This window comes from Molossus molossus, unplaced genomic scaffold, assembly GCF_014108415.1.
Source record: "Molossus molossus isolate mMolMol1 unplaced genomic scaffold, mMolMol1.p scaffold_m16_p_3, whole genome shotgun sequence".
Taxonomy (NCBI): Eukaryota; Metazoa; Chordata; class Mammalia; order Chiroptera; family Molossidae; genus Molossus; species Molossus molossus.
The window spans coordinates 74,996,381-75,068,469 of record NW_023425366.1 but is presented as its reverse complement, the minus strand read 5'-3'; positions in this window follow the sequence as shown (position 1 = coordinate 75,068,469).

Sequence of the window (72,089 nt, the reverse complement as noted above, 5' to 3'; positions counted from 1 at the left end):
TAAAATATAAGCTCAAAGAAAAATGGAACCATTTAGATATAAATCATGTATTTGTTGAGTAAATTGTTGAATAGCAAGAGATGATACTATTTTAATCAATATTCTAGACATTTTTAATATTTCTTATGTTATCAGATTACTTTGCCTGTTAATTTGGCTTGTCCATTTGACATATTATGGCTTGTAAGCTGGATTCGATTTTCCCAGCTATGCACCAGGATCAGATGACATTGCCTAATTCAAATCTTCTTAATTAGTCTAGACTAAATAGAAGTTTACACAATTATCTATTCAGCTTAATCATTTGGCTATTGAAAAAATTTGCTAACTTTGATTAATAAAGTAAAAATGTACTTCCTAAATACTGGTTTACTTAAGGCTAAATAATATAGTGTCTTTTAAAATATCTTGTTCACTAAATATTAAAATAAATTTATAATTGTCTTAGTCAAGGTTAATAATGAAGTGTAATGTTTCATAAATGAAGTGTAATTGGCAACATTTTTTTATTTTGTTAATTCTTTTCATAGAAATTACGGCTATAAAAATGTGACAATTTGGACTTGCAGTGTTCAAGATTTTCTTTTAATATCTGTGACAAGCACTAGTCTGACCTTTATGACAACCTACAAACCTTTTAGTATGAATCATATCACTCTATAAGGCTCGTTTACTCACCCTTCTTTATCTGATACTTTAATTTTGTTCTATTTTAACTACAATAAACATTAAATTTCATACCATATTATTTTACTAATCCTATAGAATTTTAATTTTTTATAAATTCACATAAGAAAAATGTTAAAATGTTTCAGATTCAAAGCAAAATATCACAAAATATAGTGATTACTGCTTAAAGAGAAGGAAAATGGCTGACATGACAGTTCGATCTAGTATTTTTCTCCCATTAGGCTGGTAGTAACACTAAATAACTGCTAATAAAGTGTCATTGCTTAGAATACAATTAATAACAAATATTCCTGTTCTCTGTATTAGTAAAACATATTAACTGGCATAGCTTTGGGAGATGAAAAACAAACAACTCTTATAAACAAACAATTTTAATTAGCTGTATTGAATAAGGTCAATCAAAGCTTTCTATCACATCTAATCCAATTCTACCTGGGTGTAAGAGATCTAAGCATAATTGATGAAAACATGTGGTAAACTGTAAGACATAATTTCTTTAAAATATGCTGATTTTTTTTTTAATTCAAGTATGCTTTATGTATATTACTAAATATCTGAGAAAAAAGTAAATGCTTTGGTCTAGTCCTCTGAGGAATAGACATTGAGATGAGAATAAATGTTCAACTAATTTATTAGGAAAAATGCTTATGAAGGAAACTGGAAGAAGCCAGTGGAGGCTGGGACTGTCAGGTGCAAATAAGACCTGGGGTGAACGGACCCCAGTCTCTCTGGACCGTGGGGCGACGCTCCAACCACTGAACCAAACCAGCCAGGGTGTTGTGAATGCTTTTAACTCAGAGTCATAAATTGTTTAAATTTTCCTACATGATATTATCATCCTCTATGGCATTAAGAACATTGATGATGCAGATATTTCAAAATAGGAGTTCATTCTGTGCTTGCTGGGATTACAGTTATCTATCAAAGCAAAAGACGTCTGCTCTTTGGTCTGTCCATGTTTTTCTAGCTACAGATTTGGAAAGGATTCAACCAATCTCACTGATTTCACTTCAACTTAATATATTCAGGAATCTTCATGCACAATTATTTCACCCTTCTCCCAGGGAGTCCACAAATCTCAGTTGGCCAACTCTGACATAAATTCTACCTTGTTCTGATTCTCAGCGTAGGACTTTGCTCTAACAGAAGAAAGAATACTTGACCAGCTTTCTTCTTCAGGTCTCCAGCAGAGTCTGAGCTCTCACTTGCCTGTTGAACCCACCAGATGATTAACTCTGCAAAGGTATCTCAGGACTTGGAAGTGACAATGAACCAGATGAATTTAATTTATAATTTTCTTAAAATTCCTTCTTTGTATAGTTATATACTTATATTTTATATATTATATATTCTTTAGTTTACTTTTATTATGTCTTCTTTTTGTTGGTTTTGATTTTGTATTCCCTTCTCAAGCATTTATTCTTTATGTAATTAAGAATATTATTACAGCCTAAAAGGTGTGGCTCATTGGATTGAGCATCATCCCATGGACTGAGAGGTTCCAGTTCGATTCCCAGTGAGAGCATATCCTGGGTTTCAGGCTCCATCTCTAGTAGGGGGTGTGCAGGAGGCAGCTGATTAATGTTTCTCTCATCAATGTTTCCATCTCTCTCTCTCTCCAAAAAATAAAAATAAATAAATTAATAAAAACATATTAAAAGAGAGTAGTATTACATGATTGTGAATTATACTAGGTAATACTCAAATCCATCCTCCTATATGTTCTATGAACACTAAAGATTCCCTTGATATTTATCATCATCAGTGAGCTGCTTTGTATTCTGATTGTAATGACCAGTCATTTCCCTCAGATACAAAGAGAGCAAGCAGAACCCTGAACTAAACTCACCCAAATTTCACATCTCCATTGTAGTCTCTGCTCTTGCCAACTTGGACTTAAAAGTCCTTTGGAATAAACCTATTTCAATAATACTTCACATTTTTATACTTCTTTACCACTTACAAATCACAGTAATAAAACACAAACTCCTTTCCATCTTTTCTCTCATTCTTTTCCCAATCAAAGAACTTCAAATCACTCAACCAGGCTTGTCTAGCACACAATTGATATCCAGTTTAGAAAAGCACTTTTACCTTTCAAATAGGGGAAGTACTTTCAGCCTTTTGGCAAGGTAACAATTGAGTCTATTACTGAAAGTATACCTGCTATATGATTCATTTTTTTGCAAAAAAATGTCTTAGTTTCAACTCACTGCTATTTTCCTTTCAGTACACATTTCTATGCATTTGCTTCTCTCCTTTCAAATTGTGCTATTGTTGCTCATATTTACAAAAGTCAGAGTTACTTGACAGTTTTATTTATTTGTTCTGTTTTAATTTTTAATTCCTAATGTTGATTTCCAGAGCATTTTTCTTTTGATTGTTTTCTTCATTTATCAAGAAGATGTTTTCAATCATTTTGCAGAGAGATTTTCATGTTTTTTCTATTATCACTCTAAAATTAAAGCTGTAAAAACCTTGTATTAAAAAATAATTTTTTCTTTATTAATTTTTAGAGAGAGAGGAAGGGCGAGGGAGAGAGAGAAAGAAACATCGAGAGAGAACATCATTTGCCTGCCTCCTGCATGACCCCCACTGAGGATTGGGCCCACAACTTGGGAATGTGCCCTGACTTGGAATCAAACCAGTGATCTCTTGGTGCATGGGTCAATGTTCAACCATTGAGCTACACTGGCCAGGCAAAAAAAACTTGTATTTTAAAACTATTAAGTCTAGATTTCTGTGAAGAAAATCACCTCTACTTTTCTTTTTACCATGGGTTTATTTAGCTCCTCATTTCTGTCTGTTTCATTATATTACAATTCAAGTGAAAGTATGAGTACCTACTGTCTATCTATCACAAAGTAAGATCTTAGAAAACAAAACCAACTATGTATACATCATAAAACAACAACTTGAAATACAAATTTAAATAGATTACAATTTATGCTCCTAAAATAATTCCAGCTATATAGAGAGGAGATATATAAACATTATAAAACTAGGTTATGTTCTTTAACTGGTACATTTACCAAAATAAGAGAGATGACCAAGGAAGATATAATAAATCTGCCTTGAGTAGAAGGGGGAACCATCATCAGAAGGAGTTACTAAAGAATAAATAGCATAGACTCTGATATACATATAGGCTAAAAAATGGAAGTGTTTTCAAATATGTAGCGTAAAGGCCTAATGACCCTTAAAGCCAAAAAGAAAGAGGGGAAAAAATAATAAGCACAGAACAGAGTGCCCATTCCTGAGGTACTTGCTTTTTTGAGTCTCTAAATAAAGAAACACTGGGTTGTTAAAAAAAAAAAAAGAAAGAAAGAAAAACACAATAAATGCTTTCCTTTGAAGAGGTTAAGTGACAAAATATTTACATCTTCCACTGATGTTACCATTTTTCAAAATGTTTTGTAAACATTTATGCAAAATTTTTCAGAACCAATTTATAAACATAATGAGGGAACTGTTCTCAGTACTGGATCAGCTTGTATTATCTTTACCTCAAAAGGTCCCATAGGTCGAAGTATTTACTCACTCAACACTGTTCCAAATAAACGATGGCTATTTCAGGCATTCACATCTAAAAGCTAAAAAGGTTTTACCTTTTAAAACAAGCCACAGTATTTGAAAAGTTCTGAAAATATCTCTGAAGTGGAGTTTCAAAAATGAGTAGTACAAGATTATCAAGATTGGAATTAGGTCAAATTGACACACATTTGGAAAGATTTTCTGTTTCCTAAAATTATACACTACTCAAAACCTAGCATCTCACTTCATTATTTTAGAGCTCTTTTTCCAGAGTCTGAGTAAATAAGTAGAAACAGAGTTTGAGTACATAAGTACCAAAATATGTGGAATTGTCTCCAAAGATCTAAGATACTTATATTCCAGTAAATTGGAGAATCATTAGTAGATGCTTTAAGTCCATTTAAAATTTTTTCTCTTATTTGAATTGTAATCATTTGTATATCCTTTATCCTATCCTAGAAGTCTGTTTTTATTTTTTGAGTAATAACTTCAAGTGACTTGAATTATATGAACACACTATAATCGAGGTCTTTACATCTCTTTAACATTAATTGCATGAGGTCTTGACACTGATGAACCGTCCTCCTGTTGGCAGCTTACTACCTGAAGTCCTTTGAGATAACAGCCATAGTCTATATTGCAGTCAGATGACATGTTTTATCAATGATCCAGATTACTTACGACTACACAAATTCAAATTTCTTTGGTAACCCCAAGGAAATTCATGCATTTCCTGAATAGAAAGTATCATCTCTGTGTGTGTTATTGCTTTATTAGTTAGCAGTGACATTGCTGTTGTGTCGGTAATTTGGATATTTTGGCTCTATATCTACTATAACTTTCCTCTGGATATTTGGTGATATACGGGTATAAGAAAGGGGGAAGAAGCCACCTTAATATCTCAAGTAGCTACCTGTTGCCCACACTCATATCTGCCTTTGGAAAGAAGAGGCCTAATTTTCCCTCATCTGGTTCCTGCTTGACTATCACTTCCTGCATCTGAGGCATATATGAAAACCTAAAAGAAGCTCTTTATATCATTTTTAATAATTGTATCTGCCTGGCCGGTTTGGCTCAGCGGTTAGAGCATCAGCCTGTGGTCCCGAGAGACCCGGGTTCGGTTCCCGCTAAGGGCATGTACCTCGGTTGCAGTTTGTCCCCGGCCCTGGTCGGTTGTGCGGGTGGCAGCCACTTGATGTGTCCCTTTCACATTGATGTTTCTCTCTCTCTCTCTCTCTCTTCCTCTCTCTCCCTCCCACGCTACCTGAACAAAAAAATGTCCTCGGGTGAGGATAAAAAAATAAATAAATAAAAAATAATTGTATCTGTACCATATGGGAGAAGAAAAGCGGAAAGAAAGACACGCAGACCCATTTACACAGACTCACACAGACTCACACAGACTCACACTGACACAGCCGGCAGGCTTTCTCTTCCCCAGTTAGGTACTTTGTGCTTTGGTGTACTGGGAGGGTTCCAGACCTTTCTGGCCAAATCACCAAGGGTCCCCTTGTGTTCTATATATTACATTGATTCTCACCAAGACCACCCCATCCGGCCCCGAATTACTTCTCTTCATTACTCTAAAGGAGAGTCTAAATTCTTTCCTATTGGGATTATATCATCAAGTCCTCTTCAATTAATTTGATGTCCAACAGCATCCGTGCTCACCACTCCTTTCCCTTTTCTAACCACGCCCTCCCCAGGCTGGCTGGGCAGTGTGGGAATTCGTCAGGGCAGGGCTGTAGTCCTTCTCCAAGTTATTTGGGCAGCTGTCTCTTTTTAAAATACCCATATGCACTGTACACTTTGAGCAACAACAACAATGAATTAACATAACTTGAGACACAGTTTCTTGATGGCTTTATTTTTATTTATTTATTTTTGTTCAGATAGAGTGGGAGGGAGAGAGAGTAAGAAAAAAAGAAAAACATCGACGTGAAGGGACACAAAGAGTGGCTGCCACCCACACGACCAACCAGGGCTAGGGACAATCTGCAACCGAGGTACGCGCCCATAGCGGAAACTGAACCCAGGTCTCTCTGGACCACAGGCCGACACTCTAACCGCTGAGCCAAACTGGCCGGGCGGCTTTATTTATTTATTTTTTTTAATTCCACACATCTTGTAGAAGGAACTGACCAGATTTCCAAAAGAATCTTCTGTTTTGTTTTGATTTTTGTTTGTTTTAGCGGTAACTTCAGTAACTATGCTTGAAATAAATATGCTGCCTGATATTCCAGTTCAGTGTTTTGTCTGATCTATATTTAATGTCTGCTAGCTCTGAGAGCTGCTTTTTTTAGTGCCTTACACTCTTTTCTTTCAGGCCTCGTTATCAACTGGATTTTGACTTCCCATTCAGAACCTTTCTTTACTTCTACCACAGTAGGGCTTTTGTTAGTTTTTATGCCATATCTGAAGTTATTAATAGACACTATGATTAAGCAGCTTCAACCGCATGATCAGTTGGTTTACAGTTCTCATACTCTCTTTTTGGGTTGGTCAGCTCTCTGTGTTTTAGGAAGGTTGATGTAAAATAGGGTAATCTTACCTTTTGTGACAACATGGAGGGAGCTGGAGAGCATTACGCTAAGTAAAATAAGTGAGTTAGAAAAAAGACAAGTACCTTATGATATCACTCATATGTGGAATCTAATGAACAAAATGAACTGGCAAGTAAAATAGAAACAGACTCATAGAGAGCAGGCTGACAACTGAGTAGGGTGTTTGAGGGGCTGGGTGTGGAAGGTGAAGAGACTGAGCAGAAGAGGAAAAAAACTCATGGACATGGACAACAGTGAGGTGATTGCTGGAGCGGGAGTGGCATGGGGAGGTGGAGGAGGATATAGGGGGTATAAGTGTTGATAGAAGGAGACTTGACTTGGTGTGGTGAACACACAATATAGTGTACAGATGATGGGTTGTGGAATTGTGCACCTGAAATCTGTATAATTTTGTTGACCAATGTCACACCAATAAATTCAATAAAAAGAAAAAATAAAAGAGTAGTCATTATAAATATAATTATTGTTTCTTTTGTCTAATTCAATCTAGTTTGTGTACAAAATTCTTTTCATGGTGTGAGAGTATTTTTATACTTTCTGTAATCATTTTTGAATGCCTTCAAATCCCTATTGTCAGATTCTTTAAAGCTTGCCTTATTTAACATGCTTTTTGAGCTAGAAAAGTACCCAATGCTTTTAACTTTTTTAAAAAATATATTAAGTTTTATGGATGTAATCACTTTTATCCTCTTAATAACTATTTGTAAAAATATAATTTAGAGTACTATATGTATCTTTCTCTCTCGCTTTTTCTCATGGAAAGAAAAAGTACTGAATAGTATAAATATTTGACGTGGTTTACTAAGTATTAATTGTCATCAATACTTTTCTTACTAATCTCTTTAAACACAGCCATTACTATATTATATGATATGCTTTATTTATTTATTTAAATTTTTTATTAATTTATTTTTTTTACATATGTTTCTCCTTTATTTCCCATTGACACCCTCCTCCCCATGCCCCCCACCCGATACCAGGCTTTGTCCTCTATGTTCATTGGTTATACGTACATGCATATAAGTTCTGTGGTTTATCTCTTCCCTCCCCCCAGCACCACCTCTTCTGAGGGTTGTCAGTCAGTACCCTACTTTCATATCCCTAAATCTACTCTGTTCCTCAGACTGTTATGTTCCTTATATTTCACAAATAAGTGAGATCATGTGATATTTGTCTTTTTCTGCTTGGCTTGTTTTGCTTAGGATAATACTTTCCAGGTCCCTCCATGTCATCTCAAAGGATAAGAGATCTGTCTTTCTTACAGCTGCATAGTACTCCATTGTGTATATGCACCACAACTTTTTAACCATTCGTCTACTGATGGACACTTGGGCTGTTTCCAGATCTTAGCTATTGTAAATAGTGCTGCTATGAACATGGGGTATGTATATTTGTTCTGATTGGGGTTTCGGGCTTCTTAGGGTATACTCCTAGAAGTGGGATCACTGGATTAAATGGCAATTTAATTTTCAATTTTTGAGGTAACACCATAGTGTTTTTCATTGAGGCTGCACTAGTCTGCATTCCCACCAGCAGAGTACTAGAGTGCCCTTTTCTCACACCCTTGCCAACCCTTGTTGTTTGATGATTTGTTGATGGCAGCCATTCTGGCAGATGTGAGGTGATACCTCATTGTTGCTTTAATTTGCACCTCTCTGATGATTAGTGATGTTGAGCATTTCTTCATATGTTTCTAGGCCATTTGTATGTCCTGTTTGGAGAGGTGTCTCTTTTATCTCCTCTGCCCATTTTTAATTGGGTTCTTTGTCTTTCTTTCGTTGAGTTGTGTGAGTACTATATATATTTTGGAAATTTACCCCTTATCTGATGTATTATTGGCAATGATGTTCTCCCATACAGTGGGTTGCCTTTCCATTGTGATAATTGTATCTTTTGCTGTGCAGAAGCTTTTGAGTTTGATGTAGTCCCATGTGTTCACTTTTTCCTTTGTTTCTGTTGCCTTAGGTGATGCATCAGTGAAAATTCTGTTGCGTATGATGTCCAAAATTTTGTTGCCTACATTTTCTTCTAGAATATTTATGGATTTATGAGTCATATTTAAGTCTTTTATCCATTTTGAGTTTATTCTTGTGTATGGTGTAAGATGATGGTCTAGTTTCATTTTTTTGCATGTAGCTGTCCAATTTTCCCAACACCATTTATTAAAGAGGCAGTCATTACTCCATTGTATGCTCTTGCCACCTTTGTCAAATATTACTTGAGCATAATGTCTTGGTTCCATTCCTGAGTTCTCTGTTCTGTTCCACTGGTCTATATGCTTATTCTTGTGCCAGTACCAGGCTGTTTTGATTACAGTAGTTTGTAGTATAACCTGATATCCAGTATTGTGATCCCACCTACTTTGTCCTTCTTTTTCAAGATTGCTGTGACTATTCAGGGTCTTTTTTGGTTCCATATAAACTTTTGAAGTATTTGTTCTAGTTCTGTGAAATATGTCGCTGGTATTTTGATGAGGATTGCATTGTATATATTATTGCTTTGGGTAATATGGACATTTTAATGATTTTAATTATTCAAATTCATGAACAAGGTATGTGCTTCCACTTTTTTATATCTTCCTCTATATCTTTTTTCAATGTCATGTAGTTTTCCAGAAATAATCCCTTTACTTCTTTGGTTAAGTTTATTCCTAGGTATCTTAGTTTTTTTTTGCTGTGATGATAAATGGATTTTTTTTTTTTGAATTTATTTATTTATTTATTTTTTTGTTACAGATATTTTACCTTTATACCCCATTGGCACCCCCCACCCCACCCCCCCTCCACCCTGTCCCCGGCTTAGTTATCCATGTCCATTGGTCATGCATACATGCATATAAGTTCTGTGGTTTATCTCTTCCCACCCCCCACCCCCCATCCCCTCTTCTGAGGGATGTCAGTCTGTGCCCTACTTCCATGTGTCTGGGTCTACTGTATTCCTCAGACTGTTATGTTCATTATATTCCGTATATAAGTGAGATCATGTGGTATTTGTCTTTTTCTGCTTGGCTTCTTTCACTTAGGATAATACTTTCCAGGTCCCTCCATGTCGTCTCAAAGGATAAGAGATCTTTCTTTCTTACTGCTGCATAGTATTCCATTTTGTATATGTACCACAGCTTTTTGATCCATTCGTCTACTGGTGGACACTTGGGCTGTTTCCAGATCTTAGCTATTGTAAATAGTGCTGCTATGAACATGGGGGTACATATATTCTTCTTGATTGGTGTTTCAGGCTTCTTAGGGTATATTCCCAGCAGTGGGATCACTGGGTCAAATGGAAGTTCAATTTTTAATTTTTTGAGGTAGCACCATATTGTTTTCCATAGCGGCTGCACCAGTCTGCATTCCCACCAGCAGTGTATTAGAGTCCCCTTTTCTCCACACCCTCGCCAACACTTGTTGTTTGATGATTTGTTGATGGCGGCCATTCTGATAGGTGTGAGGTGATACCTCATTGTTGTTTTAATTTGCATCTCTCTGATGATTAGTGATGTTGAGCATTTCTTCATATGTCTCTTGGCCATTTGTACATCCTGTTTGGAGAGGTGTCTATTCAGCTCCTCTGCCCATTTTTTAATTGGGTTCTTTGTCTTCCTTTTGTGGAGTTGTATGAGCACTCTGTATATATTGGAAATTAACCCCTTATCTGATACATCATTGGCAATGATGTTCTCCCATACAGTGGGTTGCCTTTCCAGATAAATGGATTTTTTTTTAGTTTCTCTTTCTGTGAGTTCATCATTGGTGTATAAGAGTACCATCGATTACTTGACATTAATTTTGCATCCTACTACTTTGCCAAATACATTTAGTAAGTCTAGTAGATTTTTAATGGAGTCTTTAAGTTTTTCTATGTATAATATGTCATCTACAAATAATGACAGTTTCACTTCCTCCTTTCCAATTTGAATCCTCTTTATTTTTATTTCATGTCTGATTGCTGTGGCTAAGACTTCCAGTATAATGTTAAATAAGAGTGGTGATAGTGGGCCTCTCTGTCTTGTTCTTGTTGTTAAGGGAAATGCTTTTAGTTTTTGTCCATTGAGTATGATGTTGGCTGTAGGTCTTTCATATATGGCCTTTATTATGTCAAGATATAATCCCTCTATCTCACATTGTGGAGCATTTTTTTCAGAAATGGTTGCTGGATTTTGTCTAATGCTTTTTCAGCATCTATTGATATGATCATGCTGTTTTTATTCTTCATTTTGTTTATATGGTATATCACATTTATTGATTTGTGAATATCGTACCAGCCTTGCATCCCTGGGATGAATCCCCCATGGTAACAGTGAATAATTTTTTTGATTTATTGCTGGATCCGATTTGCTAGTATTTTTTTCAGGTTATCGGCATCTATATTAATCAGGGGTACTGGCCAGTAGTTGTCTTTATTTGTAGTGTTTTTTTATGGTTTTGAAATTAGAGTTTTCCTGGCCTCATGAAACAAGTTTGGAAGTCGTCCTTCTTTTTGAATTTTTTGAAATAGTTGAGGAGAATGGGTGTTAGCTCTTCTTCGAATGTTCGGTAAAACTCCTCCATTAAGCCATCTGGGCCTGGGTTTTTGTTTGCTGGGAGAGTCTTGATTACCTCTTTAATTTCCTTCGTTGTTATTGGTCTGTTGCAGTTGTCTATCTTCTTCCGGTCCAGTTTTGGGGGACTATGTGTTTCTAGAAATTTGTCCATTTCGATTAGATTGTCAAATTTGTTGCCATATAATTGTTCATAGTAGTTGTTAACAATCTTATGTATTTCTGTGGTGTCAGTTTTTACTTCTCCTCTTTCATTTCTGATTTTGTGTATTTAGGTTCTCTCTTTTTGTTTCTTGGTGAGTCTAGCTAAGGGTCCATCAATCATGTTTATCTTTTCAAAGAACCAGCTCTTTGTTTCATTGATCCTTTGAATTGTGTTTTTGGTCTCCATGTCATTTATTTCTGCTCTGATCTTTACTGTTTCCTCACTTCTACTTTCTCTGGGGATTTCTTTTTGTTTGCTTTCTAGTTCTTTGAGTTGTAAGGTTCAATAGTCTATTAGAGAATTTTTCTTGTTTCTTGAGGTAGACCTGTAGTGCTACAAACTTCCCTGTCAGAAGTGCTTTCGCTGCATCCCATAGATTTTGTGTTGTTGTGTGTTCATTTTCATTGGTTTCCAAGAAGTTCATAATTTGTTCCTTGATCTCCATGTTGACCCATTCATTGTTCAATAACCTGCTATTTAGCCTCCATGTGTTCAAATGTCTTTGCTGGTTCTTGTTACAATTGATTTCTAGTTTCATGCCATCGTGATCTGAAAAGATGCTTGATATGATTTCAATCTTCTTGAAATTGTAGAGACTTAATTTGTGTTTTAACATGTGGTCTATCTTTGCAAATATCCCATGTGCACTTGAGAATAATGTGAATTCTGCAGTTTTGGGGTGTAATTCTCTGTAGATATCTATTAAATCCATTTGGTCTAGTGCTTCATTTAGAGTCTGTGCTTTCTTGTTAATTTTTTGTCTAGAGGATCTATCCAGTGATGTCAGTGAGGTATTGAAGCTCCCTGCTATGATTGTATTGCTATTGATTTTTCCTTTGAAGTCCTCCAGAAGATTTTTAATATACTCTGGTGTACCTATATTGAGTGCATATATGATTACCAAGGTTATATCTTCCTGTTGGATAGATCCTTTCAATGTTATGTAGTGGCCTTCTTTGTCTCTTGTTATGGCCCTCATTTTGAAATCGATTTTATCAGATATGAGTATTGCTACCCCAGCTTTTTTTTTTCTTTTCTTTTGCTTGGAAGATTGTTTTCTAATCCCTTCACTTTCAACCTATGTGAGTCTTTTGTTGTGAGATGGATCTCTTGTAAACTACATATGTATGAATCCTGCTTTCTTATCTAATCAGCTACTCCGTGTCTTTTTATCAGAACATTCAATCCATTTACATTTAAGGTGATAACTGATATGTACTTATTTATTGACATTTTTGTTTAGTGTGGTTATATTTTTCTTTTCTTTTCTTTTTTTCTTTTAATCTTCTACTATTTACAGCAGTCCTTTTAACCTTTTTGCAGAGCTGCTTTGGTCCTAATGTATTCTCTTAGCATTTTTTTTTTTTTTTTAATCTGGGAAGCTCTTTATTTGACCTTCTACTTTGAATGAAAGCCTTGCTGGATAGAGTAGTCTTGGATTCAGATCCTTGTTTTATATGACCTGGATTGCCTCACACCATTCCCTTCTGGCCTATAATGTTTCTATTGAGAAGTCAGCTGAGGGCCTTATGGGGTTTCATTTGTAGAAAACCCGTTGCTTATCTCTTGCTGCCTTTAGGATTCTCTCTTTGTCTTTAATTTTTGGCATTTTAATTACTATGTGTCTTGGTGTGGACCTGTTTGGGTTCTTCTTACTTGGGGCTCTCTGTGCTTCTTGAACTTGAATGCCTTCTTCCTTCACCAAATTAGGGAAGTTTTCTGTTTCTATTTCTTCAAATATATTCTCTAACCCTTGCTCATTTTCTTCTTCTTCAGGGACACCTACGATGCAAATATTATTACGTTTCCAGTTCTCCCACAGTTCTCTTAAGCTGTCTTCCTTTATTTTAATAGTTTTTTTTTTCCTTTTTGTTTTCTGATTGATTTTTTTTTACCCTATCTTCTAATTCACTGATCTGGTCCCCAGCCTCCTCTACTCTGCTATTTAGACCTTCCAATGTGTTCTTTATTTCTGATATGTCATTCTTCATTTCTTCTTGGTGGTTTTTAATTTCCAACTGGTTGGTTTTCAACATTTCTATGTCTTTACTTATGGTGCTTATGTCCTTACACATGCTGTTGAGCTTCCTCAAGATCATGGCTCTGAATTCTAGTTCTGTTAACTTGATTAACTGAATCTTATTTATCTCATCTTCAGTAGAGGTCTCTTGTTCTTTCACTTGGCTTTTGTTTCTGTGTTTCACCATTTAGGCTATCTCAGTGGGGTTTGGAGTCTGCCAAATTTTCCCTGTGGGTTTGGTGTTCTGCTGTTTGTGGCTCCCTCTACTGGGTTTGGATGAGCAAGGGAGGACTCATGTTAAACACTCCTTTCAAGTCTTACTTTCCTGGGTAGAGTTGCAAGGCCAGGAATGGTACAGTTATCCTCTAGCTTTTTGCTTGGAGGCTATCAGTAGAGGTTACTTGAAGAGCCTTGGGTTCTCAATTGACTGAAATACTCCCTCAGGCGTTCAGTGTAAGGGGATTTCCAGAAGGTGAGTCAAATGCTGGTTGTTAATGGGCAGCAAGTTGCAATTCAATGGCCACGGGTGGGGTTGACTCTTCGAGGGAGGGGCCGCCGCCTCTCCCCAGAGCCCTGGAAAGGAGTAAGATGACCACAGTCCTGCGTGGCCACAACTCAGCAAAAGCTCTGAGTGCCCTCCAAATCCTGAGTGTCCCCACACAGTTCCAGCCCATTTTGCCATCCCTCTGCTGGAGCTCAAGGTGAGTGGCTGTGGCTATTTGAGCACTCTGTCCTGGCTCTGCATTGGTCTAGGGCGCTGCTGGCAGCTAAGACCACTGCTGTTCATGGGCTCCCAACTCCCCTCTTCTGCCTCTGTAATCCTACCAGGATCGTTAGGTGTCCTTGGTTATATGGTCCTTGAAAGCTGTTTTTCTGTTGCTTTATTCCGATGATTTGTCTTTATTTTCATTGTAATTCCAGTTTGGTCCTGGGAGATGGTCTGTGTAGCTTCCATTCACTCTGCTGCCATTTTGGAATCCTCTTATATGACATGTTTTAAAAAACCCTTTAAACTTGGCCATTACTATATTACATATTTTTAATCTAACAAATGGGAAAACACTATACATTTTTAATGCAAATATAGAGTATATTAATTTATGATATGATAGTAGAATATTTTTCAGCATATTTTTTCTTAAGATCAATAGCACCATGGCTTTTATTTAATACCAGAAAATTATACATACAACAAGAAAGAGTTTATAAATTTTAAGGAAATAAATGATCTTTCTTGTATTCAAAAATCATTTTAAAAGGAAGTAAAAATCAAACATGAAGATAGTAATTAGGGATAAATTAGATATAGCTACATTATTATGTAAAATTCAAAGTGAAAATATAGCATGATTTTGAGAATAATGTTACAGAATACTTTTTCCCTGCATTATGCCAATTAAATACATTTGACAATCACTAAATACATATTAAAAAATTATTTTGTTTATTTTTAAGGAGTGAGATAAAATTCCTAAAGGAGGCTTTAACTTTATTTTCAAAGTTATACTTAAAGGGTGCTCAGTTATTACTTGTGCAGTTTTAAAATAATTATATACCTTTTAAAATACTGAAATAAATACAATAATCAATTTCTAGTATTTAGAATATTTTTATTTCATTCTTAAAATGTTTTGAATTGTTTAAAATATCAAAAATATAGCAAAGTAGCATAAATATGCTATATAAAATTTACTATTCTTTTCTTAATGCCTATACTCAGTTGAAGTCCTTAATAAAAATAAAGTTGAAGCTTATATTCATTTTAAAATAAAATTTGAAGATGCTATTGAAATGAACATTATATGCCAATATGTAGATATATAAAGTATAAATTTGAAAATATAAACAATATAAAATGACATGTGTTAAGTTCTACAGTGAGTAATACAAGTATGTACAATGCTGAATAATATAAATATGTACTGCATAGATTAGGCTCCACATTGAATAAAATAAATATGAGTAAGTGAACAATCAATAGGAAAGTAAGAGATAGCTTAAATAAAGTAAGCCTAATTATTAAGGTACCTTTTTAGAAACACATGATTTTAAAAGAAACACAAAGAATCAGACTGAAAGGTGAAGTAGTGCAAATGATGTTAAATCTTAGTTTATTCTTATGCAAGGTATAAGAATGTGTGTGTGTGTGTGTGTGTGTGTGCGCGTGCGCATGTGTGCATGTATAACTCTGAAGTTTAACCCTACTCTTACAAACCATCAATTTTTTTTTATTTTATTTTGCAGCAAAATAGTACTTAATTTTTATTAAGATAACTGAAATTGTGAATAGCTATTGTTGAATTTATCTTTGTAGACAATCCTGCCTTTATATTCACTGGTATGATGGAGTTCCAGTTCCAACATGTATTTGCATTTGGAAACTGCTGAATTGCTCTCACCATATTATATTTAAGTCTATAAATATATTTCCACCTTTTGTAGTATCAGATGATAGTGATGTCAGGGGAAAATCAGTGAAATTATCAACTTCTTTTATAGGTGGATAACCATGAGTGGCTTTCAGCAGATGGTAATTTCAACTTCATACTTTTAACATGCCTATGTCAAAAGTCTTTAAAACCAGATCTTACAATGAATCATAAAAAACCAAATAGTCTCGAGAGAAAAGTGCTAGTGTATTATATATTTTCAATTCACCAGCGAAACGAGACCAGGAAATTTGATTTACTCTCAAATTTCTTAGGAAATTGAAAAAAGTGAGTAGAGAGTGTAGCATCTGGATTCTTTCATAATTTTAAAAAATTATGACACGATGACAAACCTAACTCAGGACAAGTAAAATATAATTATGAAAACAGAATAAAAATGTATACAAATAAAGCTTTTCTAAAAATGTTAAATAGATACTCCAGATCTTTACAATTTTTTAAGATGAGGCTAGTAGCAGAGTCTTTTAAAGCAATAATTTGGTTTCATTTTAGATAAATCTTTCTAAAATTAGATCTAAATGACATCTTCTATTTTGCCAATAACATGCTTGTTGGCTAACGAAAAAGCTAATGATTTAGCTTTGAAAATATCCACCTTGTCAAAATTAACAATAATTTGTTTTCAGTCAGAAGGAATGTTAAATTCACCTTAGAATATCTATAAGGAAAATAAATATACACCAAATCATTAAGAAAACATTTATTTATTTATTTATTTTTTATCCTCACCCAAGGACATTTTTTTCCATTTTTTGTTCAGATAGAGTGGGAGGGAGAGAGAGAGAGAGAAACATCGATGTGAAAGGGACACATCGAGTGGTTGCCACCTACATGACCAACCAGGGCTGAGGACAAACTGCAACCGAGGTACATGCCCTCAGTGGGAACCGAACCCAGGTCTCTCTGGACCGCAGGCCGACGCTCTAACTGCTGAGCCAAACTGGCCAGGACAAGACAACATTTAAAGGGCCTATAAATGTTGAAGATACAAACATTAACAAAAAATATGTAAATTGTATAAATTGATTTACCTTAATTTCCCCCCTAAACATGATTTTGGCTTCTGCATTTAAACATCTCCCCTTTTCTGGAGCTTCAAGCAGAATTTCAGTTGCACTGTTGTATACTACTGTAGAAGTGTCTCGCTTTAGGGAGTTCATGAGACTGGGTGGCATTTGCAATGCCTTCGGTTAGTTTGGAATACATTTTTCTGTCTGGTTTTAGTTTTAAAAAAATTAGAATAAATTGCATAATTATGTTTTATCAAGACAAGTACTACCATTTACTTTTATAATAGAATAATATGCATAACATGAGCAGAGTGTTTCAACATATGTTTTAGTATATTCAAATATAATAGCCGAGCCTTGCTATTTTGCACATGGGAAAACAGGAACAGATTTCAGTGATTTGCCTAAGGTTATACAATAAATTGACTATAGTATACAAGTCAAAGATTCCCTCTGGAAGTTTAAAATGATATACATTTGTAATGAAAGCAAAGGCTATAGGAACAAGTGAGTAAATATTTAACAATTAAAATTGTGAGTTGGTAAGTCCTCATCAGATGGAAAGAGAAACTCGAAGCTTGCTTCAAATGTATTTCATATCGAGTGTGAATCACATACCAGTAATAGAAACATTCAGAAAAGAACTGAAAAATGAGCATAGAGTTTTGGAAATCAGACTGTGGATAGCGTGAACGTTCCTGTCAAAAAGGAGATAGGAAGAAAATACTCCTGAGGATTAAAACGAATGGAAAAGTGTTTCAGAAAATATAGATAACATTTTCTAAAAATATTTTTCAAAATTTGATTTATGCTAATTTTATAATTGTGTTTGAAAATATTAGCTCAGAAATAAAATTCTGCATCTAACTTGCTGGTTACCACTAAATCAGAAAACTTCACACACTACTCAATAATATATAATATAGTTTATTCTATAATACAGTTTATTTTAAAGTAAAATATTTGTATAAAATAATACGGAGCTTTTACATTAGTAATTACCAGAAAGTAAATAAAAATTAAAAGTAAAGTGATTCATAATATAGGACAAACTTTTTTTGTCCAAAGAAAACCAAAAGTTTATTTGTGGATATTTAATATTTATGTGTGTGGTTGTTATGCAGTTGAAAACACAGTCACTTTGCCTAATGAGTCTCCATAAGAATGAGAAAAATATATCCTGTTATACCAGTTCTTTACAAGCCCATAAAAATCTTGATATAGTTTCATAACAAGTACTCATTAGTAAGTACTTTTCTATGAAATGTCCATACTTCATTTTCAAGTATGAAACACTAAAATGAACTTTTATTCCACAGTAGGAACATGAATATATGGTACACTCAAAGTACATGCTAATAATGAGCTTGATTATTTTCTGAGACATTTTGTACCTTCTTAAATTATACATTATCAGAAAATTTCTAGTGTTATCATGTTGCAAGATTGTTTCCTGAGAATAACACATATATGTGAATCACACATCTGAAAATATTGTTTCCAAGATTAGCTTTTCTGGACTAAATTTTTTACTGTGAAATGCAGCCCCCTTTTGCTCTTTTTGTGGCATAATTCTAATTGCTAGAACCAAACGGTAATCTGATAAACCTCGTAGAGGTTAAGTCTTTTTAAAGTTGTATTCATACTGAAAAATAACATGCAAAACTACAATAAATGAGCAAATAAACAAATTGCACTAATGATGTAACTAACTTCTCAGGAAAACTTATTTTTAAAAGTGTTATTTTGTTTTTCTGTTTTTGTTTATTTAACTCTAAAGATACCTATTAGTAAATGCTTTAGTATATATGGATTTAGTGACATTTCAAGAGACTTGTTTCAAATAAAAATAAAAAATAGTGAATTAATACAGAATTTTCCTTGAGAATGTCTAAAATCTCCCACAGGACTTTTTAAATGCTTTGACCCATTTATTGTACTTTATGCAGAAAATTTCCTATTGTCATTAAATTTGTGCTCTCTGTACAGTTTCATACTGAAAAAAAAAAAGGGTATGTCTATAGTAATTTGCATAAAGTTTTATGGTTGAGGGATATATGACTATATCCCTGACAATAAAGATATATGACTATAGAGACTCTTGGAGTGCTAAACCCTAAATCATAAGGATATTTTGTCCCTTAGTATTGAACTATTCTATTCATCTTGTTTAAGGACTTCCTTGATCCTTCAAAATAAATGCAGGCCACCTGTTATTATTTCATCTGCTGTCTGTGATTTTCCTTCATAGAACTTGCATATACTTATTATATATTGAATATCTCCTTACCATACCACTCAACTAGTTTCTTTAACATTCGACACCTGATGACTATTACAATTCTTAATAAATATTGAATTCTGAATAAAAAAAATTGATAACTGAGTCTTAATTCTCCCTGACATTTATAGAATTATATACTGTTGTTGTTTAATGGAACACCTATATGATGGGTGATTCTGGTTTAATATATCTCTAACAAGTATGTGGTCCAACTAGTCTCTGCTTGACTATCTCCTGCGACTGCACATGTATTAAACTTGGCTGCACCCCAGTCCATTATTACACAGATTTCATACTGCAGTCCTTCCTATTTCAAGCTTAATCTGTCTCCATTTAATGTCCACATATTTACCTCAACCTTATAGTTTTATCTCTAAAAGAAAATGCATGCTGTTTTCCACATGAAAACTTTCAAATATTTGAAGACTTCTATCATATTTCTTCTGAGTGTTATTATATCTAGGAATAACATTCATACTTTCTTCAACAATTTCTTTTCAGAATTGGGTCCATTATCTCCCATATTCAAGTCACTTTTATCGAATGAGCTCTACTTTAACTGAATTCCTATTAATAAACGGTGGCCTCTTAAGATGGTGATCACGTGTTGACTAAATAGTACAGAACAGTGGGAAAATAGGCATAGTAGACTCTTGTGAGGCATCACTCATACACACCTTCAGGCTACTTGATGAAGTACAGCTCTGGTGGAAAAATCCCTGTTACCCTTTCAGTATCCTACACTAAGTTCATGTCACAGGGTTTCTGTGTGCTGCTTTCTCAGAGGCTCAAGGCCAGCCATTTGCACACAAAGTGCAACCCAGCAGTTCAGAGAAGTTAAGCACTGGGGAATGGGAGTTGATGGATCAATGCTCCATCCTTCCCTTTCTCTTTGATGGAAAAATTAGGAGGGTCCTCTATTTGTTCATTATTGTAACAAACTCATTATCACAATTTGATTTGTGGGTTTCTTATTCTCAAATTCCCCATTTTCTTACTCCTGGTATCTTGGATGTACTGACAAATTAACAATGACATCCAAGTCCTTGTCTCATAGTCTGCTTTCAAAGGAATCCATACTAAGAGCTATGCAATTTTAAATTACTATATTTGTGTAATACAACTTGATACATTCTGATATTTTTTTTTGTAAAAGCAAATAAATATTGAAATACCATTAATTTACTATATCTTTAACTATTTAAGTTTATTTTATATTTGCTCCATCAGTTACCATATTGCTAAAGTTTTTCATTCTTTTTCCGGCCAAGACTAGATCTCTACATTTATGTTTTTCAAAATGTCATTGTTGATTCAAGCACATCCCCATAAAATACATGCATTAAGCATTCTTCTGTTAACAAACATATGATATATATTACTGTCTTTATGTATATCTCAGATGATCTAAGCACTGCTATTATGGTTTTTATCAAGTGATTATAGAAGACATTAAGTAAGAAATAACCAAGGACAGAATTTTTTTTTCCCTTAAGTATAGTGGTTTTAAGTTTAATTCACTTACTGTGCTTCTAAAGTCTTTCTGTAATAACTTTAAAAAATCTATATCAACTATTTCCATTTTTTCAAAAACCAAATTAAAATATTAATATTAATTATTACCTGGTCTTTTATTTAAAATAAACATCATTATTAAAAATTTGATATTTTGATATAGAAATTTGGTATACTGAAATTTATTTAAATTAAATTTCACTATAAATTACCTACATTTTCCTTTCATAATCATATGGTATATATCATCTCCACTTTAGAGAAGAGATAAAAGAGTCTCAGATGATCTAAACACAATAAAGCATGCAGCTCAGCCAGTGTGGCTCAGTGGTTGAGCATCTATTTGTGTTGCAGCAATCTTGTTTATGTTTGGAAAATTGTCCCTGAGCAGAGAATTGGGCAATTATGGGGTTCGCTTCATGAGTTTCCCTTTTCTCAGTGATTATAGTCTTGCAAAGCTTGATGTCCAAATCCAGAAATAAATTACCTAATCTATATTGTACACTTTCATTATTTATTTTAGGAGGACCTGCTAAATTATATTTAATCATAGCTGGAATTCAAAACAAAACATTAATTTTGAAAAATAGGACTTTTTAAAATTAAAAAATGTGTATCTTTATGCATCTCTTATGAATTACATTCTTTTTTTCTTTTTTTTTTTATCCTCACCCGAGGACATTTTTCCATTTCTTATTCAGGTAGAGTGGGAGGGAGAGAGAGGAACAGAGGAACAGAGAGAGAGGGAGAGAAACATCGATGTGAAAAGAACACATCGAGTGGCTGCCACCCGCACAACCGACCAGGGCCGGGGACAAACTGCAACCAAGGCACGCGCCCTTAGCGGGAACTGAACCCGGGTCTCTCAGGACCGCAGGTCGACACTCTAACCGCTGAGCCAAACAGGCCAGGGCTGAATTACATTCTTTAGCTTGAAAAATATAAAAGTAGCATTCATTAAGAAGTAGAAAGTAAATCCCTGGCTGGTGTGCCTCAATGGTTGGAACGTTAGCCCTTGGAACTAAGTGTTGCAGATTCGATTCCTGGTCAAAGGCATGTGCCTGGGTTACAGGTTTGCTCCTCCAACCTTAGTTGGGCTGAGTTTAGGAGGCAATCAACGGTGTATCTCTCTCACATCAGTGTTTCTCTCTCTTTCTCTCTCCCTTTCCCTCCCCCTCCGTCTCTTTTTTCCACTCTCTCAAAAAATGAAAGAAATAAAGGTCTTCAGGTGAAGGATTAAAACAACAACAAAAAAATAGTGAAATAAACAGAAACGTATTAGTAGCACATTTTGATATATTTTTATTATAATATATGCATTTATAGAATATTAATAAAATATAGTACATTAAAATAATATAATACATTACTTAAATAATATATTTAATTGATAGTGAATTTTTAAATAGCAAACACTCCTTGTTTTAGAATACACGCATAACATTTTAGAAAACTGACAATATGTTCATCTTAAATCTCAATTATTTTTCCAAGGGAGAACATAGGAATTATATATAAATTTCTGATCACACTGCTTTCAACTAGAAATTTATAAGAAACTCTTACATCAAAAGTCTCTACCACATGGAAAGTGATAGTAGTATTTAATGAAATATTGAATCAATAATCAAATATTGAATCAAATATTGAATCACATTCAGTTATAAATGGAATGTAAATTTAAGAATTATAATCTATATTATACAATTAATGTATTTAGTTGGAGAAATATACACAATCTAATAATTGTCAATTTCTACAATACTGCTTTCAATAATATACCATTCTTTGGGTTCTACTTTATATAGAGAGATATACTATTTCACCTGGAAAAATTTAAACATTTTTATTTCCACTTATTCCATGTAATTAGCTTTATCATTTATGGCTCTGTGTTTTTTCCTATGGTTTTTCCTCTGTGTTTCTTATATTTTATTATAATGTTATGTGATTATTTTGTATTTTTCCATCCATTTTTGAAATCCTGATTTTTATGTATTTATTTATTTATATATTTTATTTAATGTATCGAGATTACATTAGTTAATTAAATATGTTTCAAGTGTACAATTCTAGAATACATCATCTGTATATTGTATTGTGTGTTCACCACCCATAGATTGGTCTCTTTCTATCACAATTTATCTCCCACCTTGACCCTCTCTTACCTGCCCCCATAACCATAGATGTCTGTGTCAGTAAGGATTTTTTGGTTTTGTTTTGGCTTAATCCCTTTACATTTCACCTAGCCCCCCACCCTCCTCTCCTCTGACAGATGCTAGTCTATGTATCTATGAGTCTGTTTCTATTTTGTATGTTTGTTTATTTTGTTCATTATATTCCACATGTAAGTGAAATCATATGGTATTTGTCTTTCTCTGAATGGCTTATTTCACTTATCATAATACCCTCTAGGTCCATCCATGCTGTTGCAAAAAGTAAGATTTTCTTTATTTTTATTTTTGTGGCTGAGTAGTGTACCATTGTGTAAATGTACCACAACATTTTAAAAAAATTATTTTTATTAATTTGTTTTTGTTACAGATGTTTCTCCTTTTTCCCCCATTGACACCCTCCTCCCCATCCCCCCCGCCCCATCCCAGGCTTTGTTGTCTAGGTCCATTAGTTATGCATACATGCATATAAATTCTGTGATTTATCTCTTCCCCCCAAACCCCCCTTCCTGAGGTTTGTCAGTCTATACCCTACCTCTGTGTCTCTGGGTCAATTTTGTTCATCAGTTTGTTTAGTTCATTATATTCCACAAATAAGTGAGATCATGTGATATTTCTCTTTCTCTGCTTGGCTTGTTTCGCTTAGGATAATACTCTCCAGGTCCCTCTATGTCATCTCAAATGATAAGAGATCTTTCTTTCTTACAGCTGCATAGTATTCCATTGTGTACATGTACCACAGCATTTTTATCCACTCATCTACTTATGGACACTTGGGTTGTTTCCAGATATTAGCTATTGTAAATAGTGATGCTATGGACATAGGGGTACAAAACCTAAGGCAAGAGAAATAAAGGAAAAAATGAACACATGGGACTACATCAAACTAAAAAGCTTCTGCACAGCAAAAGAAACAATCATCAAAATGAAAAGGGAACTCACTATATGGGAGACCACACCTGCCAATGATGCATCAGATAAGGGTTAATTTCCAAAATATAGAGAGTACTCATACAACCCAACAAAAGGAAGACAAAGAACACAATTAAAAAATGGGCAGAGGACCTAAAGAGACACATCTTCAAACAGGACATACAAATGGCCAAGTAACATATGGGAAAATGCTCAACTTCACTAATCATCAGAGAGATGCAAATTAAAACAACTATGAGGTGTCACTTCACACCTGTCAGAATGGCCACCATCAACAAATCATCAAACAACAAGTGTTGGCAAGGGTGTGGAGAAAAGGTGTCTCTAGTACACTGCTGGTGGGAATGCAGACTGATGTAGCCAGTATGTAAAACACTATGATGTTACCTCAAAAAATTAAAAATTGAACTGCCCTTTGACCCAGTGATCCCACTTCTGAGAATATGTCCTAAGAAGTCTGAAACACCAATCAGAAAGAATATATGTACCACAAATTTTTGTTCCACTCATCTAGTGAGGGACACATAAAATACTTAAGAGACAAAATAAGGAAGATGCAAATAAGTGGAAGCATATATTGTGTTCATGGATAGGAAAAATTAACATCATTAAAATGTCTATACTTCCCAAAGCAATCTATAAATTCAATGCAATTTATAGTAAAATACCAATGTCATATTTCATGGAACTAGAACAAATATTTCCAAAATTTATATGAAACAAATAAGACCCCAAATAGTCTCAGCACTCATAAGAATAAAAAGAAAAATTAGAGTCATCATGCTACCTGATATCAAAACAGCATGGTACTGGCATGAAAACAGACATGTAGATTAATGGAACAGTATAGAGAGCCCAGAAATAAATCCATGCCTTTATAGTCAATTAATATTTGACCAAAAAAAGCAAGAACATGGAGTAAAGACAATTTATTCAATAAATGGTGTTGAAAAAATGGGACAAATACATTAAAAAAAAAAAAAGGACACCAATTTTTTTTTTTAATTTTAAATTGAGCTCTGGAAGCTCACATTTTCTCTCCATATATTTTCTTACTATCTCTTTCCTGAGCTCTTACATCTCCAATTATGTCTCTGATCTCTGATTTTACTTTGCAGAAATAATTACTTGAATAATTTTCTTTTTAAATCAGTTGAATTGATAACACAATTTTCATCTGTACTATTGTAACAGTTTTTTGGTGAGTATTTTTACTTGCCATATTATTTTTCTGTGCCTTTTTAATGTATTTTTCTTTAAATAAAAACTTCTATTTATATAAAAAAATTTAATATTTATGAAAGTAAGATAATATAGTATTTAAAATGTTATAATGATTTTCCCACACACAAAGAAGTTGTCACATGAGCACACAGCAAGATGGTAACAGTCCAAGAGATGAGAACTTAGAGTCAACCCTATTTTGCCAGCATACAGTGATACCTCGGTTCTCGAACATAATTCGTTCCAGGAGGACGGTGGAGAACCAAATTGTTCGAGAACCGAAGCAATGAAACCCAATAGGAAATAATGGAAACTGGATTAATTCGTTCCAAGCCCCAGAAAATGCCTATTTACTGGCCTAATTTGTATATAATATGTAGAAAAACATAAGTCTCAACAAGAAATAAAAGTGTACAGTATGTCTAAGGGTTAAATTCAGTGTAAAGCGTGACTCTCTCCACAAAGCGTGACTCTCTCTCTGCACTCACACTGATGACGCAAGCAAGGCGCGCTGGGCCGAATGAACGCCATTCAGCTCAACTCGGCTCATCTCGGAAGTTCGAGTTCCAAATATTTGTTCGGATTCCGAGACAAGTTTCTCGAATCTCCTGGTCGAATACCGATTTGGTCGAAATACGAGGCGTTCGAGAACCGAGGTATCACTGTATTTATTTTATACTTTCTTGACTTCAGAACAGTGAAAACAAATTTCTGTTGTTGAAGCCACCCAGCCTGTGGTATATTATTATGCATCCTAGGCAGACTGAGTCATCATGTCATAATATACTGTTAAACATAATTAGTTTCATTTTATAATGTATGATATTTTAAGTAATTATTTCCCTTGTATTAAATTTATAGATTATATTTCAATATTTGAAAATTTCCTACAATAATACCCCATATATCATTTTATTTTACCTCATCTTAAGATAGATTTCTAGAGAAGAAAATATTTGATCAAAGCATACAAACATTTTAGGAAATTTGATACATATTGCCTTGGACGAAGATTCCAAATAATATTTTCAAATATAACTTCATATTTTACCAGTCAATACACTGAGAAAACCACAATCTAAACGTTGAATGCAGTGTCCTTGGAAGGAAGCATTGGCTGCTGTTATTTTCATTTTACAAAACAGTGTTTCCAAAGCAGTTTTAACTGTTTCCCAGTGGTCCCGACGTGTATGCAACCACACTTTTTTGTTTATTCTATTTTGTTTTACATTAAACACTGGTTGAGAATTTATTCACCATTTATTTTGGCTCTTAGCAATTCATAAATCATCATTTCTTCATCGACTATCTTCATTGTAAAAAATATTAAACAAAAACCAAGAAAATAGTCAAGGACATAATGTCCATGGCTTTATCAAATTCTAAGTTAAACAGTTGTCTGTGCCTCAGATTTTCCCTCACTTTTTCCAGGTATCCTGTGGACACAATAAAATTGTTTAGTTGGTATGGCTCAGTGGTTGAGCATCTACCCATGAACCAAGTGGTCACCGGTTTGAATTCTGATCCGGGCACATGCCCAAGTTGTGGGCCAAATCCCCAGGGGGGCATGCAGGAGTTGGCCAATTGATGTTCTCTCTCATGGATGTTTCTATTTCTCTCCCTCTACCTTCTTCTCTCTCTAAAAATCAATACAGAAAAATAAAATAAAATTTAGTTGAGTATATCTGAAAGAACTAATTTTTTGTCAGATTATTTGCCTCTCTTAGAACCAAACTATATTCAATCATTTCTAGAACATCACTAGAGTGAAAATTTATCAAATTATTTCAACTTTCAAGATATTCACCATATAATATTCAATTTTTCATTATATTTCTCTCTCAACCAAGACTTGTTTTTATTTTTATTTTTTGAGATGCATGAAATACAAAATTTGGTTAGTCATTTCCAGAGGGATATTTATTACTCTAGTTACTTTTGTAAAAAAAAAAAATCTATGATTATGCTTAGCTACATATCCACAATTATAAACTTTATATTTAAAGTAAATCTAAATATGCCGTACGTATTTTAGATTGGTAATGTTTACTACTCATTTTCTAGATCTAAATGGTACTTTCAAAAGCTATGCAAGTCAGTAAAATTAGCGTAATTAACTTTCTCCACAGCAAGTAGTCCATTTTGTATAATGAGGATGTCATACTAATATAGGTATTCCTGCTTACATGGAGGAAATACATTTTAAAATAATATATATCACACAGAAAAATATTTTCTTATATTAGATTCCCTAACAAACAAATCAAGATTCAAGAAATCTTATATTGTGAGTAAAATTGAGTTCCAGAAAAAGCACTATTTTTTTCTATGGCTACACTACGCCTAATGTCTTATTATTGGTTCTTATTAGGAGTGGAGAGTATTGTTATAGACATCTGTGTTTAAGAAGCAGAGCAGCATGCAATACTATGTCCTAGTTAAAGAGTAACAATATTTCCACTGTTACAATTTCTTGCTAAAATGAGATAGTAAGCATTGATATTTTTATCTGGGTAATCTTTAATGTTTATAAACCACAACATTATTATGAATTACATTTTTCTGCAGGTGTTCACTTTACACTACAAAAAAATGGTTTCAAGGAGATTTTTAACACAGAACTTATTTACCTTTAATTTTATATTTTGTGTAAAGCAAGTGTCAGGTACTTTCAAAAGTTGTGTGTGCTTTCATTTACATTTAGAGTGTTGGGGCTTGAACCCCTGGAATCTAGGAAGGTTGGTGCTACGGGCCCAGAACAGTTTTCCAGCACTATGCATTGAAGGATAAACATGTGGGGACTCTGTGTATTCATTACCCCAGCTCAGGGCTCTAGCCTGACTTTCCAGCTGGAGCCACACTAGCAACAATTTGCATGTGTCCCCTTCATGGGCTTGCAGCCAGGTCACTGCTACCTGCTTCTGGCTCTGCTACTGACACAGTTCCTACACTCTACATCATGTGTGAACACGAACTAACAGTACTTTGCTTCAGTTCTGTGTGCAGGGTGTTGTTCTGATGAAGGACTTTCCAGTTGTCTCTGAATTCCTAATAACTGCAGGATCTGCTCAGACCCTAAGCATGTATAAACAAGAAAGTGGAAGGATATGAAATTTTTGAGACAAACTTTAGCCACTGGAAATAAAAGTTTATAGGTAAATTATTCTCCCTCTTGTCAGCTCCTCTATGATTTTTATACCCTTCATAAGAGTTTCATAAACTCTCCAGTAAAGTCTCCATTGAGACCTTCACAGCCAGCCAGCCATGGTGCTCTGGCCAGGTTGGTTATGTACTTCTTACTAGTTGCTCTCCCCACTTCTCTCCTCTCTGCTTCCTTGGAAAAGTGCTCCCTAAAAATCTGTTATGATGAAACATGTCCCCAGGATCTGCTTTCTAAGAAACTCAAGCTACAATTGGGAGAGAGGAGGCAGAATGAAATTGAATGCAGGCACTATTTCTGATCTATAATATTAAAAGATACGTTGTAGGCCCTTGAAGATTTTCTTTACAAAAATATAGAGTATTAGTAAGCATTAGGCAGGTAAAAAAGCTCTGCTAATTTAAGAATGTCTTTCTTATTGGTCGATATTGGGGGAGGGATGATAAGTAATAAGTACACTTTACAACCAAAGGCTGTCAAATGTACCTTTCCCTATAAATGTTACTTAGGTATTTAAAAATTACATGATAGCCCAGCTGATGTGGCTCAGTGGATTGAGCATCATCCCATGGACTGAGAGGTCCAGGTTTGATTCATGGTCAGAACACATGCCCAGGTTGCAGGCTTGATCCCCAGTAGGGGGCATACAGGTGGCAGCTGTTTGATGTACCTCTCACATCCATGTTTCTATCTCTCTCTCTCCTCTCCTCTCCCTCTAGAAAATAATAAAAACATATTTTAAAATTACATGATAATAGGTTTCTACTTTTTTCCAGTCATTGATCTCTAAATATAAATTCATTTATTCATTCAAAAAATATTTAACTAGTACCTGTTGTGGGCTTACTATATACTATGTCTTCTAGGCACCAACAAACAAGAGAGCTAAATCTTTGTTTTCATGTAGCAAACATCCTCACAAGAGGAGAAAGTGTGGAACATTGTAGATGGTGATAAATGACACAAGGAAAAGCGAAGCAGGATAAGGGTGTTGAGAAGAAAGGAGAAAAGGCAGGCACGACCTTTGTGATTAGGCAGCATTTGAGCAAAGAGACCTCAGGACGCCTCTGAGGAAAACTCTGTTAGCAGCCTAATAGATCTGCCATCGGTGGAGATAATGATGCAGGTAAATGAAGAAGTTACATAATTATAATTTTAAGAGTTAGAGGAAATGAGGTAGAAAGGAATTATGACTTTGTTTTTCTGACTACAATAAAACGAACACTATTATTTGTAGCTTTATTATTAATTTTGATTTCCTTGAATAAAAACATAAAATAAAAATTTATTGAATACTTATATAACATGCCAGCCTCTCTTCTAAGCAATGGACATGCATTTGGTCTTTTAACCTGAAATGGAATCATGGGTCCAGTAGGTAGGTGCTCTTATTATTACCACTATGCAGATGAGAAAACTGAAGTCTGGAAACCTTAAGTAACTACCCAAAAGCCGTAGAGATAAGTGTTACCAAAAGGAACCAGAATTCTGAGCCTAGGCCGAGTATAGAGTCAAAGCCTAACCACCATGTTACGCTATACAAAGTTTTTCTTTTAGAAAACCTCTGGTTGACCTCCAATTTCAAAAGTAAAGAAAAAAAAGCAGTGACAGAGACATAATGGTCTTAATTTTATCTTGAGAATTAGTCAAAGCCTAGGGGAAAGTAAGAGAAGATAATTTCATAAGAGTCAATAAAATAACATTGACTGATTACCTGAATAAAAACTGGTTAGTTTTCAAATTGTTGTTTTGGGTCTTCAAATGCTGGCTCCTAGAGTCCTTTTGTATTTCTGTTTTTTCTCTAGCAATCAATCAACCTAAGGTGAGCCATATCTGAAAATATTTTTAAAGGGTTATTATTTAAAGCAAAATACATTAAACAAACACCATAAAAAGTTTGATCTACATATATTTTCTTGAATTATAGAATATCAATTTTGAATAATAAAGTTTTAAAACCAAATTGCTGTAAATAAAAATAAGTTTAGAAGATAGTTTTTACAACTTAATTTTTAAAAAACTGTTTATATTTTAAAACTTGTCACCGGAATAAATATCTTGAGTAAATTGTGAAAACTTTGAGGAATATTAGGTATAGCCCGTTTCTTATATTTACATGAAGCTTTGTGTAATGAGCACATTTTTAAATTTTCTGGAAAACATTACTGAATTGAACACTTGGAAAAGAGTTCTTATTTTTGCCAATTATAAACTAAATGAGGTAGATATACCTTGATTAACCTCTGTAGCAGTTTCTTTAAGTTAACAAGTCAACTCTTTTTCTCATCAATGGCATGTTAATTCAAATGAAATTTGAATGGAATGTATTACTGAAAATATATTGTGCGTTTGAGAGAGAAGAAAAAATCTTTCTCTGATATTCTCTAAATAATATTTCCTGTAGCCAAAGGCAGAAATTTGTTTTAATTTCCTCTCTTCCTCACTCATTTTTACAGACAATCAGGCTGTGGAGACTTTCCTGTGACAAGCCTTTAAATGAAATTGCAAAAATTTATTTTTCATTAGTTTAGAAATGGCTATCTTTTGTTATTTCCATAGGGTGTACAGAAAGGGCCAAAAAGTAACCAGCAGTATTTTAATGTTTCTGCTTTTCCTAAGGACTTAAGTATATTACTTCTCAGAATGTATAAAGAAGTCTATTTATTTGTTCTGAAAGTGAAGACTTTATCTAAATTAAAAGTCATAATTAAAGTCAGCTTATAAATTATTGCAACTGAAATGTAAAAGAATCTATATATCTACCTTTTTATCTATCAAGTAAATGGATATCTCCATTATTCAAGGAGCAGATTTTTAGCAACCAAGATATTTAAAAATATAGTTTTTGTGTTTAGGCATAATACTAGACATTGTATTTTAAAACAACACACCAGAAATGCACACAAACTCTCTCACAGAAGCAAATTCCATTCAAGTTTCGACAGAGAACCAGTGTAAAGTGGGACTGCCTTTTACAGACATCTGTCATTTTTCATTTATAGATAAATGATCCCAAATAACTAACATAAAATAGAAGGAATTAAAAATTTCTTATTATAATCCTCAACTCTAGCCAATGTTAGGATTTTAAATTTTGCTTACAGTACCACATTTTTAAGAAATGTTTATAAAAAAACTGAGTAATATACAAATACCTTTTGTCTTTAATATCAATATTTTTTCCAAATGGTGCCAAGATAACTAAAATACCTCTATGTATTGGAGGCTATATTCTAAATATAGACTATCTATATATACTTATAGCATGTTTGTGAACTCATTCAATGTATATGGAATTTGACAATGTGAGATGGCTTTCCAATGCCCTGTGAGCTGCATGAATAACAACCCTACTTAGTGTAATTATTATTATTTTTTTTTACCAATTCTTCCTTGGACATGGTGTAAGTTTATTCATTTTTTAAACTGTCCCCTTAGATATTAGGATATCTTAAATGGTTGACTAGAATTCTCTATCTCAATACAAACTGTTAATATACATAAAACCAGCTACTTATGATATTTAAATTTAAAAAAAAAATTATCCTAAGACTGCTGTGGTTTTACAATAAATAAAATAGTAAAAATATAACAAAAGAAAAAATAATATAATAAAAATCCAGTCCTTTGTGATGAAGTGACAAAGAAGTTTTCAGTAAGTTTCCTGTGCATTCTCTTTTCCTAGAATTGTGTGTTATTTACAATTCATAAAAATTATTTAAGACAGAATAAGAATGCCTGTGATGTGATCTCCATATCTCTCTGGGTTAGTTGTAGGCGTACTGTACATTTTATTTACTAGGGTTGTATAGCAAGAGGGTACTTAGAAATCTCATCTCTCCTTGAAGCTGAAGGGGTAGTGTATGTGCATAAAACAATATTTACTATGGCACTAGGAAGTATAAATATTACTGCTAGGATGGCTGATTAGGTTGGCTCACTGCACTTTCTCTGTCTCTTTTTATTTGTGTTTGTTGTTATTTTTCGCTTGCTTTATTTTGGCTTTTGATTCCATCAACTGCAGAGACTTTCCATGACTGCTATGCACTCAAGGTTACTTTAGTATATTAAAGAGTTAATGGGATTGCAGCCATGTTTAAATCTCTTCCAGAAAATAACTTCAGCTTTGGAGAAATTAAACCCCACTTTGGAGACATTAGAACCCAAGATGTAGGGTAAAGTTTTGAACGCTTAAAAAGTAATGAGCAATTGGATATGACTTTGATAAAAATTAACAGGGAAGATTTCCCAAATCCAAGTTCCCCTCACACTGTCCTATTACCCCAGTTTGAAATGACACTATTATAGAACTCATTCTCCATGAATGAAAGAATTATCTCCTATTAAAATGCAAATGCTCCGGAAAAGACAGTACAAGACTCGATCAATCATTTATATTTTAATGAAAAGTAATCACTCAAACCCATCCAACATTAACTGGAATTGAGCATTGATAGGATGGAGCCATGACAGAAGCACTTAGAGAACCGGGAGTGGGGAGCAAGAAAAAACTAACGGGGAAATGAGAAAGTGCTGGGAATAAACACCACCTTTTACAGTGTTACAAAGGGGTTGAACCACAGTTGACAAAAAAATTATTGGAGATGGTGTGCTAACCTCCAGCAAAGACCTGTTGTAACACCTTTCAATGCCATAGTTGCATTTGAGGAGAAAACAATGTTATTGTCTCTGTCCTCTCCTTTGCCTGGAAGACTACCATTCATGCTGAGAGTGCTGAGATATCACTCCAGTATGAGTGGGGATCCAAATGTGTGCAGCCAATTCAGTGGACCTGCCTTAAGAATGCACATATAAACATATGCATTCTGCATGTATCAGAAAAATGCAGAAGACAATAAATAAAAGGCTTCACTTTTAAAAAGTTTTCTGTATGTTATTTAAATAGAACATATTTTTAGATCACGTACAATGTCTGTGATTTACAAATATTTGGTCTAAACATAACTTTTGGGAAAAATGTCTATTTAGTAAATAAACATATCTTCTAATTCTTATACATTTATACTCTTCTTGTGTAAATTGAATAAGATAATGTGCTTTCCCTAGCACTTAATACAGTTCATCGATCTGTCATTGACATCATTATCTATGTGTGTGTCTTTGTCCAGAGTTATACAGGAGAGTTATACATGAGTAAACTGGTGGTTCTCTGGCTTTAAGGACAATTCTTGAAGGTCCTTTAAGAAAATCATCTCTCTTCTTTCATGATAATCTGTTACCTTCTTACACAATCTTGAAAGGCAGACCAAGATGATATTTTGATTATTAAATAGATATACATACATATATCATATGACATATATAACATCATATGCAACTTATTATATATTCTACATATTATATATGAACACATATAGTCTGAAGTGATGACAGGTATAACTAATTATAATAAAATGTGTGCCTGTTTTATAAAAATAATTTAAACTATTGTTAAGAAATTTCTCTTAGGTCTGAGGCTTCAATAATATTAATTTGATATTCTAATAATAAAGTTCATAATAAGATTTATCTAGTGATTTAATTTAAGACTATTCTGCTTGGCTGATGTGGCTCAGTGAATGAGCACCAACCCATGCACCAAGAGGTCACCAGTTCGATTCCCAGTCAGGGCACATGCACAGGTTGTGAGCCCAATCCACAGTGAGGGGCATGCAGGAGGCAGCTAATTGATGTTTGCTCTCATCGGTGTTTCTATCTCTTTCCCTCTCCATTCCTCTCTCTCTGAAATCAATAAAGAAATAATTAATTTAAAAACAAAGGGAATATTCTATTTGTTTGTTTCACCCATAAACTTTTAAAACTTTATAACTAGAGTGAAGAGCAGGGTATCTGGCTTGTGTACCAAAACACTCATGAGTAAAATCTTATCTCTGTCTTATTATGTCTTATTAGGGCTATTTTCAAATAGATTTTTAGATAAATTATGGTCATTTATTAACTCAACTAAGCAATAATATTATTGATATTTTTGTTATAATCTTCTGATTAGCCATTAGTCAGATTTCTAGTCAATTTTAATCTTATGCCTTATTCTTGACTTTTTATATTATTTTTATTTATTTAGTTTATTCTTGAGGTAAAAGTATAAGATAATTGGGCTCATGGGTGAATTAATTACTGTATATTTACCTATTGGTAAGAAATCAATTATCATCCTCATGTTATTTTTTCAGTGTGTATAAATTAAAAACAGAACTTAATGGTTAGCTCCATGATGCCAGATAAAAATTAATAACATAGAGAAGGTAATATATTAATTATAGGTTCATCTGTTTCTATTTTAAATTTGTCATCCATTACTTTTACTCCTTTACTCAGAAACAGGAACAAAATCATGAATTTATCTTTTTTATTAAAGATGATATTATATTTAACTGTGAACTTGAAAACTTTCACTGTAAAAAAAGTTCTTGCTGATATAATTGGGAGCTCTATCTTCAATAAAGATTGTAATTTTATTTATTACTAAAAAGAAAAAACCTGCAAAGACAAATTACAACTGTCTACATTTTACAGACTTTTTTTCTCTTTTCAACAGTCAGCATCAAAACTGTGAAGTAAATTGCTTTTGAATACGCCGTGCCAGGTGTCAGCCATCTTGCTTATCACTGAACAAGCCACGTTTGAACTAAGCAGCTCAGTATCACATTGACGGATGTGGTTGCTGATTGAACACAGGTGTAATGGTTGATATACTGTCACACAGTCTGACGTTAACCTAAGATCTTTGTTGAAATAGTTATTACCGATGGCACGAATGTAATTGCTAATTTTCTGCCTGAGTGGTTACATATTTTCTCTAAATCTTAAGAGTTATTCATCCTTTTCCCACTGCCCATTTCTCAGAGTTTAAGGCAGATGTGTCAGTGGTCCATGGACCAGTAATTGAACCTGTCACTAGCAATCTACCGATTTCATTCTTCAAAAATGTGACTACTACTTTATTCACTCTCCTCTCCTACTTATTTTTCTCTAGGTATCAAATGTCTTACTTGAACCTTAGCTAACCAATATTCATTGTTTACCTTTCAGGGGATCTTTGGTCGCCCAGCAAAGGAATTGTGGTGACCCAAGTCTGATTTTTCTTAAGTATTTCTGGTTTTAGACACCTGGGTTTCAAATGAATTGGTTCTTTATAAGCCTAATTATAATCAATCAGTCAATCATATTGTGGGTGTAGAAAGTATGGGTGTATAGTGAAGAAAGGTGTAGGAGGCTGGGAGAGATTTGCTATTTCTGTTTGAATGACTACCTTCTTAGAATGACTTAGTATCACTCAGGCTGCTGATACATCTTTCCAGAATTTTGCTGAGGGATAGTGCTGAGTACCTAATGATCAGCCAGTGCTTAGTGGTTTTGACAATAAGTATGCTGAAATAAGTTTAGTTCCCATAAACTTTCTACATTTAATTTTTGTTTCTACTAAAATAATTCAATTAAGTAATAGTCCATAAGGGGAGATAATGTCTGCCAAATGTAGGCTTAAATGGAGTACTTTCCATAAACATTAATTGTAGATTTTGTTAAAATTCTTTCAAAGTTGACTCAGATTCAAAGTAACAGTATGTTTTACTGTATCTTATTTATATACTTATTTCATTTGCCAAAGATAATTAATTTTCTCTAAAACTATGTCTGACTAATGAATGTACAGGTTGTAAAACTAATGGTTGAAATTTAAATGGTGGCTCTTCTCTCTTTAGATGAAAACAAGTATTAAAATAATCAGTTTGGCTTGGGGGAAAATTATATTCTCTTGTTTGAAATTCTGCCATCACCATTTTGTGAGGAGGGTATCTCATCTTCATCAGTGTCTTTGTCTTTGAAAAGGGTACAATAATCCTTGTTGTATGAGTCAATGCCAGTATTAGAGACCTGTAGATAAATCACCTGCAGCAGCAGCTACCATATAGTATAACTTAATGAATAATACCTATTGTCATGGGGTATATCATGAATCTTGAAGTCGTAGTAATAATAAGACAAATTGCTAGTGGAAGGTCAGCCACCAGCATTAGGATCTGAGGAGAATGCTTTTGAGATTAGATGGCAGAAGAAGTACAAACCTCTGGAATTTAGTTCTAATTGAGGAAAGAAAAGGCCAGGCATGCTTCTTGTGTTGCAGCTGTCTGGGGCTCATTGACAGTGCGCGGAGGCGGTGTGCATATACATGTGAGCTGCACCAAAATGCAATTTTTAGTGCGTATGTTGAGATGCTCGTTGAATGGTTTATTCAGATACTACATTATAAATCAGAGCTGCAATGAAGGGAAGGCAGCATGCCTTAAGTTACACATTTGATTTTAGTTTTTCAACATTGCATATTTATAAGGTGAGATTTCTAAGTTAACTAGAATCATTGTGAGTGGCTTAAATTTTCTTTATATGTAGTGCATGGAACATTTGAATCTATTCTCTATTGTTCATTTTCAGTTGTAACAAGAAAGGGTATACAATGGATAGGTAAGCTTTGAAAAGGATGAGCTTTAAGGAACTGAGTCTGAAGGATGGAATCTGGTTTCAATTGAAATTAAGTAGCGAAAATCATGAGTATTTGGAAATACAAGTTACAGAGCAAGCTGCAAAAGCAGGGATGTAAGAGTTTTTTTTGGAAATGTATTCTTGACTAACTTTTTAGACCCTGCGTAGAGACTGGTCAGTTCCTTTTGTGGAACCTTTAAGTCCACATCCCAACCACTTTGCTTATCTGATTTGAGTACTAGAGGACTATACTACCTTGCACCAATAATCTTCCCTGGAACCAAGTCTCAGACAAGGAGGGACAGCCCTCCCTTAATGCTCAGGCATCCTAGTTAGGCAATCCACAAGGAGCCCGCCAAACTAGTTCACCCCACCTCGCTTGCCACCTATAAGCAGCTCCCTATAGCTCAAAGGTGCTATTTTTCCTCTGTCCTCAGGTACAGCCCTCTGTGTGGCTGCACCTGGCAGCCTTCTCTATTTGGGTGCTTTGTCTTTCATCTACCTGAATGTTATTGTGTTGTGTCCTGCTGTCAAGAAATCCTTATATCTTATAAAATAAGGTATGTCATATGATAATGTAGAAGGCAACAGGTCAAGTAGTCAAGAACCCATCATTTAAAACATCAGCAAAGGAAAGCAGTTTCCAGGGTTTGATTTCAGGAGAAGGTATGGTCCTACTTAGGAAGACCTTGCCATGAGGTCTTATTTCTATGCCTACTCACATAATTTCTGATTCTCATTGCCAAACATATTTCTATCTCAACTCAGAAACTGCCACTATAATGTACTCATTTGCTAAAGACAAAAAAACTTGAGTATACTAAACATATACATAACTTCAAAAGTCAAATCATGCCCTTTATAATCTCTCTCTCCCTCCCCTTCCCAGCTCCCCTTGGATACAAGTCTTAATTTAATTATACATATGCACAAGCATAAAAAACATGCATATAATTTGTCAATATAAATTCAAAATTCATCATTACCTATAGTTGCGCTGACCAATATTGTGGTCTTTCTATTTGTTATTCAACAAATACACTAGTCAGACATTACGAAATATTTAGGTGATTTCTTGTGTTACCATTATATTAGTTTTAATTACTATGATAATTTTCGTATGTTCAAAAATTATACAGTAACATGTGTTATTAACAATTCCAAACAAGGAAGATATAAAGAAAAAGATTATTGCCTCCCCCATTCATTTTCCCAAACATAAATTTACACAGTGTTAGTAGTCTTTCTTTTATTTAATTTTAAATAAAAATTGAGTTGCATGATATATATTATTATGTTTTTTCCTCCACCAATTTATCATCGATAACTTTTTAAGTCAGTACATATACATCTCACTTTTCTTTATTTCACATAGTTTAGGAACCATGATTGAGTCAACCATTTCTCTATTTATGAACATTCAGAATGTTTTCAGTAGTTTAGTTTTGCAAGTAATGTTGCAATAAACTGATTTGTGAAGGAAATTGTCTAGTTAAAACATTACAAAAAGTATTATGCTCCTCTGATTATACTTTTGCTATTGTCCTCAGACAAATAGATTTTCTGAAGTCTAATATAAAATAAAAGCAACTCTAGCACTGAGTAGTCTTTTGAAATAAATGGTAATTACATGGGACTAAAATAACTTCATCAGTAACACACACTACACTTTTAATGTCTTCTTTTTTGCATGGCTCTTACTGAGGAAAAATAAAAAGAAAAGAGAAACATGATTTTAAAAATCATAAATATAAAAAATATAAAATAGCATTTAAATTATTTGACAGCTCTTTTCTATTAGAGAAATGTATCCTGTAAGACAGTAAGTTTGCTTTATTCAAGACAACTTTAAATATCTCCGGAAAATTCTATTAGATGCTCATAGAATATTATTTTATAGTTGAATTGTTCATCTTATTATTTCTCATGTACAAGCCATGTACGCTTATTTGGATTAGTTTTGGTTTAAAACTAGCTAATATTGCAATAATTCTATGTAGAAACAATCCTAATTAAGTAGGTAGTAGAGGAGTAAATTCTCCTTTTAGCAGATAAAGAAAACGAGGCTTAACAACATGCAATGAGTGTACATATATTAGGTTAGTCAATCACAGAGCTCTAACTTTAGACAAAGACTTCAGGATTGCTAGCTCTTCTTTCCACTAAGTCATATTTCTTACCAGTGATCTTGAGCATACAGTAAATGTTTGCCTAGATAGTATATTATTTCATATGTGATATGCATGTGTAAGCCAAACCATTAAATAGGCCAATGTAATTTTTTTAATAACTTAACTGCAAAAAACACTCAAATGAGAAAGGTCAATACATTGTTTGAAACCAGAAGTTCATACAAGTCTACTCTTATAAAAAATTGTACAGCAAGTTTATCTATTTGATCATCCACCCTAAAGATTCAGGTTTTGGAGCCTTCACACTTCACCCTGATACCAACTCACTCAATAAATTAGACAGTTTAGTAAAATGAATCATGCAATGTATTCTATATTTGTCCATCCCAATCTCCAGTCCACATTCTTGACAATGTTCTGTTCCCTGGAGGCTTTGGCATACCTCAGCTGGGCTTTTTTGTATGCCGATAACTGCTTTCTCCCCAAAGTCCTCAAGCCCAGGATTGGTAAAAACCTGCCATTGCTAGCTCTCTTATCAGAGGAAGTGGAGTTCTTGGGGTGAAGTGGAGAAAATAATTTCCTGAGGCCCTCGCAGGAGGATGGGATTTTTTTTTCTTTATTGATTTTAGAGAGAGGAAGGGAGAGAGAAAGAAAGATAAAAACATCGATGAGAGAGAAAATTGATTGGCCGCCTCCTGCATGCCCCCCACTGGGGATCTGGCCTACAACCTGGGCATGTGCCCTGACCGGGAATCAAACAGGCGAATTTCTGGTGCATGGGTCAATGCTCAACTACTGAGACACACCAGCCAGACAGGAGGATGGGATTTAATGCAAAGCTTTATCGATGATGTAAAATTAAGGAGGCCCCCCTTTAAAGTTCCATCTCTGTCCTTTCCACCATGGAAGAAGTTCATTCTTGTCTTCAGTCGTGCCAGAATTAAAACCAGTGTCCAGAGTGCCTGTTCCATATTATAGTGCAGTCCAGTCCAGCATCTCACTTGGTTAGCCTATGTTCCCAGCTGCTGTCCATTGTGTCTGAGGTCAGCATGGTCGTGGGCCATGAGGCTGCTTTAGACCACATAGTTGGTGAGTGCATGGCTAGTGCGGGTCATGGAGCAAGGGAGTGCAAGGGTGAGTGAGAGAACAAGAGAGAGGGAACTCTGCCTGGGGGCTTTTATATTCCAAGAGTTTGTTTGCTTGTGGTGGCTTTACCTTCCTAGACAATGATCCTTCTCCCAGGTGAGACTGACAGGCAAACACCTTCCCTATATCACCCCAATTTCACTGCACATGTGTCCATCTCCTCCTGTGTTCAATCCCTCTGGGAGTGGACCAGTGGTTCCCCAGGGAGTGTGAAGCTGTAGCTCCCTGGTGAAGCTGCCCAAATAACCAGGCTCATAATTTGTGACCTCCCCTTTGCTCTCTTCCTCTCATTAATGTTAATAACTATCTGATTTTGTTGGTTTCTCTTAAGCCTGTCTACAACTTTAAATAGTTCCTTCATTAAACTCTTTGATCTTTCTTTTGAATGTATCATCTATTTTATCTTAGTACTTTGGCTAACATAATATTACTCACTTGCTACAGATACAGTAACTCTTCATTTTAGTTCCAGGTATAAGAAAGGTTGATTTTAGGCTGCTCAGTCAACACAAATAAGAGCTATGCTAAGTATTTTCATAATTTTTAAAAACATACATATCAGGTGTTTTTTTACTATTAGACCTTTATTTCATATATCATTCCAAATATGTGACAAGATTGGTAGACTAAAGGGAATAATAAGACTCTTTTAACTATGCACCACTTTTTAAAAAAATTATCTATTTCTATTCATGCTATTTAAAATTAAACTGTCATTCAAGATTAATACAAGGTAGAATTATTCACAATACTACTGAACGTTTCTGTTTGTGGATCAAGAGTTCTTCCTAATATGATGAAATTGTTGTGGTAGACATGTTTCTTATTATCAAGAACATATTATTACCTGAAGTAAGAAAAGCCAGAATCTAAAAGAAGCTGAAGAAAAAGATGATCGAATCTGTGAAAAAATGTTCTAAGGTGGCATATCTAAGCTGTAATATCTATCATTTAATATGTTCTTAGATTATCATTTTCATAATAGCTTAAAAAGAACCAAAACCAAACAACAAACAAATGAAAAATGGTTACACATCAAATTGCAATGATCTACATTAAAAGATAACTAATAGGTAAAAATTATCTGAAGAGGGTGCATAGATTCCAAATCCTCTCCCACATACAAGCACACACAAATATAAAAGGAACATAGCATGAAAAGAAAGTTGAAAAACATACAAAAGATACATACACAAGAACTAAGACATTTTCAATATTTTTGTATTTTAAACAAATAAAACACAACATGGACTCAAAATAAATACAAGAAGTCCATAAAAATAAAAAATTAAAGAATATTGAAGTGAAAGAGCATAGGAGTTAAACTGAATATTATGTAAACCCAGTGTAAACAAGAATTCTGTTGGCATCAATGGAATATAAAATAGATCTCATGCAAAATGAAATCAGCTACGAAAAGGCTAACTTGAAGAAAGAAAAAAAAAAAAAAAGAACAAGCAAATTTACTATAAGAGAACAAAGACAAATAATTCTCATTAATGATAGCCAAGATTGTAAAATATAAGAAAACAATTTGTATAATTAAGAAAAAACCTATGAAACAAATGAAAAAATTACTAAGATACAATAGAAGACTTAAAAACTGTTTAAAGATAGAATAAAAAAACTTTTCTTAATGAAAACCTAAATAAATCTACAAAATGAAAGAACATTTGTGTATAAATGTAGATCTAATCTAGTTCTATAGGTAGATAGAAATACATTTTTAGATATATAGATATATATTGTAAAATAAATCTAGCAAGAGAGGGAAAATTTTGAACATTATTTGTTCTTAAATATAAAAGAAATAATCCTAGGCAAAAAATATAACACACACATATTTAAAGATATATGTCAGCAGTTCTCAACCTGTGGGTCGCTACCCTTTTGGGGGTCAAACGACCCTTTGACAGGGGTTGCCTAAGACCATCAGAAAACACATATTTCCCATGGTGATTCATAACAGTAACAAAATTACAGTTATGAAGCAGCAACAAGAATAATTTTATGGTTGGGGTTCACCACAACATGAGGAACTGTATGAAAGGGTTGCAGCATTAGGAAGGTTGAGAACCACTGATATATATGAAAAATCTTAAATTCTCTAAAACAACAAAAATTGAGCTCTTAAATTATCTTTTTTTTTTAATTGATTTTTTTTTTTTAGAAACAGAGAGAAAGACACATCTATGTGAGAGAGAAACATCCATTAGCTTCTTCCTGCATGCACTCCAACAGAGGACTGAACCTATAACCTGGGCATGTGCCCCTTCAGTGCACAGGATGATGCTCAACCAACTGAGCCACACTGGCCAGGTCTGGACTGTTAAATTCTATACTGTCAGCCCTGCTGGTATAGCTCAGTGGTTGAGCATTGACCCATGCACCAAGAGGTCTCCAGTTCGATTCCAGGTCAGGGCACATGCCCAAGTTGTGGGATAAATCCCCAGTGAGGGGCATGCAGGAGGTGGCCAGTTGTTTTTATCTCTTCCTCTCCCTTTCTTTCTCTCTAAAATCAATACAGGAAAAAAAATTTTTAATCTATACTATCAGCGTAAAGGCTAGTAATAGCATAGTGAATAGAAGAAATATGAACATAATGGTCCAAGAAAATTATTTTATTTCATTGTCATTTCAAAAGTGATAATTTTAAAACAAAGGACATCATAGTTATACAAGCCATATGAACATTAGCAGCTATTTATATTCAAATTAGGACTCATGTAGTATATTATCTATTTCCTCCTTAAAAATATATCATGATGAAATCTATCTGAGGTACGCTGAAAATGCTCCTAAAGATTTGTCCATTTCCTAATTCTTGGAGTTTGGAAATATTCCCTTATTTGTTGGGGGGTTAGGGGGGTGTCTATGCAGGTTTAGTTAAAGATCTTGAATTGAGAATATCATCCAGGATTATCTTGGTGGGCCCTAAATGTAATCAGAGGTATCCTTATAAGATGCAGGAGATCACACACACACACACACACACACATGCAATGTGAAAAAAGGCAGAGAAACATGCTACCACAAGCCAAAGAATGCCAATAGCCACCAGAAGTTGAAGAAAATACAGATAGTTTTTCCCTCGAGCCTCGGAGGGAGCACGGCACTACCCACATCTTAATTTGGGGCTTCTGGCCTCGAATACTGTGAAAGGGTTACTTCCATTTTTTAAACCACTGTGATGGTTCATTTTATGTGTCAACTTGGCTAAAATATGTTACCCCGGTATTGGGTCAAACATATCTGGATGTTGCTGTGAGGCTATTTTTTTAGATGTGATTAACATGTACAGTGATACCTCGGTTCTCGAACGCCTCGGTTTTCGACCAAATGGAGATTCGAGAAACTTTTGTCTCGGAATCCGAACAAATATTTGGAACTCGAACTTCCGAGATGAGCCGAGTTGAGCCGAATGGCGTTCATTCGGCCCAGCGCGCCTTGCTTGCGTCATCAGTGTGAGTGCAGAGAGAGAGTCACGCTTTGTGGAGTCACGCTTTCCTATTGGGTTTCATTGCTTTGGTTCTCGAACAATTCGGTTCTCGACCGTCCTCCTGGAACGAATTATGTTCGAGAACCGAGGTATCACTGTAAATCATAGACTTTTTATAAAGGAGATTACAGTCCATAATGTGGATAAGCCTTATCTAATCACTTGACAGCCACAGAGAAAACAGACTGAGGTCCTTGAGGAGGAGGGAATTTTGTCTTCAGACTGCCTTTAGACTTGAGCTGTGATATCAACTCGTATATATTCATATCCTATTAGTTCTGTTTCTCTGGAGGATCCTAATATAGCCACAAAGTTTATACAGCAGCTATAGACAATTAATACAATTATCATTTTAACATACCACAATTATCATTTTTAACATACCAATTTAACTCAAATTAAAGATACAAAAATAGAAGAATTTTGATTCAAAATGATTTTTAATGTGTCAAATTTGTTTAAATATAAATTATCAATATAAACAAGTCTGGACATGTTATTCATGCTCTATAGTACTAAAACAATAAGAAAAAATAAAAAAGTAAATAGCAGAAGACAAGTAAAAATTAAAAGTACACATTTAAAAAAGCTTCCCATGATAAAACTATTTCTAATACCCCAAAACCAGCAAAATATATATATTTTCTTAAAAATATATTTTTATTGACTTTTTTAGAGAAAGAGGAAGATAGAGAGAGAGAGAAACATCAATCGGCAGCCTCTTGCACGCCCCTCACCAGGGATTGAACCTGGGCATGTGCCCTGACCGGTAATCGACCCAGGACCTCTCAGTCCATGGGATGATGCTCAATCCACTGAGCCACACCAGCTGGGTGCAAAATATGTTCTTCAAAGCCTTTAAATGCTAGATATCCAAAACACTCTTAAATTATATATAATACTCTTAAATTATATGTGTAGATTATATACATTAATGATATATGGAAATAAATTATAAGAAAACATGTCAACAAACACATACACTCACATGTACAAACCAAAAAGACACTAATAAAAGCATACAGTCACATATGTATACACACAAACAAGAATGATTAGGCAAATATAGATAGAAGACAAGGAGAATCGTGAAAAAAATACTATGAATTGTCATAAAGTTAAGTAAAAACAAATATTTCTGTCTTAGCAATAAATGAAATTGATTAGTAATATGTGAATTTATAACTATTTTTCAAGTTATATTTGTCAAAAAAATTTGATATACTTTTTCACTGTATAGAATTCTGAGTGGTTTAAGTATTTTATAATAAGCATATGTAACTTCCATTATTTAAAAAACTGGATATCAGCTTATAGTCATGTTAAAGAAAATAATATTATACCAGCCCTAAACAGCTATAAAAATGGGCAAAATATATGAGACAACATTTTTTGGCATCGAACAACAGACAGAAAGAAGCCATGATGCTTGATATGAGAGACATAGTGATATAACAACTGCCTGGGGTTCAATGCTTTGTCCTTCGGGCCTGCCATGGTGTCCCTGCCCTGGGTGGTGCCGAACCCTCGGGAACCAAGATCCTGTTGGCCCAGATCCATGAATCTGTGCCCCTCACTGTCATTCCTCCTTCATTTCATCCCATCTCTGTTCCTTTTAATATGAGCTGCCAGTGTTTCTTCTGACACAAAATTCCCCAAACCCTATTGGTCTTCTCTACCTACAACAAGGATCATCTCTCCTCCCATCCCAATCACATGTTCTTTATTTTCATCGGAAACTTCACTAGAATATGTTCATATTTCTAGCAACCTTCCATTCATTATGATATAGGTATCTTCTAAGATGACAGAAGCTTCCTCTATACCCTCTGCTTTCTTTCCAAGAGTTCACTAGCCTCATTGTTAACATTGTATTTCTGTACAGTTTTTTCAAGGCAATCTAGGTTTTTTCTATAAGGTGCTTCAAAACTCCTCCAGTCATTACTATTACCCAATCCAAAGCTACTTTCACATTTTGAGGTATTGCTATAGCAACACACTACCTTCCAGTATCTAAATCTGTGTTAGTTTTTTAGGGCTACCATGACAAAGTACCATAAACTGAGTGGCCTGATACAACGGGGATTTATTCTCTCACCACCCTAGAGGATAGCAGATAGGAAGGACTTGGCAGGGCCATACTTTCTCCAAGTCTCTAGGGGAGAATCTGTTCCATGCCTTTCTCTGTTCCCAGGAATCTTAGCATTCCTTGTCTTGTAGTACAACTTCAATCCCTGCCTCTGTTGTCACATGAAGTTCTCTCCCTGTGTCTTCACACTCTCTCCTTATAAGGACACCAGTCATATTGGTTTATGGGTCCACACTACTCCAGTATAAACTTAACTATTACATCTGCAATGACCCTATTTTCAAATAAAGCCACATTCTGTGGTACTGGAGATTGATTTCAGCATAACCTGTTTGGGAACACATTTAAACCCATAAATGGTAGTGATGTTTGTGGCAACATGGGTGAACTTCAAAGAAGTTATCTTAAGTGAAAGAAACCAGCCAAAAAGGTCACATAAAACATTTCATATTATTTTAAATACCCAGAATAGGTAAGTCCATAGAGATAGAAATCAGACTGGTGGTTGCCACAAACTGAGGGGATGAGACAATGGGTAGTAACTGCCTACTGGGTATAGGGATTCTTTTTAGAGTGATGAAAATATTTTGGAGCTTTAATGGGCACACTCAGGCTTCCAAACAAAATGCCACAGATTGGGTGGCTTAAACAATATGAATTTATTTCTTAGAGTTCTGAGAGATGGAAATCCAAGATCAAGGTGCTGGCAGAGTTGGTTTCTAGTGAGACTTTTATCCTTGGTTTACAGAAGGCCACCTTCTCCCTGTGGCCTCACATGTCCTTATTTCTGTGTATGCACATGCCTGGTGTTTCTCCTTGTCCTATAACAACCCCAATCTTACTATATCAGGGCCATAACCTTAAGAGCTCCTCTAACTTTTTTACCTCCTTAACTAACTGCTCTGTCTCCAAATGTAGACACACTGAGAATTAGGACTCCAACATATAAATTCTAGGGATAATTCAGTTCATAATTACATAGAGGTGGTGGTTGCCCAACACTCTAAAGACAATAAATACTACTTTATTGTTCACTTGAAAATGATGTATTATGTCATGTAAATTTCACTTCAATAAAAAAATTAAGAACACATTTAAATCATATCTTCTTCCTTGCACTATATATAACTATTCACAATTAAATGATGTTTAAGTATAACAGATTTGTTTGTATACCTTCAACCTTATTAAAATAAATATAATAAAATATATTTCTTAAAATATTTAATAACTGCTTATAAATTGAATTTAAGGCATTACATTGGATTTAATTTTAGAGACTATGAAGAAAGTTGACCCTCAAATGGAAAGATTGCTCTATAGATGCTAAATTTAATATATTCTTTTGATTTAAAAACTATTATTTGAAAATAATTATATTCTAATGATGTGGCAAGCCACTATTATTGCCTTTAATCAATCATTTATGTTTAATTATGTATCCATTGTTTACGTTAGAATAGGGTCAGTTATAAAATCTCATATATGCCAAGTTGATAATTGTCTCAATATTTGGTGAAGTATAGGGCTAGTATTGGAAAAGAAATCCAATTTTAAATAGCAATAATTATGTGATCAGGTTTAATTACAAGGTGAGGAGAGACGAATTTAATTGAGATCATGAGAGATAAGTAACATCTCTACCATTTGAGAATGTTCCTCCTAGTTCCTCTGATTATCCACTACCTTACATCATATATAGTTGTGCTGGTAACTATCCTGTTATTTTTGAGTATTAATCTATATAACTCAAAGGTAGAATAGAACTAATATATTTTATGTGTTGTTGTTTTTTTTAATCCCCACCCAAGGACATTTTTTCATATTTTTTTTCAGATAGAGTGGGAGAGGGGGAGAGAGAGAGAAACATCGATGTGAAAGGGATACATCAAGTGGTTGCCACCCACATGACCGAACCAGGGCCGGGGACAAACCGCAACCGAGGTACGTGCCCTTATTGGGAACCAAAACCCTGGTCTCTCTGGACTGCAGGCTGATGCTCTTAACCACTGAGCCAAACCGGCCAGGGCATATTTTTTATGTTTTAATGATTGTATTTGTTTTCTAAATTTACTGTTTGATTGTTGTAAGTAATAAACTTTAAAAGTCATAGTTCAAAACTAAATTGTTGAATAAATCAACAGAAATTCTTAAATTAAGAATTGCCATCCTATTTCTGGAGATATTGAAGACATGCATATTTTTGCCTCCTTTCTTTACCCACAATAGGAACTTAATGTTATGAGAAGACATTAAATTAACAGAAATGTATATTATATATATAAAAAAAAGTTTTCTGGGTCATTGACGAGCGGTGACATTCCCATGAGAAATTTCAGCCCTCAGAAACAATTCTCATTCAGTCATAACAGCCAAACATAAAGTGGTGAGAAACAGTCTCTGTATTCTAACCAGAGGCCTTTCTGTATGTGCTAAATCCCACATGAGATGTGCAGCAGTTGGTCAGCCTTGAATATGCCATTTGTAATATTTTCTTAAATATCTGCAAGGCAAAATCTCACTGTCAATGCCCCCAAACTGTTCTGGCATACAGAAAACCTCTAGTCTTAACTAGTACAACAAAGTAAAGGACTGGAACAAAGGAGGGAAAAGAATGGAAGGGTGGACTGAGGAAGAGGGAAAAAGGAAACAAGCAGAAAGAATGAAAAATGTAAGACTGGTTTATTAGATTTCTCCCCAGAATATGTGACAGTCTTTTGTCATCTTAAAGTTTGTCATATATAGTTATGCTGGCAACTACTGTATTATTTTTGAGTACTGATCTATATAACTCAAAGGTAAAATAGAACTAATATCTCTTATATTTTCATGACTATTTTTTTTTCTAAAGTCTGTCTTCTGTTGAACTATCTCAGCCGTTGAACTATGAAAAAATATTTCCATAATTATGGTAGCACTTTCTCCAACAGGGAACATAAAATTAATCGTGCAACACTTACCTGATTTTTAAGGAAGTTTATTTGGAGGTAAGAAAGGAGAATAATATGTGTTTTCCAATGGTCTTAGGTGACCCCCAAAGGGGTCGTGACCCACAGGTTGAGAACCACTAGTTTAGAGTCTACAACAATTAAATGGAATTGTGAATCCTAAAAGAGAGTATCATGTATAGACAAATTCAGGAGGCTAACATCTATGAACCCACGTTAGAACAATCAAGCTTAGTTCAATACTTATTTATAGATCACTATATTAAAATCATTTATAGTTTCTAATTTTGCAGACAGATTTTAAAACATGCCTGAGGAGTTTGTAGGCAAATAAGAAGGGCATATGTATAATGGGAGATTCCTAATATAATCCAATAAATGATAAAAATTATAAAATTATATACTCTCCTAAGAAATCAATGTATTCTTTCCTGGAGACTAGCTACCTTATTGTGAGTATTAATCCATGAGTATATGATGGCTATTCAACTCATATAAAGAATTCCCCATATTCTGTATTCAAGCTCTCCAATTATTATTCTTATGAAGTTTCTTTGTCAGAGAGATAGACAACCAGATTAACCAGTTTACTTAGCAGTTAGGATATTCATTGTAAATTAATAAGTGGTCATACTGGTTTTAAACATTATTCTCTTGTGACTTTCCTAGCATATGTTAACATGCTCATTTCTAATCAAGTCTATAATAATGACCAAATATGGGGCAATTCTGGGAACCATAGCTTAAATGATGTTGAATTGATCACTTCAATTTACTTTATGGGGAATTACTTCTCTAAGTAGATAGCCAGCAACATGCAAATTTTTTGGACTCCTTGTGTTACCCCCTTTTGAAATACATTTTTTTAATCCTTACCTGAGGATATTTTTCTATTTATCTTCAGATAGAGTGGGAGGGAGGGAGAGAGAGAAACATTGACATGAGAAGGACACATCAACTGGTTGCCTCCTGCATGATCCCCACAAGGGCTAGGATGTACTGTAACCAAGGCACATGCCCTTGACTAGAATTGAATCTGTGACTCTGGTTTGCAGGTTGATGCTTTAACCACTGAGCCAAACTGGCCAGGTTACCCTGGCCAGTTTGGCTCAGTGGTTAAATACACTTTAAAGACTAGGAAAAAGTACAAATAGAAATTTAGGAAATTCTGAATATATAGTAATTACTTATTGCATCAGCATGCATGAAACTCTATAAATCCTTGGAAGATTTGTAATGATGGCACAAATTGAAATTTCCAAATAATAAATTTAAGTGATTATAAAGTGAAAAAAATCATAACACATTTTATTTTTATTGAATGTTCAAGTAATTGATGTTAAACAAGACTAAAATGTTCTCAATAATAATAAAAAATGTTTTCCCCAAAATGCTATTTTTGTATTGCAGTTTGGCTATATAGAAACAAAAACAAATCTTATATAATTAAAATTAATTTTAAAACATTAATAGATAAATGCCAAATTTCTTCTTAAAATTTTTCTTAGTAAAAATTTCAGAAGTGCTACAAATGCTTTAAGATATTATGATTGAGCTACACATAGTTTAAAATATATGATTGGATATATTTTTGCATAAAGAGGTATATTCTGATCAAAATAGAGGAATGAAAAATTACATGTGTCACTAGGAACTTGACCTTTCAGTGTCATCCTTAATTAATTGCAAAGTAATCTAAACGTATTCTGTGTGAACTTATTAGATTTTATAAACTCGTAAAAGTTCATTATTTCTATACATTGTATAACTAAAATTTATTCATTTGCAAAAAAAGTAAGTGGTCATTATATGACAAGGGTATTAGGAATTAAGAAAACAACTTCCGCCCTGGCCAGTTTGGCTCAGCGGTTAGAGTGTCGGCCTGCGGTCCCGAGAGACCCGGGTTCGGTTCCCGCTAAGGGCGTGTACCTCGGTTGCAGTTTGTCCCCGGCTCTGGTCAGTCGTGCGGGTGGCAGCCACTCGATGTGTCCCTTCACGTCGATGTTTCTCTCTCTCTCTGTTCCTCTCTTCCCCTCCTACTCTACCTGAACAAAAATGGAAAAATGTCCTCGGGTGAGGATAAAAAAAAGAAAACAACTTCCATCCAGAAAAGAAATTTAAGAATAAAAAACAAACAAACAAACAAAGCAGATGTTCCCTTAATGAAGAAGAAAAGAAATTTATATAAATAACAGTGGACAAAAAAAGATCCTCATTATTATTCCCAAGTAGGTTAAAATATAAAAATCACAACATATTATGTCGAAGCAAAGCAGTGCTACTTAATTAAAGGTCTTATGACCCATGTTCAATGTTTGGGCAAATAAGGAGCAAAAGGATTCTAGGCATGAAAAACTAATCCGATCATTGCTTTTAGCACAATGAATAAAATAGAAGGAACTAACATGAGTCACATTGATCATGTATGTGGTTGTTTCAGTAATTCAGTTCTGAACCTCATTAATTTTATGAATTATAATATTATAGTAGACTATTGAGCAAGGTACTAGGACAAATTTGTTTTGTTGATTGTTTTGCAAATAAACTTTTACTGGAACGCATCATAGGCACTTGTTTATGTATTGTGTAGGGCTGCTGTCATACTGTAATAGCAGAGTTGAATAGGTGAGACAGAGATATTCTATGGCTTATAAACCTAAAATATTTATTATCTGACCCTTTATAAAATATATTTCTTGACCTTTGCTGTACTTGATAACTACAACCATTTTTATGAGATTATATAGGGAGAATGTATGAGCTCGAATATCACTTAGAATTGATCTCCAAGGTGTTCCTAAATTACAAATGGCAAAGGAAAAAGACCAGAAGATAGAATGAAAAGGGGATCAGATTATCTAGTAAGAAAAATAGGATCATGTAGTGTTATAGGAGGCAATGATCTCCAATGGCTTAGGGAAGAAAAGTGATCAGAGTGTCAAACTGCCAAAATTCCAATGAAGTATAAACTCAGAACTAGGAAACAGTGACTGGTGTTTGGGATAAGAGTACTTTCTATAGACTAAGACAGGGAAGAGTGAATAAGTAGTATGTGAAGAAAAAAAAGGAAGGTTGGAAAACAGAAAGAGATAATTGTAAACATATCTTTATTTCAGGAGTACGTAGGATGAAAGAAAGTTTTTGTAAAACTCATTTTTATAACAGAAAATAATGACAAGGAACCGAGAGAGAGAGAGAAAGAGAGAGTGCTGTGTATTTTCTCTCTTTTAGTGATGTTACCATGAGCAGTCCTAACCCTAACATTTGTTGAGTGCACCAATGGAGGCCTATACAAAATATATCGGATATTTTAAAAGTCAGTCTAACAATTGTTAATAAAATATATTCTGTCTTTTTATTGTGCTAAATGTCTTTCTAATAGCCAATTAAAAATATGTGAAAAATTATAGTGTTTAATGATCAAGTCTGCAAAGTGTCAAAGATGTCTGATAAAAATAAAAATTATGCCCAAGAAAATATTTTGTAATAAAAATCTACAGCTGTTCAGCTGGTATGGCTCAGTGGATTGAGCATTATCCCATGGATTGAAAGGTCCCTGTTCAATTTCTGGTCAGGGCACATGCCCGGGTTTTGGGTTCGATCCTCACTAGGGAGTGTGTGGGAGGCAGCTGATAGATGTATCTCTCTCACATCAATGTTTCTCTCTCTCTCTCCCTTCTTCTCTCTCTCTAAAAAGTCAATAAATATGTATTTAAAAAAAACTACAGATCAGAAAGGTCATATTAAATCCTCTTTTTATCAGCAATTATTCTTTGTCATTAATGACTTTTAAATGTATTTACAAATTTCATTAGGAAAATCTTTTACAGATACCTGAGAGTATTTCCACTATTAAGATGTAAGCATACTATCTCCATAAATATCTATATTTTCTTTAGTTTTCTTCCCGAGCTCCATCTTTGAATATATTATTTTTATCATCATCTCAATGCATAATTATTTTTATTGAGCAAAAAGATTGGAAAATAAAGTGCATCTTAATAAAACATGCAGAATCTTTGAATTTTTATTGATAATGCAAATCACATAAATATAAACATGAGAAATAAAGTTACTTTCATAGATTCACATGAGTTACTCTTCTTTTAAAATATTTAGTTATTTTACTAAATGGCTAAATATAAAATTTTATAGATAAACATAAAAACTTTAGACCAAATTTATTAGATAATTCTGAATTATTTTAATTTTTAAAAACAGAATTACTTTTTATCAAATATTTTTATTAAAATAAAACTGCTCACAATATACAGTTCTTTATGTTCCTACTTGACAATGTAAAGAATCAGTATCATGCTTTACAGGTTTGACTAGATCTACATGTAAGAAAATATTAGAAAAAATGTGAATTGCTTAATATTGCAAAATACTTATCAACTATTATATGCAAAGGTTTACTTAAATCATAAGTAACACTGAAATCAAAATAAGCAAATGGACATTCAACTTTATTGGAAAATATTTCATTATGCAAGAATCTATTGACCTCAGGCTATCTGAAAAAAGATTCGACAATATATTTGACATCTTTAATCTCAACTAAGCAATTTTTCTCAAATCTCTATACCTTGAAATAGTTTTCATTATTAGCAACAATGCAGTCAAATTTAGATACTACCACCTTTTGTTCTGAAGATATGAGAAAGGAGATGGGAAGACGTGTTTTCCTCTACCCTGGTGGTTATAATCCCCTGTGATTTCTTTTGTTCTGGGACTGAACACTGGATCCAGGATCCAGAGTGGCAGAGACACAGGTATGTTCTTAAATAAGCTGTGCCATGTGTGTGTGAGTGACAGAGAGACAGAGAGAGACAGAAATGAAGCCTGTACTTCGACCATGAGACACCTTGTTAGTGGGGAATAAGCAATTTGGGACTATTTGCCTGGCAGTTTGAGTTTCACTACCAGCTGATGATAGAAAATTAACTGCTGTGTACCTGGGATGTTGAGCCCAATGAGAAGCTCTTGTTAGTCTGCTCAGATTAAGGAAGTGATAATCCAGCACCGCAGGCAGGGCATCAGGCTCACTGGCACTGAAGCCCAGGCCTGCGTTCTTCACAAAGTGCTCCACCACGAGGGGCAGACAGAAACAAAGCTGGGCATCCTGACGAGCTCATGTGTTGAGGGGCCAGTTGTACCGTAGTGACCTGGTAACACCCACATTGGTGGTATAGGAGAGGTCAGCAACACATGGGCTTACTCTGGGTTTGGAAGTGCTGCAAAATGTGGACCAGGGACCAACTGCTGGCCAGGTCACCCAGACCTCAGGGCAGCTTGGAATCAGAGAGTGTGGTCCAGAGCTTGATGGGGCTGGCCTTGGCCTTGAGGCACAAATCTTGCACCCAACTCTCTTCAAGTCCACAAGTTACCTGGTCTCCTCCAACGGAGCTTCAAAATTAGTCTGTGGCATTGTGTTTATATTAGCAGGAACTAGGATGCATTGGGAAAATTAGAGCAATTATTAGTTAAATCCCAGGAAACCAGTGTCCAGACTCCTTACTCAGTAGCTGTGACCTTGATTTCTTACTAAACAATCAAAAATTGTAATTGCTTAATCTTGGGGGCCATATTTTTCTTTTTTATTTATTTATTCTGAAAACATGTTTAATTGGGTAAGGCTGAATTTTTTAAAATATGTTTTTATTGTTTTTTTAAGAGAGAGAGATAGAAACATGTATGTGAAAGAGCAACGTCGATCAGCTGCCTCCTGGACACCCCCGCACTGGGGACTGAGCCCGAAACCCAAGCATGTAGCCTGACTGGGAATCAAACTGGGACCTCCCAGTCCACGAGACGGTGCTCAATCCCCTGAGCCACGACAGCCAGGCCATATTTTTCTTTTTTAAAGTATGAAAGTTTCAGATTAGGTCATCTTCAAACTATCTGAACTTTTGAATACTTTTCTTCTGCATGAATCATTTGGAGTTAGAGCCAACAGAAATCACTCTGAACATCTTATTCTCTTTTTCAGTCTTAGTGTATTTGATCAGTTAAAAGGTACATTTCTCTTTTCAGAGATGGAAACAAATCATTGTCAGCCACCTTCACAGATGTTTACAGAATAAAAATCATAGAGCATAGATAAAACACAACTCTCCTTCTGCTCTTTCAAATAGGAAAGAAGAAAAAGGAGAAAAACAGGGATTCTTGGAGGGTGAAAGGAAAGGTTGTGTTACCATTTTAAGCAGGATTCCTTCATCAGTGATTCAGCAATGTTGACTAAAAGTAGAAAGTCTAGAAATAAGTCATTTGGCTTTCAGTTAGGTCTTGGTCCCCTTTCGCAATGTACCACAGTCACTCATCGGATAAGCATATTTTTATAGGCTAAGTTTAAAAATGATTGTGCAAGCTTTCTTCCTTTTATGTTAGGCTCCAGTCTCAAAAAGAACATATGAATTGTGAATGTTTACAGAGCCTTGTTTTCAGTGAGGCTGAGAAAAATTATCTGCGCACTTTGGCTGGGTTGATGCTTTCATGAATTAGAAAGTTGAGAAAGAAAAAGTCAAGTGACTGGGACAGTGTGACAGAGATGCCATACCAGAGTTTTCTTTATACTCAAGCCTGCCTAATTCAAGAACCTATATTCTTTTTTTCTCTCTTTTTTATCCTCGAGGACATTTTTCCATTATTTGTTCAAACAGAGTGGGAGGGAGAGAAAGGAAGAGAGAGAGAGAGAAACATCGATGCAAAAGGGACACATCGAGTGGTTGCCACCTGCACGACCCAACCGGGGCTGGGGACAAACTGCAACCAAGGTACATACCCTTAGCGGGAACCAAATCCCGGTCTCTCTGGACCACAGGCCAACGTTCCAACCGCTGAGCCAAACCAGCCAGGGCAAGAACCTACATTATTAATACTGTATTAAACTGGTTTCAATGACAGGTATTCTTCATAATAGTAGTTATATTTACTATAATTTTAATGATAATTAGATATGCCAAAAATACCTGAGGTTGTATCTGAATTCATGAGTTTGCTGTCTCTAATTCCTTAGAGTTTTTCCCCACCTTTCTACATGCAAATGTAGTTTTCACTAGGATTTTCATTGATCTACAGAAACAGAATATTTTTTGTTCTTAATTTTATACCTAAAATTTCTATTTTTATTTTCTTTTTATTCTTAACATGACAAATGAACTGAGTGCCCATTCAGTAACTTACCAAAAGCTGTACACTTTAACACCAGGGATCCAGAATATAAGAGGTAGCTGTAAATTTGTTTCCTTTCTTTTATGGAAAAATGAAATTTTATGTGTTTCCAATCTTGTTAGCTTTCCTATTTAACTGACTCCCTATAACATTTAGTGAGTAGCAATTTGATTTTTACTTTAGACACATCACATTCTCTCCATCATTAAAATATGACAACAGTGCCAGGAAAATTGATAAGCCACATGTAAAAGAATGAAACTAAACTACTGCTTGGCTCCATATTCAAAAATAAACTCAAAATGGAACAAAGACCTAAATATAAGACCTGAAACAATAAATTACATAGAAGACAATATAAGTACTGCAATTTTTGACCTTGGTCTTAGAGATGATCTTATGAATTTTACCCCAACATCAAGGGCAAAAATAAATGAATGGGACTATATCAAACTAAAAAGTTCCTGCACAGGAAAAGAAACCACCAGCAAAACAAAAAGGCAACCACCCAAAGGGAGAAGGTATTTGCAAACAACAGCTCTCATAAAGGGTTAATAACCAAAAATTATAAAGAGCTCATACAAATTAACACCAAACAATTAAAAAATCTGTTTAAAAAATGGGCAGAGGACCTGAACAGACACTTCTCCCAAGAAGACATACAAATGGCCAACAGATATATAGAAAGATGCTCTACTTCTCTATCTATTAGGGAAATGCAAATCAAAACTTCAAAGAAGTGGTTCTGGGATCTATAGATAGGACAGTGGAATATTTTCGCCATACCTTTTAGCTACCTGTAAAGTATTAATGGATTTGGTCCATAGGCAGCCATACCCTCTGCATGCCAGTCTCGGCTGTGCAGCCAGAGTACAAAAACAAAACAAAACAATAAAACTGCAATGAAATTCCACCTTACACCTGTTCACAACAAGAAAAATAATAACAAGTGTTGAAGAGGTTTTGGAGAAAAAGGAACCATCATTCACTGTTGATGGGAATGTAAACTGGTGCAGCCACTATGGAAACAGTATGAAGGCTCATCTAAAATATTAAGACTAAAGTTACCACATGACCCATCAACCCCTCTTCTGGGTATCTACCTGAAAAATGTAAAAACATTTCTTCACAAAGATACATGCTCCCCTGTGTTCACTGCAGCTTTATTCATGGTGGCCAAGACATGGAAACAACCAAAGTGTCCTTTGATATATAATTTGATAAAGAAGATGTGGTACATATATACTATGGAATATTACCCAGCCATGAGAAGAGATAAAATATTACCATTTGTGACATCATGAATTGAATTTGAGAATATCATGCTAAGTGAAATAATTCAGACAGAAAAAGTGAAGTACCATATGATTGCACTCATATGTGGGATATACAACTAAAAGCAACAAATGAATAAACAGGAAAGACAAATGAAACTCATAAACACGGACAATAGTATGATGGTTTCCAGAGGGAAGAAAATGGAAGGTAGTAAAGGGTAAAAGGAGCCAAACATATGGTATTAGAAGAAGATTTGAGTTTGGGTGGTGGGCACACAATGCAATATACAGATCATGTATCATAGAATTGTGTGCTTGAAACCTATATAATCTTATTAACCATTGTCATCCCAATAAATTTAATTAAAAAATAACCCAAAACAAAATAATAAAAAAATCTGTACACTTGAAAATTATGTTATTAACCAGTTAGTTACCCCCCAAAATTTAATTTTTAAAATGTTTCAAAATATGACTTAACTTGATAATTTCTAATGCTATTTTTGCTCACAGATTTGTTATTCTTCATAACTTAATTAAATTAAAGTTAAAATCACCTCTACCATGGACTTAGATTGTCCACATTTGAATTTTTACTCCAGTTAGAGTATCAGAAAGCTTACAGTATCTGCTTACCTTGTCTAAGCCCTCATTTCTTTATTTCTACATGATCATGATACCTTCCTTACAGTGACATAGAATAAATATGGTACTGTAATATCAACAAATTAATTTTATTATCATTTTTGTTAAATATTTGTTACCACTGAGATGAGGAGACTTCAGTTTCTGTCTTCTTGAGAGAAAGATTTCAATCAAAAGAGAACATGTAGAAAAACAAGCAAGAATTTATTTGGCACAGTAAAAATATACTTAGGACAGTGAAACAAGGAAAGGCATAGAGGAAGCAGCAGGAGAACTTAGGCTGGGCTGCTTTGGCTCACTGGGAAGTCAGAGAAAAGGACGTCTTGGAGACAGGTTCAGTTCTGCGGCCCATTGCTCTCCTGGTTGCAGTCTCACAGGGTCCCTTGGAGTTGAGGAGATGCATGCCTATGGGGGAAGAAGGAAATGGTGGGGGTGGGGAGGCTTGGGTATGCTCCTGGGAAGGAGAGAAAGAGAGCTGGGACCTTCGTTTGCAGGAGTTTTAAATGCTGGGTGGGCATTTAAGGGAGATCTTAGGAAAAGATCAATAGAATAGTCATCAGCTTTACGCTGATGTACCAAAATGAAATTTATTCTCTTGTCTGTCCTTGGGTGTTGTTGGCAAATGGCATTAATTGGATTTCTGCTATCTGTCTCCCTGAGTAGGGTCATTTAAGCTATCTTCCCTCTGGTTGGGGAGCAGAAGAGCAAACTATTTATTCTTGAGTGTCCTTGGTTTAGGGAAGATAGGACTCACTAGTGGCTGCAAACTGCTGTTAACTGTCTGTCTTAGTTTCCCTCGTCCTCCTGTCCTGGAACTTTCCTAGCTTCTTACTATCTTATGACATGTTTAATAAATATTGGCTTTGTAGTCTTAATATTAAATAGTTATTAAAATAAAGATATTCCAAAAGTAATTTAATTGGAAGTTTATATTTTTGAGTGAAGGCAATTTCCTAAAGTATTATTTAGTCCTTGGAAAATAAGTAATTTTTAAAAATCTATCTATCTATCTATTTATCACCTATCTATCTATCATCTGTCATCATCATCTATCCTCTATCTATATCTGTCTATCATCTATCATCTATCTATCTATCTATCTATCTATCTATCTATCTATCTATCATCTATCATCTATCTATCATCTATCTGTCTATCATTTATCTCTCTGTCATCTATCAATCTATCTATGGCATTATTGTAGTGAGATATTTTTATAAGTGACATTTTACCAGGAGCAATTTGGGTAAATCTTTTCTTGAATCTAATTTGCTCTGAAAAATGCATGTGATTTTTTAAGTTCCTGCTAGCAATTTTGCAACTGAAATTAAAAATTCTACTGACCATGTGTCATTTCATATTTAGTTCCAGAGAAGGACAAGATAATCAGGATGGATAAGGAGTTGGCTACTGAAATGTATGACAATAAACAAATGTGAAAATATAATAAAAGGGAAAAGCTACATTAAAGTGCACGACTAGGCTTTGCAGCAAAATTTGACGCTCTTTTGAAAGGGACACTGATTTCATTAGTTCACTTAGTTAACTTGAAGTCAATTTTAGACATGAAATTTTTAGCTTCCAAATCAACCTGAACGTTTGCCGTAAATAAGAGAACTCTGGCTCAAGGCAATATTGTACCTTTTACCTCACCAGCATTTTTTCGTGTAGGATTGGTCTCAAACCATACCATATGTAGAAAAAACACTGATTCAATTTTTACTGAATGTAACAAATTCTGCCTGTATTATCATAGTTATTTTTTATATGCTTTAGTTTCCAGTTACCTAGCATGTTATTTTAAATATATTAATTATAATGTTATAAATTTATTTATATTTTAATATGCATTAAAATTCTTATATGGAAAGAGCAGAATAATGAATAAGTCCTACTATTGGAAGAAAAAGAGGCAGACTCTAAATGGCATCATTGATAGATAAGCTCAACTTTTATATATAAAACATTAGACTATTAGTCCACTTATATTTGTATTTATATTAATCAACAAAATAGTTTTTTCATTTGACATACATGTCTTATAATTTCTTTTTTTTATTTTTCCCTTTTTATAATTAATCGATTATTTTTTATTTATAATGTTTCCCCTGTATTTTTCAATTTGCTTTAGTGGTTAACTTAGACATTACATGTGTATCTTTGCATATGAGAGTAATAATACAACTTTAGAGAGTATTAAAAATATTTTTGTTTGTTTTTTTTTTGCCTCTTTTCAATACTGTTAGAGAGAAACTTAAAATACTTTATCGGCATGGGCTTTATTCACATCTTGTTTCATTCTCACCACGTAGTCTAATTTTCACATATTTGAGGCTATAGAAAACATTACTACTCATACTTTAAATAGTCAATATTTATTTATATTTACTCATATATCTAAGCTTTCCATTTGACTTCTTTATGCCCTTCCATGTTTTCATGTAGAATCATTTTATCTCTGTTGAAGAATGTGTTTTATATTTCTTTTCAACACTTTAAAGATACCAATCCACTGTTTTCTGGTTTCTTCCACATTGTTTCTCCAAATAAGGTTTTTCTGTTTTCAAGATGTTCTCTTTGTCTGTGGTTCTTGGCAGTTATTGCAAAGTGACCGATGCTTGATCGTCCAAGACAAATGCATGGACATAAGATCCATTCAAAGTGCAATTTGGGTCAAGAGATTTGAATGTAACAGAATACAAAATGTTTGGTGTATGGTTTCAGAGCCTATATTATGGCCATCTTTGCAAAACTACAACTTGTCAAATTTTTTTTTTTGTATATCCAATACAAATATCCCATTTTCTGAAAAGATTATCCTTATCCAATTTTTCTCCATTTTCTTACTACATAATTTTTTGAACTCAGATTTTCTTCACGTAGTTCTACCAAAACAATATATTACAACAGATTGATTTTAGAAGCATAATCGATGATCCAGATATTTCCTGGTAAACCAGATCTGAGAAATATTTACAAAAATGGGAAGCAATTAATTTAATTATATTTTGTTTTGGAAAATATAGTTATGTTTTATAAATATATGATATGTTATATTTTGAAATGAGTATATTATTGTTTTATAAATAAATTGAATACATATTTTGAATACTTCACTTTTAATTTCTAATAAGATTGTATACATACACAACTCACAATAAAAGCACATCAGGAACTTCAATTGTTTTAAGAATATAAATTTTGAAAAATACTCCTTTAGAGTATGCCTACATGTGTCTTTGTATTATCTTGCTGGAGAGCCACAGAACTTCACCATATTATTTATCTATTTGGAGACTTCTCAGATATGGATTATTTTAATATCATTTTGCTTATTTCTGTTACATCTCCTTCTGTGACTGTAATGAAACATGTCAAACCTTTTACTTGGTTGTCCATATCTGCATGTTTTTTTACATGCATTCTACTCTTTTTTTTAGTCTCTGTGCTTCAGTTTGTATTTTTTTATTGACTTATCTTTCAGTTCAGTAACCCTATTATTGGTTGTCCTCTATTTTTAACTATCTATTGAGTTCATGACCTTGTAATTTATATTGTTCACTTTAAGAATTTCTACTTGAATCTTTTTTATCTGCAGACATTCCTCATGTTATCCAACATTTTTAGTGGAAACTCTTGCGTAGCAGAGCTGTGTCTTTGCTTTCACAGCTCTCTTGGTCGTGAGCAAAGATCGGGCTTTAACACGCACATGTTCAGTTAGTACACGGGCAGGGGGAGCGAGGACTTCTGGTATGCCAATGTCCAACTGAAGATTTAAACCCTTTTCTTTATTTTCTTGAACATAATTATACAAGGTGGGGCAAAAGTAGATTTAGAGTTGTTCATATGAGATGTAATCCAATCATACATAGTACAAGAATAAACTCTGTGTTTTGCATTCTCACAGCTGTAAACCTACTTTTGCCACATCTCATATTTATTTAATTTTTTTTGTTAACTCTGTTTACTACAGCAGTAAACTAAAAATGGTAGCATGTGATGAGATAAGGAGTTGCTCCCTAATGTAAATTTACTACATCATTGCTTAATTCAGTTGCTTTTTTTAAACATCAATAATACAGTGACAGAAGCAGTGTATTCATTTACACTCTGGCAGCTGCTCTCTATCTTTTTGACCTTATCAACATCATTTGCAAGTGATACATACTTTTTTATGTATTGTATTAGAACCTTACAAGTATATACTTCCATTTCCCCCATTCTCTTGTGCTGTAACTCTCAGATAATACTTTTATATCTCTTATAAACCTCTGAATGCATAGGTATTATTATTTTTTTACAGGAAATTAGTCATCAACTGATGTAAATAATAAGAATAAAGATATTTTGTACCTTGCCAGGTATTATTGATTGAAGTATCATATTTCTTTTGCCTGAAGAGCTTCACTCCACATTTCTTATAATATAAGTCTTCTGGTAATTAACTATTTCAGCCTTGGTGTGTGCGAAAACTTTTCATTTGACTTTATGAACTGTTTTATTTGAAACATTTTCATTGAATTTAAGAATCTAAGGAAAACCCTATAATTTTAAGTTGGTAGTTTCTTTTCTAAATTTTCAGGATATTTAGAGATACTTCTGTATTGTGTTCTGGTTTGTATTTTTCTGACAAGGTATCTGCTGTCATGCTTTCTTAGTTCCTCTGTATATATGTATCACTTTCCTGCAGATGCTTTAAAGATTTTACCCTTTATCATTGGCTTTAAGTAATTTGATTATCATGTGCCTTGTGAATCTTTTTATATATAATATGCTGTGTTGTATTGAGCTTCTTGGGTCTATGAACTTCTAGCTTCATTGAATTTGTTTATTCAAAAATATTAAAAAATAAATATAACAAATGTTATATTTAAAATTGTTTTCTTCCAAGTTTTTATAACCTCCTTTTTCTCAGGGACTCTGAGTACGTGCAAAATATGCCACTAGAAACAGGTCCCTGGTACTCTCGTTTTTCATTCCTTTTTTTTATCCCGAGTTTCATTTGGATAGTTTTTATTGTGTTGTTTTAAAATTCATTCATTTTGTCTAAATTGTTTTTTTTTTTTCTTTCTAATCTTAGATGTTGTCATTTACATCTCTTGAAGTTTGACTTTGGTCTTTTTAAAATACCTTTCATGTCTTCATTTGACATATTCAAACTTTCCTTTAGTTTCCTGAAATTATAGAATGAGAGTTATAATAACTGTCTGAAGGTACTTATCTACTAATTCTGTTCTCAGTGTAATTTCTGGGTTGGTTTATTTTTCTCATTATGAGTCAGCTTTTACTGTTGATTTACAAGCCTGACAATTTTGATGGCATATCCGATATTTTCTTTTTACATTTTTGGGCCTGATTATTTTTATCTTATTAGAAATATTTTTATACTTTGCTCTGGGAAATGATATTTTTGCAATCCTATGAATATTATTGGATTTTACTTCTGCCGTGGGGTGGGGGGCTGGTTTTAAGTTTTATTAGGTTAAACCAAAGCAAAATTTTTTTCAAGGGATATTTTTTCTCACTGTTGAGACAGAATCATCTGAGTTCTCTACATACTTCCGTATGAATGATGAGGTTTTCCACTGTGGTATTTTGGAACAGGAACTATTCCTGATGTTGTGTGAGATTTATGATTGTTGTCTCTAATCATTCAGGTGGTTCTTTGCTCAGTAATATGTAATTTCCTTCTGTACATGCACTAGTATTATTTAGCAGATGCCTTGAGGCAGAGTCTCATGAGATATTAGGAGGTCTCCATCTGTGCAGCTTTCTTTCTTATGGGACACTGTCTTATGAACTTGTGCCAGCCTAGCCCCTCTGTACTGATAACTACAGCTCCTTAACTCTTGAGATCATGGAGCGTCATTTCATTTCCTTCATCCTGTACTGGTACCGGATACTGTTCAGGCAATAAGTTGAGACAATTGTAGAATTTTTCTTATTAGGTTTTTTTCTCCCTGAGATCACTGTACTGCATTGCTTAATGTTCAGTGTGTTGAGACCACAGTATGATATATTCAGGAGTAGGTAAAGAACCCATTATGTTTGCAGTTAAGCACAATATCAAGTAAACATTTACCACAGCGAGTATCTGCCTCCTTCTGATCGTATGTGTTTTTCTCATATGAATGTTTAAATCTCCCCAGGATTCTTCAGACATTTTCTCCTGTCCTTACTCTACTTAACTTTTCATTTAAAATTAGTTTAAATATCTTTTCCCAGGTAAAGTGTCTGAGACAAAGACTTCTTTTTGTTTAATAGCTGTGTCACAATACTTCTTAGGTTCATCCCATGAATATGTATACGACCACTGGATGTATAACGTATAACTCTTTAGCAAGACAAAATATGGAAATGTAATTTCTATTTTGTTAAAGATGTGATTTTATTACATGCTATTATATTAAGAAAAATATAAAATATTATAATTTTTAATTCTTAAAAATGAATGCATTTTAGATTGATAAGCTGTTTCAGACCCTTTTCATATTCCAAAAATAGTTTATAGAAAAGACACTTATTTTGTTAATGCTGTATATTAAAATCCCGAAAATTTATCATAAGCATTTCATATATAAACCCAGAGCTTTATAGTCCAATAAATTTGCAAAAGAAATTGGAAACACTTAGTGCTAATTAACTATGTAAAGAGGATTAAAAAATCCTAAGAAATAACCTTTGCCTTAATCAGTGGTAAATATATTTAAAAAGGTAAGAAAAGAGAAGAAAATGATAAAATCATTTTTGCTAAAAGGGGTATTAAAGAAAAATGTTTTGATTCTCTAAAGTCTATGTGCAATATGCTTTCTAGTGGTCTTTTAATTATTGGAAAGGACGCTGTAAAAATGGCCCTCAGCAGGAGTGTGGATTTATTATTATGCATATAGAATAAAAAAACTTCACTTAGGCTTTTAAAATATACTCTTACATGAAAAGAAAAGACATAGTAAGCAGTGCAAAAGTGGCTTTGATTGCTCTGGTTCATGGTCAAATGGTAAGCAAAAACAGTATATATTGCATATAGACAAGAAATGTGCGCCATTGAGGGGAGGGGGCAGGAAGCTGTAGATACTGCCCTGGGAAAGGTAATATTTTGAGTATTTTATGAATGATAAAAATTACATTGGATAATTATCCACATTTATTTTTGATGAGTCCAAAAGAATTATTGGTAAACACGCTTCATTTAGACAGAAACCTCACATTGCCACAAGGCATGTCACATTGACATAGTGTTTCTGCGGAAGCCAGCAGCATAGACTGAGGTAACTACAGAAACAGCAAGTATTAATAGAACCTCCATCCATCTGGTCTTATGAGATAGTTTTAAGTTTCATTAAGTTTTTATTAGAATTGTGACAACTGTCCCCGTCCATTTTCAGAAGTTTGACTGTCCAGTTGCTCATAGATTTTATTGGGAAAAGTGCTGATTCAAAAGTGCTATTCAAAATGACCAAAGGTAAATATTTTGTAGAAGATTATGGGTACCAAAAGTGACAACTTTTTTTACCATGCTTATTGAGCTATATTTTATCTTCTTCCAATGGAATGCTATGTGTTTCATATTAATACTTCCTCATTTACACATATTTATGTATTTTTCAAACTATTATTTTTAGTATCCTTCTCCACAATTAGTTTCTCATACCCCATAATAATGACGTTGACCATGAATTTAATCAGTACCCAAATTCTTAGACCTGACGATATCTCAATGTATACATCACGGAAATATTTCTGTATCATCAAAAGGAGATGGAGGCTTTGTCCTAGTGGTTAAGTGACGGTTTAGAATTTATTCTTTAATATAGCTTCAATAACTGAGTTTGGTGTTTGAAAAATTATTGAATATTAATGGTTCAGGTTCTTCAAATTTTAAATCAGAAAAAAAAAATGTTGTGATTAAGTTATTTGAATGGTGTTGAGTTTGATGAACTGTAAAGAAAAAAATTCTGATAAGAAGATGGTAGATAACTTGCTTTCAGAGAAAATATTTTCATGGCCATGTAAAGTAATAGCATCATTTTTCTGATATTAATATTTCTCTACTCAATTTTCAACAAGAAAAACAAAATTGCTGCTTTCAATCTTAACATATTTTGAAATAGTTTAACAAAATTTACTAAGATTTAATAATTAACCCTTAGATTGTTAAGATACAATAAATGCAGATTTAACACATTTTTTATAGTTGAAAAACCATGTAGAATTCTCAAGCCACTTCTAGAAAAAATTTTTGTTTCAGTATGTTAAATGCATACTATGATTTGAGGCTAAACTTGGAGTCTATTGGTAAGAAACTTGCTTATATTAGTAATGTTTTTTGCTTCCTAAACAGTAAGACAAAAGGTAATACTATGATATTATAACATTTTACCAGTATTATATGAATTTCTTGTTCTCGTTTGTGATATTTCATTAGATATACTAATATTTTGTTATTGAATTGCTTTAATAGCATCATAGTCTGGGTCCTATTACTGATTTCCATGAACAGCATGAGCCAATTGGGTTTTTGTAATGCAGTTCTACATAAAGTGGTTGATCATATAAATTGCTAGCCATAGGAGTAGATAATTCTGATGAGATTTACCTCATTTATTTCTAAGAAATAAAAACACATCACTTGATTTTACAAAGCATAATTAAAATATTAATTAAAAATACTGTGCTACATGTATACTGCCTATAATCTCACTATTTCAGAGTTCTGCCAACATTTTAAATACATCTTGCAAGAATACAGTAATAGGAAGATAATTCCTTTGTGATCTTTATATCCAATATTGTAGATCAACAGTTTGGAAATTTCCCTCTTTGTATTTATAAAAATAATAAATAGTAAGTGAATGTAGAGTTATGAAAATTGATAAAGGCATTAGTAAAAAAAATTGACAGAGATATTAGAGTACATAATTAAGCTTTTCAATGTGGTTTTATGTTATATAGGTAGAGTTAACTGTACCTTTTAACTCTTTATGGCACTATTCACTGTGTTAATCTTACAACATATATAGTTTATTATTGTCTAAATTAATGTAACTTCACATTACAAAAGATTAGCTCAGACAATGAAATAATCATATGTTTTTATAATTTTTGTTTCTAAACCTTTGTTTTCTGTTAGAAAAAATAAATATAACTAAGATATAATGTTTCTAGTCAAAGAAATTGAAACCAGTCAATATTGGTAAACTGTTTTAAAGTATATAAAAGTAATCACCCTTTATCAAAACCATAATATTGCTAGTCCCTTTTATAGCTGTATTCAGTAATGGGACTTTAGATTCTACTTCTTATGAGGACATTGCAATTTTATATTAGAGTTATAAATCAAAGAAAAATTTCTACTTATAACACAAAGAGAATGTCAGGTTTATTTGGCCAGTGAGAGACTCTCCTGAATTTGCTACCAACGAAACACAAAATAGTTCTTTAGAAATGTTATCAAGTTAAAGAGAACAGAAAGTTATCGGTTCAATAACTTAGCAGATGTTTCATCCTTACTTAGAATAGTTATATTAATGAGAACATTATACATTACAAAATGTTTTAAACATTCAAGTTTATGCTGAGGAACAGACAAAAATTGTATAGAATACAAAGTACATAAGTACTTAGATGGATGAAATACGTTCTTATTACAGTTTTCCACACTACATTTTTGTTTATTTGTTAACAAGTTATAAAGTGGTCATATACATATATTCTCTAAGCTGGTGTCAGCACACATTATTTTTTCCCCTAAAAGTTTTCCCACAAAAAATAATGCTTTTCATTAGACCAATTGTGGACTTGTAGTTTTCAGGAAAATTTAATGAATTTTAATGTGTATATATTTTTCTTGGTAATTTATAAATGAATCTATCATATACACCCAGTTTGGTGACCATGAACATAACACAAACCATATTACCAGTTGTAAATCTTATACTATTTTGATATATTATTGAAATACAGATAATAGAAACAGTAAATCTTTTTTCTTAAATTTATTGGGGTGCCATTAGTTAATAAGATCATGTAGGTTTGAAGTGTACAATTCTATAAAGCATCATCTGTATATTGCATTGTGTGCCCACCACTCAATGTGAACTCTTTCATCACCATATATTTGACCCCTTTACACATTAACTTTTAATTTTTTCATTAAGTATATCAAAATATATGTCACTTTTGGATTTATTCTCAGATGGTTAACTTAAAAGCAAATGTTAAAGCTCACTGGGAGAATAGCTGTTATTTTCAGCACCTCCTTAAACCTTCCTTGTAGCTCAGTGAAAGCCAGGTTGGAGGAAATGAGTCAAATCTGATACAGTTCAACCGAAGCTGAATTTTCTTTTATCAAATCTTATGGGGAAACAATAGCAAATAAATTTTTTTTTAAATTAAGTGACTTAATTTTGAAAATCTAATAAATGATTAGGCAAATAGTGTTATTGAATAAACATGAAAGATGCACCAAAATGACTTCGTAGTTGATATTTGAATAAATAATATATTCAAGATATTTTATTAAAATATTTTGTCAAATTTCTCATTTTAAGATTAGATGAAAGAGACTTCCATGCCCCTTGAGGGATTAATTTTTACTTTAGTAAATAATCTTATACTTCCACTTTTATATAACATTTAAAAATGTACAATACATTGAATCTCTGGGCACTGTTTTTCACTTAATGAATTAATAAGAATCAAAATGTTCCTTAAAAATGTGATTATTCATCTCATTTAAAATAAGAAGAAAAATTAAAAGTGTTATATATGTAATAAGCAGAATAATACTCCCTGCCCCAAGACGTCTGTATCCTAGTTGGTAGAACCTGTGAATAAATTCAGTTGTGTAACAAAGGAGAATTAATGTTGTAGGTAGAATTAAGGTTGCTATTCAGCTGACCTTACAAATCAGAGATCACGCAGGTTTACCCAGATGGATCTATTTCATTGCACGAGGACTTCAAAGTGGAAGAGGGAAGCAGAACAACGAGTCAAAGAAAGATGTGGCTACTGAAGAAAGGCACAGAGAGGTCATACAGCATTGTTGTTATTAAACATGGAGGAAGGGGCCATGAGTCAGGAATGTGGGGGTGATCTAGAAGTTGGAAAGGACAAGAAAACAGGTTATGCCCTAGAAACTCCAGAAAGGAATGAAGCTCTACTCACATCTTGATTTTCTTTCAGTCCAGTGAGACCTGGGTTGGACTTCTGAACTACAGAACGAGAAGGTAATCAATTTTTATTGTTGTAAGCCACTAAATTGTCCTAAACTTGTTAAAACATCAATAGAAAACTAATGCAATACATCATACATTTTGTATCACAGCAAAAAAAAAGACAAAATTCTGAGTAAACATGTGTGTGTGTGTGTGTAAAACAATGTGAATTGACAAAAACTTTAGTTGAGTTAATTTGACAATATCATTCAAAATTTAAAGCATGCCATTGTCTCACTAATCCCATTTGACAGTTTATCCTAAAGTTATATTTACATGTATAGAAAATAATACATACTCAGAAATACTGATTTAAGAAAATTTCTTGAACTTAAAATTTTTAACTAACTAAATATAAATCAAGAGATGATTGCTTTATGTGCCTTTATGTTTGTGTGAGTGTATTGTTTTCATAACTGTAATGGCTGTAGCTTCCAATAAACACAACTTGGCAGTTGCAAACAGAGTGAGGGTTAATTACTTTCAAAAATGTATATTTTTGCAAATTTGAATATTGTACCATATGCATAAAAACATTAAAAATTAGTTAGTAAATTTAGAAATTAATGATATTGTGTTATAAGTTTCAAGACTAATGGATGTACGAGAGAATTATAAACTTAAAGTATAATTGGTCTTCTAACCCCAGCCTACTTTTCGTTGGGACTACGAAGCTTTAGCTGACCTCTTCATGGATTCAAGAAATTGAATCTCAATTGCAACAAAAGTTTTCTTTGTCATAAGATTAGTGAGAAGAAAAAATAAATAAATTGCAAATAGAAGACTGTTGAACAGCTAATGACAATTAGGTTTGAAACACAGAAAGCCACTGGTACTCTGATTGCCCTTATTGGTTAAGTCTTCAGATGTATAAGGATAAACATTTAGAATAAAGATTCCATTCTAGAAAGTGCTTATGCTCAAATTGAAGTGGATTTTTTTTTTATTTCCAAAGGAACTGACCATATGGTTAGATCACTTTGAAGTATGCTTTATATAGGTGAGAATAAGTACTCATTTACAATTGTTATTTTTTTTTAAAGTCAGGTGGGAACAATGCAAACTCTCCCAAAAAATTAGTAATGCTGGTAGTAAATCTATGTTAGACTACTTCTCCAGCACCTCCTCTAAATAAAGAAAGTTATAACAGAAAACCTTAGATACTTTCTAAAGTCAACAATCCAAAGAATATTTATCAGGTTGAAAACTTGAAACAGCCCATCCAATTTTGGTTCCAAATCTCCCAATAAAGAGTATGATGATGGCCACATGGGTCTCCTAGGAAACATATTGCATAAGAACCTCAAGGGTAATATGGTTGCTATACAGAGGGTGAAGAGTTAACCACTGGATCAAGACAAATGAACAACACACTATGGCTGGGCACTTGGTGGGATAGAGTTCAGAGGAGAGCTTTATTTTGTCTGAAATAAAAATGAGGCTCATGAAACAGTAGAAATAACCACAATGATGGTAAATGATGGTAAATCCTCGTAGAGATCATGACTATATTCTCAGCTATACTTTTAATTTTTAAAATTTTATATAAAGTCTTATGTAACACTAATGAATGTACCTAGAAAGGTAATCAAATAAAGATATTGACCTGTTATTAGATTCAATGAATTATAAAAAGTAACTATTTAAATAAACATACTATGTTTTAAAATAATTTTTGTATTAATTTATTTTTGTTACAGGTGTTTCTCCTTTTTCCCCCATTATATCCTTCTCCCCATCTCCCCCACCCCATCCCCACCTTTGTTGTGCATATCCATTGGTTGTGCGTACATGCATATAAGTTCTGTGGTTTATCTCTTCCCTCTCCCCCACCCCTCTTCTAAGGATTGTCAGTCAGTACCCTATTTCCACACTAAATAGTGCTTAGAATTTTTAAAAATGTTTGGACAATGCATAACATCTTTATTCACTTCAGTCAATAAGGACTGAGATTCATTAATTCAAACGTATCTATTAAGTCAAAGTACTTTTACAGCCTTTGAAATTCTTGTCATATGATTACAAATGCTATGACTGAATATTGCTCTGAAAAACAATAAAATACCACAGCAAACAAAATCTCTATAAAATTTTATATATTGTTTTTAATCTTAAATATAAGCCTATTTCTGGTAAAACTTTTCTCTGAAAACTGAAAGGAAAATATATTTTAAAGCAATACATTTTCACATAAAGAGTTAGAAAGAATTAGGAGAGCCAAACCTCTTCATAGACTATACAGTTTCCATGCTTTCAGAAAAAGCAATTTTAAGTGTGTCACAAGGTCAACTGTGGACTATAAAATAGTGACTCCACATTTTCCAGCTTAGTTTTGTTGCAGAATTATAAGCTTTCATAGTAGAAAAGATGCAAAAGAGAAATATAATCTGCTCAACCTTAGGCCTCATCAAGGGATATTATTTTCATCAACATATGCAAATTTTAATTGACTATCATTAGACATAACAGAATCTTAAGTCTAAAGGAAGCATAACTGTCAACTTGTACAACTTGTCTCTATATTATGTGTTTGGATAGTATCAACCTCAGTGGTTTATTCACAATCAAACAACTAACTACAGCAAAACTAGAACTTGAATATTCCCTAACGGATTGAGCATCTCATATTTGCCTGCTCAGTATCAATTAATGTGAAAAACTGTTCCTATTCTACTATAAATGTTTTTGATTGTTTACCATTTATAGAACCTCAGATGCAAAGAATGAGCACATAACCTAAGTTTTCATTGGGGAAAGTTTTACCTCAGTAGTGATTTATTGGGATAGTAGTCAACTTGAATTTAATCAAGTTATGGCAGTATCTTGAAGAAACTTATATTTCATAGTTATTGAAAACTGAAATACTATCTTTTCATACTATTACCGAAACAATTAGCCAAGTCTTGTCTTAGGTTATCAGAAAAAGTGTAGACTCTGAGAATGTAACCTGTGGGTCCAAGAAACAGCTCCTAGAAATGAATTGAAGGGAAGTTAGAAATCACAAAATAAGGAGGTTGGGTGGTGGGTTATGTAGGGCAGCCGTTCAATATATAGGTAGACAGAAAGATGGATGGGTGGGTGAACAGATGAACAAATAAATTAACGAAAGAATTACTATTCTTGGCACATGTCTCAAAATTTTAACCTCAAATTATTAATGAATTC